The following is a 72089-nucleotide window of genomic DNA, read 5'->3' as shown; positions in this document are numbered from 1 at the left end:
TGCTACTAAACAACCAATGGATCATGGAAGAAATCAAAGAGGAAATTAAAAGATACTTAGAGACAAATGGCAATGAAGCTACGACAATCCAAAACCTATGGGGCACAGCAAAAGCAGTTTTGAGAGGGAAGTTTGTAGCAATACAATCTTATCACAGGAAAGAAGAAAAAACTCAAACAATGTAACCTTACACCTTTAACATCTATAGAAGGAAGAACAGACAAAGCCCGAAATTAGTAGAAGGAAAGAAATCGTAAAGATGAGTGCAGAAATTAAGACACAGAACAGAGAAAACAATAGAGAAGATCAATGAAACCAAAAGGTGGTTCTTCGAAAAGATCAACAGAATTGATAAACCCTTAGGCAGACTCATCAAGAAAAAAGAGAGGGTTCAAAACAATAAAATTAGAAATGAAAAAGAAGTTACAACTGAGACTGCAGAAATACAAAGGATTTTGAGAGGCTACTGTGAGCAACTGTATGCCAATAAAATGGACAACCTAGAAGAAATGGACAGATTCTTACAAGATTCTTACAGATTCCACCACGACTGAACTAGGAAGAGATAGAAAATATGAATAGACTAATCACAAGTGCTGAAATTGAAAATGTGATTTATTTAAAAACTTCCAAAAAACAAGTCCAGGACCTGATGGCTTCACTGCTGAATTCTATCATACATTCAGAGAAGAATTAACACCTCTTCTTCTGAAACTCCTCCAAAAAATTTCAGAGGAAGGAACACTCCCAAGCTCATTCTATGAAGCCACAATCACCCTGACACCAAAACCAGAAAAAGATACCACAAAAAAAGAAATTTACAGGCCAATATCGCTGATGAACATAGATGCAAAAATCCTCAGCAACATATTAGGAAATTATATACAAATATATACTAAAAAAAGATCATGATCCAGCAGGATTTATCCCAGGGATGCAAAGACTCTTCAATATCTGCAAATCTATGTGATACATCGTATCAACAAACTGAAAAATAAAAACAATAAAAAAAACTGTATTAACTTCTCAATGGTGCAAAAAAGCTTTGCATCTATTGAAATGCAAAATCCAACACCCATTCCTGATAAAAACTCTCCAGAGAGTGGGCATAGAGGGGAACTCCCTCAATACAATAAAAGCTGTTTATGACAAAGCCACAGCTAACATCATTCTTAAAGGTGAAAAACTGAAAGTATTTCCACTTTTTTACTTCCCAATCTCTTGAAAATTTGAGCAGAGACAGGATACCTGATTCATGACAGCCACCAGCTAACCTTGGAACCTTTCCTCTGTGGCCTTTGAATCGAACACAGAGATGCCTTCAGGTTGTGATGAACCCAGTCAGCACCCTCCGTGACATGTAATTCTGTACTTCTTGCTCTAGACTGACAGGTCTCTGCCTCTGTCTGTCTTCTCCCTCTGCTTTTACAATGTACACAAACTATACTTGATACTGTGAATCAGAGAGGCAAAATGAGATGTCTGGAATTGTAGAGCAAGTTGATAGTAGGCACAGGAATGGGAGACAGATTCCAACTCGATGAGCATCACCTCTGCACATATAATGAATCTTCAAGTGTCCCCAAATTGGCTCACGCTCTTTAATCTACCAGGAATGTCCTTCCCTGCATCCTTCCGGGCTCGTTATAAAGACCACCTCCTCAAAAGGCTTCTCAGATCTCCCCATCCCCTCCACCCCTTGCCCCACTGTACCAATCCCAGGAAGGATTAACCTCTTGCTTACTCTGTGCTCTTTAGAGTTTGTTGAGGCATCTCTTTTAGACTTTATCTCTCAGAGTTACACTTGTGTGATATTGAAACTATAAAAGGCTGTAAAGACTGGAACTCTCCCTTAGTTATATTGGTATCCTTGGCACATAGTAGGTCTTTAAGGAATCTTGCTAGATGATTCAACAAACAAATCTCAGCAACTCCTTATCTTATTTGAGTCAAGGTACCTAACAGTTTAAAGCCCTCTGCAATATATATATATATATATATATATATATATATATATATATATATATATTATTTTTAAACCCTAGAGAAGGTCAGATCCCTTCTAAACAAGCCTTGACAGTGCTCATGGAGTCGGTTAGTCATGTGGACCTGGCTGCTGGGCAACTTGCAAACAGAAAACTCTGGTGATGGATGGGTGCTAGATTGCCATCAAGTACACAGACTTGATAAACCAGTATTTTTACAGAAGCAAATACAAACCATGGTTACCCAAGCAGATAAATCCAGGGAATCCTTCCCCTGCCTTAAGCAAGACTTCCTGTGTGAATTCTTTTGTCTTGCAAATATCACTGTGTTCTTGGCTGCTTTCAATTGCAGTTTTCAAATCCAGGGGTCTAAGTCTGGGTCCATGTAGCTCAGAGTCTGCAGTGGCTCAGGTCGCTGCCGTGGCTTGGGTTCGATCCCTGGCCCAGGAACTTCCACATGCCACAGGCGTGCCCCTCTCCCCCCCCCAAAAAAAATCAGTATAGCAAAGCTTGTGGCTTCAGAACTGGATCCTATTCATGGCTCCACTATGGCAACTTTGGTCAAGTCACGTTTCTCATCTAGGCTTTCGTTTTTATATCTGCCAAGTGGGATGTTTTCCTGGAAGGGTTTTGGAGGTTAACTGTGCTGACATAGGGAGGGAATAAGATAAACCAGGTGTATACGTGGCACTTGATACAAAGCTGAGTTCCCTCTTCTTCTAGGGAAGTGAGGATGCTGAGGCAGACAAGAGATCGTGTGATTAAACCCTTTGAGAGTGCTCAGAGCTGCTAAAGGAAGGAGCACTGTACACCAAAGATCACTGGTTTGCACCTTTTTTTTTTTCCCTTTTTTGGATAGAGGCAAGGGTCAGTGTCCACCCCCGCCCCCTTGGTTCTCTCATTTCCCGCCCCCTCTCACCTCAGCTGCCCGAAACCACCAATTGTTCTTTTTCTGAATGGAGTCCCCACGGGGCCCCCCATCCCACCACTGTGGTTCTTTGGGCCCTCCCCGCAACTGTTGCACCACGCTGGGGGCTGTTCAGTGACCATTTCCCAAATACCGGGAACTCGGAGGGAGTACTGCGAACAGCGACCTTGCTATTACTCTGACCCAGGGTTTTGACCCCAGCAGCACATCCTGTTAGAAAAAAAATAGGTACCGAAAGCAGTAATTATAACACCGAACACCCCTCCCTGTCACATCCCCCACCTGTGAAATTCCCCAAGAGGTGTTAGAGGGGTGAGACTGATGGGAGGACCCTACTGGGGGGCCAGGAGGGGGCCCTCAGAGCACATGCCTTCCCCTGTCCCCACTCCTTGTTGGTGTGTGAAAACAGGACCGTTGTCCATATCTTCGAACTGGCCGTCTCTGCACAGAGATCAAAATGGAAAGGGGAGACATGGGATCCAAAGAAAATCTCCCTCCCACTCCTGTTTTCCACCCTCAATTCTCCACCAGAGAAACAGTTTCCTGGTACCAGTTTCTTGTGTCTCACTGCAGTCGGGATTCTAAGCACATAGGTATTTACACTTTTTTCACATACACGTAGCACGATGTATACATGGTTTTGCACTTTCCTTTTTGCACTCAGTCCTGTATGCTGAAGCTCACCCCCGCATCAGCCCCTCCTTTTCTTTTTTCCATTTTTTGTTATGGTTGATTTAGTGTTATGCCAATTTCTACTGTATAGCATAGTGACCCAGTCATATATATATGCATATATGTACAAATATATGTATATATGCATATATGTACAAATATATATGTGTATATATATATATACACACACACTAGGATTCATTGCTTACCCATTCTAAATATAACAGTTTGCATCTACTAACCCCAAACTCCCAGTCCATCCCACTCCCTCCCTTTCCCACCCCCTGGCAAACATAATTCTGTTATCCATGTCTGTGAGTCTGTTTCTGTTCTGTAGATAGGTTCATTTGTGCCAGATTTTAAATTTCACATATACACGATAGCCTACTCTTTATGGCTTACTTCACTTAGTATAAGAATCTTTAGTTGCTGCCATGTTGCTGCAAATGCCATTATTTCGTTCTTATTTATGGCTGAATGGTATTCTGTTGTGTATATCTACCACATCTTAATTCATTCATCTGTTGATGAAAATTAGGGTGTTTCCATGTCTTGGCTATTGGGAATAGTGCTGCAGTGAATGGAGGGATAGTCATATACATTTATACGTATGACTCAGAGCTTACTCAAGAAGTCATCTGCTGATGAGCAGTTAAATTGTTTTCAAAACACAATGAATAATTGTGCATAAGTTATTTATCCTGACGTAGTTCTTAAGTTCATTGAGAAAATGTAAAGTTGGCGGTACTGTTAGCTGGCTCAGAAGTGCACAACACCTAGAATTCCTGGAATATTCTTCTCCAGCTCCTCTGCTTCTCCTCCCAGAGAACTCACTCTCCTTTAAACACCCAGCTCATTTACTGTCTCCAGTTTTCTAGACTGGCACTAGCCAAGGAAAGTTGCTGCCAGATCTTTTGTGCTTCTAGACAGTGGTTCCCAAACTGTAGCTGTGTAAGGATGGGACCGAGGACTTGTGAAGAGCCAGACTGTGGGCTTTACCCAGCTCCAAGTTTTCTCTGCATGAGGTAGGTGGGGTCTGAGAAGGTGCACTTCCTACAAATTGCCAGGTGATGCTGTTGCTGCTAGTCGGCACCACTTGAGAGAATCACTGCTTCAGTGACTTCTCTGCCTCTGTAACCACTACTTAGTGCATCTTTCTACAGAGAAGCACCCCACCCCCCCCGGACCCTACACTCTTAACATCTCTTACCTTTCTTTGCCAGGTGGACTGGCCATGTGTTTACTCCACACTGAATCTTCAGGGCTCTTTGGCAAAGCCCCCAAGGATACGGTACATGGACAATGTACATGTGTGTTAAATAAATGAATGCCTTGATATGATTATTGTGCCTCTCCTACTATGTTAACTTTCCAGGGACCAGGGCCTCCAGGTCCTTGAATATCTTTCTTCTCTGTCTCCTTTGCCACCAGCTGGTCTCTTAGCTGGTCTCTTTCTTGGTAACGAGTCTTCCCAGTTTTACCCTCACCCTTCTTCTGATGCCTTCTTCCTAAGGCAGACACACTGATATTTTCATAATATTGATGGGAAATATTGGTAACAACCCTTATTTTCATCAATAGGGGGCTAGTTAAATAAATGAAATGATTTCTTAATTCTTTACTATTGTTGCATACCCTCTCTTACCAATGTCATTCAATTAGTTAAATGCTATGATTCTGGAGGGCAGGGTAGTTTGATATGACTAAGTCATGGGTTCCAAATTTCTATTTCATAGACCACACTTCCACCAAAGTTTTTTTTTTTAAATTACCAGTTTTCTATTGACGTAAATTGTGTCCAGATCTTAGGTAAAGAAATTGAAGATATCAAGGTGCTTCCTGGTGGAGGATTTCTTGTGGAAACAGATGAAGGGACTTCAGAGTCAGGTCCAGGAGAACTTGGTTGGCCAGGCTGAAGAGCTTGAACTTTATCCTGCCAGCAACAGGAGATGTGGGAATGTACCAAGTGGGAGAACTATGGCTGATTTGCATTGGAGAGACAGGCTCCTGATTATAAAATGGAGCTTGGATTGAAGGAAGGAGAGGGAACAGTCAGGGAACTCTCTCAATCGTCAGGTGAGCAATGATGAGGGCCTCAGCTCCAGGGCAATGGTAGCGAGGTTGGGGACATGGGTGGATACAGACTGAAGTCAATTTGACAGGATTTAGCCTTTGACTGTGTACGGGGTTTATGTGTATGGGTGTGTACCTGTGTGCATGTACATGTGTGTGTAAAACAGAAAGCCTATGGGTGGTTGTGCATGTGTGTGCATGCATGATGCATGTGTGTGTTCTAAGTGTGCATGCATATGTGCACCTGTGTGTAAGAGAGAAAGCATATGTGTGGTTTGTGTGTATATGTTTGTGGGGTGTGTGTGTTTTGGAAGTGATGCTTGTGAGAATCAGCAAGGATTAACAAGGACTCTCTAGTTCCTGGCTTGAGTAAGGAGATAGTTACTCATCCCAGAGGAGCATGGACAGAAATCCCAAGAATTTGGAGATGCAAAGGGTTTTGTGGTCACCAGTGTTTGGGAGGCAGGCAGAGGATGTAGATTCCAAGAGAAGACACAGAAGGAAGAATGAAAAAGGAAGGAAACACTAGAGTGAAGGCAAAAGGAGGATTCAAATCCAGTGGATGGTTGACTAGGAGACTGGTATTTGCCAGATAGAAATTGCAGTGTTATGGAGCAGAAACTCAAATAGAACATGGAGAGGAAGGTGAAGCTGGGGTGAGAAGTGGGTGAGTTCTATCAGTAAATTCAGATGCAGAAGAATAAAGGCAGCAACAAGCTGTTTCCACTCTGGATTAACTGAACATTACTCAGGTTTTGTTTATTATGAAAACCGAAGCCATTTTTGTAAGTCCTTTGATCATATCTCTTTATCATTTTACCATTGCAAAACATGGTTCGCTTTGTGGCTCAGCTATAACGAACCCGACTAGTATCCTTGAGGATGCGGGTTCCATCCCTGGGCTCTCTCAGTGGGTTAAGGATCTGGCATTGCTGTGAACTGAGGTGTAGATCGCAGATGAGGCTTGCATCTGGCGTTGCTGTGGCTGTGGTGTAGGCCAGCAGCTGCAGCTCTGATTCAACCCTCAGCCTGGGAACTTCCATATGTGATGCACTCCCCCATCACCACCAACGACAAAAAAAAGCAAAAGAATCTTGAAAACATTAAAAAAGCGACAAACCCAAAGCTTAAAAATAGAAGGGAATAAACCTACTCTAAGGCTGTTCTTTGGTTTTTCGTGGCATTTTTCTTCCAAGCTGTGTGATGATCCTTGAAGGGAGGCAGGATGTGTGATCACTTTCAGCATTGCTGGCAGCATCTCCGGAAACCACTTGGCAGTCAGACTCATTCATTATCGCTGCAAAAAGGGACGGCATGGATTGTCTCCCTCACCTCACTCTGCAGCTGGGTCACCTTGGGCAAGTCATTTTACCTCTGAGGAAGCTGGTGTGGTTTCCCATCAGTATGAGGCCCCTGAAGGAGAACACGTCTGACAAGGCTTATTCTGCCTTGACAGCTGGGGGTGGGGTGGGGGGCACCCTACTTCCTTCAACCTCAGCTGGGCACAGCTCAAGAAAGGACGAGAACTTGAGAAACCCTCTCCTAACCCACCCCCCTACTTATTGCAGCAACCTGCTCTTCTGGGCCAGATACCGAATGCAAGCAAATCTCAAGTTGTGTGGCTGGTTAGATTTCTGAAAGTTTGCTGGCATCTTACTTTTGCAACTATTTTCTCCAAGGCCAGAAGAAAATTGCATTCAGAATATTTGTAGTCCAAAGCAGCAGAAATTTAGAATAGATGGTTTCCAATATATAGATGAATTTTTTTTTTTGTTAATGAAAACCACCATAAAGCAATGGTTCTTAATCTTTAGCTGCATCAGAGTCACCAGGAGGGTTTGTTAAAATCTGGAATGCTGGGCCCCAACATCAAAGTTTCTAATTCAGTGTGCCTGAGATGGAGTTTGAAAATTTGCATTTCCCATCAGTTCCTAGGTAAGTGATGCTGATGCTGGTAGCCCAGGGACCACACCTTGAAAAACACTGGTGTAGAAGAAAGATCCTTGGCCCTTAGATCACAGATGACTCAGTGTCTCTGAGCCTCAACTTCCTCATCTCTGAAATGGGGACACATAGGCCCAAGAAACCCACTGCTTAGATTCAAAAGAAGGAAAGAAAACCAAGACTACCGTTTGGGTTTTTGTTGTTGTTGTTGTTGTTGGTTTATTTGAAGCATTTTCTTCCAGGCTGTGCTCAGTAGGGTAGGGAGAATGATCTTTTCAAATGCTATTTCAAACATCTTCTAAGTGACCTGGCAGTTACAATTCCTTAAATCTCTGTGCTCAAAGGAACTCAATGGATTTGCTTGCTTCAACCTTAATCTACAGCCAGATGACTCTGGGAAGCCCTTCACTCCCTTAGAAAGCTCTTCTACTTGCATCTCATTGGGCAGAAATGGATCATGTTGCTGCCCCTAGAACCACGTCCATTTAAGGAATCTGCCTTTTTGTCCTTAAGACTTTATGAAAGTGGAGGACTGGGACAGCCTTTTATCCATTTGGGGGTGTGGGCACAGGAATATGGAAGCACGGAGGTCAGGAATCAGACAGAACAAGGTTCAAATCTTGGCTATGCCACTTATTTGCTCTTGAACTCATTGAGACCCAGCATCTCATCCCTAAATTGGAAATAAAAAATACAATTGACCTTCCAGGGTGGCTGTGGGAGTTAATGAGATTAGGGATATACATGCTTGACAAGCTTTTGACCACATAGTAAAGGACCAATAAATGATAGCTACTGTGGACTAGGAACTGCCCAGAACAATGAAGTAGCAACACGGTAAGTCTGGAACCCACCAGAACTGAATGATGGCCAAGCAGACAGAGTACTACGGAAATAACCCAAACCATCGAGAAAAACAAAAACAAAACAGCCCATCTTTCTCTAAATAGAACCTCCTAAATGTTCTCTTGTGGGCAGCCATGGGTGGGTACCGTGCGGGTCCAGGAAGATGAGAAGAAACAGCAGGGGAAGCACCAGCCAAAGCTGTCTGGTCCACCTGCAGCCGCAGTCACTGCAGCTCCTCCTTTGCCAGATTCTAGAGGCAGAAAAAATTCAGAGAAGCTGAGAAGGGAGGGGGAGCCAGGAGAGGGCAAAGCAGACTTTGCAATTATCTCCCCGAGACTGTTTGGAATGTAATGTTCCTCTCCACCCCCTTTCCTTTTCGCCTTGTAATTTTCTTCACAGAAAGAACACAATGGAGAACATATCCCAGACTCTCCAGAGCTTGTTACTAACCCCAGCAGCCAGACACAGGAATAGATTGGGGCGGGGGGGAGAAGAAGCAATTTTTTTCCCCCGCGGCAGAGATTTCAGAGATGGAAGCTCAGAAATCCAGTTACGTTTGGACATTGCATGATGCTTCGTGGTTTCGGTATGATCTGTCCTGGATGCTCAGAGCTCAGCAAGTTTCAACAGCTGTTTTCCTTGCCAGGCGGTTGGGGCTCTACCATGGGATTCGCCCTCCACCTCCATCCACTGGAGACGATGGAGGAGTCAGCCTGGGTGTGCACCACCTGGATTCCTAACCGAAGAGTTTAATTGCCCACATTTTCTTCTCTCTGGGAAGTGAGGACAGACTCATGGCTCAGGTTTAGAATGACACGTGTCTTTGGAGGAGCTCAGGAAGGGGGCTTAGAGGGGTAGGAGGAGGCAAGATGCCTTCCCACATTTCTGCCTCCCCCCCACTGCGTATCCCCCATTTCTGCTCCCAAGCCTCTCCTCTTTTCATTCTCTCCCTGCCGCACTCTGCCTAGTCTAATTTCCCCCAGCCTTGCACTATAAGCTCAAAGGAGAAGCCAGGCTGCATTTTGACACACCTCACCTAGTTGCCCTGTAGAAAAGTTGTATATTTCCTCCATTGGAACATAGAGGAATGTGGAACCAGAACATCCATTTTCTTTGTAGTCCTGTGGTCCTGATGGAGGTTTTCCCAGGATAGCTGTCAGTGCTGTTCAATATGTTCTAGACTGCCCTGCTAAACCTTTGTTTTTATTATTTTTTTAACCTAATTTTTAGGGCCACACCTTAAAAAGCTATACTTTCGTCTTTTTTTTTTTTTTTTTAGGGCTGCAACCACAGCATATGGACGTTCCCAGGCTAATGGTTGAATTGGAACTGCAGTTGCCAGCCTATGCCACAGCCACAGCAACATCAGATTTGTGCCACATCTGTGACCTATGCCACAGCTCACAGCAAACTTAACCCACTGGGCAAGGCCAGGGATCAAACCCACATCCTCATGGATACTACTTGGGTTTGTTACTGCTGAGCTGCAAGGGGAACCCCCAACCTTTCTTTCTTAGCATCATCTCAGAGCAAACTGCAGTCATCTGAGCTGAGGGCCTCCTGGACCAAACAGTCCCCAGTCGACTCACTAGCTGATTAGTGATGTGTGCTTGGGTTCAGTCAAGAAGAGCTGAGCCCAGACTATGTCAGAACAGTACATCCAACTTTCTGGCTCAGGAGAAATAAGAAATGTTTGTTGTTTATGCCATTGTCATGTATTGACCATGTACTATGTTCCAGAAATCACTAAATGCAGAGAACACGATGAATAAAATATGATCCCTGCTTTTGAATGGGTCACAAGCATTCACGGTGAGGTTAAGATGGGAAAATACCAGTGTCTATTTTACCGATGGGAAAAGTGGGCTTGATAAAGTTCTGTGGTTTGCTGAAATGGGCACCGTGATATTTTGGCTATGCTAAAAGAAGAATCCTAGATCTTGACCACCTTTAATTAAGCATTTATTTACCGGGAAATTGTTAATCAAAGGAAAAGTGGAAAGGACCCTTCCTTTCCAATCCCCACCTTTCTTTTCAAATCATGTAAAAATTTGCTTTTATTTTTCAACGTGGAAAGTATAAAAAAATTGCCATAGCTTAGCTTACAGTTTATTTGGAGAGAGGAGAAAAATGCCCAGACTTTCAATAGCAATGCAAAAATTTAAGGGCAACGTTCATCAGCTAAAGTGCAATTATACTTTCAAATTAATGGTATCTCTTATTGATCATAATCATACCTACTAGACTTCAAGCTCCTTGAGCCTAGAGCCTGTGCTTACTCAAAACTGCATCTCCACACCTAGCAGATAAATAAGTAGTCCAGGGGAGTTCCCACTGTGGCTCAGCTGAAACAAATCTGATTAGCATCCATGAGGATCCCTGGCCTCACTCAGTGGGTTAAGGATCCGGCGTTGCTGTGAGCTCTCGTCTAGGTTGCAGACACGGCTCAGATCCCGCATTGCTGTGGTTGTGGCGTAGGCCGGAGGCTACAGCTCTGATTCGACCTCTAGCCTGGGAACCTCCATATGCTGAGGATGAGGCCCTAAAAAAGACAAAAAAAAAAAAAAAAAAAAAAAAAGCAGTCTAGGTAATTAGGTATATCATTTGCTTTTGCTTGTACTTTAGGATCATTTCTGAAGGGCATTCCTTTACATTTTTCTTTTGAGTTATTGGTTTGTTTTATTTTAACTCTATATGATTAGAAAAATCAGAGCACTTCCTATCTATAAAGGAGGGCAGGACTGATATCTGTCCAGTACTTGTCATACTCCAGGAACCATCCTAGACCTGCTGTATTCCTAAGACAGTGACCATACAAGGCAGAATTTGTTACTAATGTTGTATAGCTATAGACACTGGGGCTCAGAGAGGTTAAGTAGCCTGCAAAAGATCACACAGCCAGTCTGCAAAATAGAGTTTTTGCATTTACAACTTTCTCTTCCCCTGACTCCCAGTGCCAACTTTCAACTTTTAATATCATCCAGATCAACCCCTTTCCCACTGACTTGTACATTTTCACTGTGGTGATTATTTCCAAAGGTCTTCCATGGAGGGAGGGAGGAGGGAAGCCCTGGTCCAGAAGACTCATGCATTTTCAGCTGGAGAACAGTTAGAGTCACACAGTTTATGGAGTCTAGTAGGATAGATTAGCACGCGGGGTATCTAATGACAGGGTCCACGAGCATTCCTAGATTGAAGAGTTTATGTGTGTCTTCCTACTTTCACCAGCTGTATTGGCCTCTGATTTAATTATATGCTCAGGGTACAGATTCTTCTAGAATTGCAGGCCATATCTTGCTTCCCAGGAAGGGTTACGGGTTAGATGACACTCAGCTCTTGGAATGCAGGAGAGAAATGTTGTTGGCTTGTCCCTTAGCAGTGCAGATCTATTTGAATCATTGTGAGCCAAGATTCATTCATTCATTCATTCACAAATATTTGTTAATTACTCTAACGGACATTTATTGTCTTTGTTCATCTTAAAGAGAAGGTAGACAATCAGAGGACTTTATTTTCCTGGGCAGAATAATTAGCTCAGGGTTTAGCAGATAATCTAAGCTGAACACAAGTCCAATATCCAGCATTAACATGGACAGCCAGAGAGGATATGGCTCTTGGATCTTGAGCTCAAAGGCTCTTGAAAGTCTTGGGTCCATTTTCTCCAACTTGCTGAGACAGGCCATCTGATACAGAAGCCAAGACACAGGAAAGCAGAACTGAGATATGGAGAGAGAGGAAATAGTTGAACATCTGGATTGTGCCATACCTAAATCCCAGGACGTTTTGTAGCTTCATTGAGTAGATGCTCTTATGCCCTCATGTCCTCAACTCTAGAGCTGGGAGCTGGCTGCGTGAGGGATGTGAATTCCTTCCCTTTCCCTGACTTTGACTTGTGTAGGGCAAATCCAGAGTAGTCTTTCGGAGGCAGGGTTGATATTATAGAGCAGGCTTGGAGTCAAGCTGTGGGTTTGAGGCCCAGTCCTTGTCTTGGTTCCTTTAACATCTAATTAGAGTATCCACTTCTCTGGTCCCAAGATGCCTGCTATCTTCTCATCCCACAGTGAACTCCCAGTCTAGTGGGGCATGCAAGCTGACTAACTAGTTGCATAATTTTAGAAAATGAGTTGACCTTTCGGACCCTCAGTTTCCTTATCTGTAAATTAGGGCTACTGTGAATGCCCTCCTTCAGAGGTTGCAAGAATGAAGTGAACTAGTAAACGAATCGAAAGCACTTTGTAAATTGTGATGGGACCACACCCCAAAGTTCTGAGGCAGGGCCTGTCCTGGTCACCACAGACCAAGTCCTCATCCTGAATTTAGCACTAAGGGCCTAGTCTCCACATGGTTAGCACTCAACATGCTTGTTGAAAGAATAAAATTAGTCGTCTGGCAAATCTCTTCAGCTAGATGCTCAAAAATCCTTTTTCTTTTTATGACATGGTTGACAGTGTATTCACTGGACAGGCTCTGACTTCCTTGACCATGAGAAACTCTGATCTAGAGGTGCCCTGTGTCAGTTAACTCTCGCTGCCTAGCAAACCACGACAACTTTCACACTAAATAAAAAATATCCCAACCATTTATTATTATTTTTGAATCTATGTGTCAGCCGGGCAATTCTGTTTATCTGGGCTGGTCTGGCCTGGCCTGATCTGTTCTCACGCCGTGGATGCCAGCTAGGGGGTTAGCTGGTGTAGGATGCCATTGGATGGGATGTATTCCGTTCGATTCTTCAGCTGGCTATCCTGGGCTTCTGTTCATGGTGGTGGCATGTTTCTAAAAGTCTGCAGAATTGCTCAAGGCCTCTGAAAGTCCAGATCTAACACTGGTTCACTTCCTCTACCTTCTACATAATATCTCAAATCAGCTTGGAGCTAAGCTAGGAAAATCATTTAATGCTGAAAACCAAGAAAAGGAAAAACGTGGATTCTCTCCTCTCTTATCTCTTTGCCCCCTGACGCTGCCTCAAGGAAGCCTTTCATGATCCCTGCTGCCTAGAAAATTATGGTAGCTCCGAACTGATCCACCTGCCTTCAAATCACTTTGGCACACATTTGTTTAATGCCTTTTGTCCTCACCCCCCCCACCCCCCAGTGCTATGCTAAGCTCAGAAGAAGAAACAGGCATTCCAAGAATATCATCCTTCTCTCTGGAACCTCATCCTTGAGGGAGATACAGATCTATCCTGCCTGTAAGGATGATTGATAAAGGCTTTTACATCTCATCACTGTAAATTCCTCTCCATCTAGTCACCAAGGTTATTTTAATAAAGTTCTCTGTATTGCCTACACACTAATGTCCCCTTTTCTTGGCCTGGCATTCAAGGCATTCGCGAATGGCTCCCAATCTCTCTTCCCAAGCTCTTGCCCCGTTATTTCTGGGAAAGAAACCAACTCCTCCATTACATCAGAATCTTCAGCACTTCCTAGTTTCCTGAGCATTTCTTTGCAGATAACATTTTTCCTGTCTGTGTGCAGCGGAAACGAATCTGACTAGGAACCATGAGGTTGCGGGTTTGATCCCTGGCCTTGCTCAGTGGGTTAAGGATCCAGCATTGTGGTGAGCTGTGGTGTAGATCACAGATGCGGCTTGGATCTGGTGTTGCTGTGGCTGTGGCGTTGGCTGCAGCTCCGATTAGCTCCCTAGCCTGGAAACCTCCACAGGCCATGGGTGCAGCCCCAAAAAGACGACAACAACAACAACAACAAAAACAACAACAAAAACCAAACCAAAAGAGACCCCCCAAAACCCTACTCAATTGTCAACCTCCTCCATAGAACCTTTCCTTCCTAACCTATTTAAAAATCAATCTCTTAAAAGGGAAGTATATATATATATATATGACCGAGTCAATTTGCTAGAGAGTAGAAATTGACAGAACCTTGTAAATCAATCAGACTTCAATAAAAAAAAAAAATCAATCTTTTATTTTCCTCTGTTTCCCTAATCATTTTTTTTTTTTCTGCCATGATGCCATATTCTTGTGTTTTGTACTACCCTGGATTGCAGTCCCCTGAGGGTGGGCCTCGATATTCTTGTCTCATGCTAGGTGCTGAGCCGATGCGCTTGCCCTGACTTGAACCACTTTGCATTTCCCTCCCCAGGCTCAGCATCTCTGCTTTGAATCTCAGAGCTGCTGAGGGTCCCGGTCAGCTGCCTCGATTTAGCCAGTCGTGGAAGCTGAACTTCAGCTGGGCTACGTCCTAGGCCACTGAGTTGGCATGTGCTACGGGCCTAAAAAAAGTCCTGCTCTGTAACAGGGTGTCAGGTTCTAATTGTAATTCCTCCTCTGGCCACTTTTCTGAGGCTTGAACTCACATTGCTCGAGGACTTTATTTTTAGGCATCTGGCAGTTTAAAAGAGGGCTACAACTGTCTTGGGTTTATTATTATCTTATGAATGGCCCTGGGAAACCCAGAGCCCTGGTGATGATAATAGGACCAGCTCTGATGAGGACTTTTCTTTACTCTAAGTTAAAACCTCTTGTTTTAGACCAATGGCTTTCAGACATCAGTGTGAGTAAGGACCTTTGGAAGCATATGAATTCCTGGGCGTTATCTCCAAAACTTTCTGAATTCCTAAGCCTGGGCTGGGCCTGGGAGTATGTCATTTTCTCAGGCTCCTCAGAGAATTCTGCTGCTGGCTGGCAATTACTTTGAGAAAAACTACCGTAGCATCAGAAGCATCAGACGATGACGACAAACGTTAGCTGCGATTGGGCAGCTGTGGGGATGCCAAAGTGATCATTATCTCAGGTCCCAGGGACCAGGGAGGTCTCTACATATCTGTCCTTTGGCCTTGCTCCTCCTCTGCTCAAAACTCCAAAGGGGGCGTTCCTCCTATGACACAGTGGGTTAAGAACTCAACAAGTATCCCTGAGGATGCGGGTTCGATCCCTGGCCTAGCTCAGTGGGGCGTAGGTCGCAGATGTGGCTGGGATCTAGTGTTGCTGTGGCTGTGTAGTTGCAGCTCTGATTTGCCCCCTAGCCTGGGGAACTTCCATATGTTGCAGACGATGCCGAAAAAAAAAACCTTTGCAAGGGAGTGTTCCCACTGTGGCACAGTGGGTTAAGAATCAGACTACAGGAGCTCAGTCACTCCAGAGGCATGGGTTTAATCCCTGGCCCAGCACAGTGTGTTAAAGCATCTGCTGCTGCTGCAGCTGTGGCTTGGATGCAGTCCCTGGCCTGGGAACTTCAACATGCCCAGGATGTGGCCATTCAAAACAAACAAACTTGCAAGGGCTCCCTCTCCTCTTTCTGTCAAGCCCAGACTCCTCCCCTCTTGATTCTAGTCCCTGCTGCTCAGCTGCTCCTTCTGCAGGCGATGCATTATTCCATCTCCCCTGCTTGGCTTTCTGCTTGTTTTGTGTCTCATCTCTTCCCCGTTAGGCTTCACCAAACTTTTCTTGAGTGTCTTCAATACATCAAAAAATCTCCTGTATATCGGTTTAGTCAATATTCAGATGCCTGGAATAAAGGTGATATAGTCCCCATTGCTGCTGCAGTGAGGGTGTTTCTGAGACTTGCCCTGGGTCACACAGCTGACAAGTGGATTTCCAACCTAGAGGGACTGATCTAAGGGCCATTGCCCATCCCCTTACACGATGCCATGCTATGTAGGGGAAGGCTGTTTAAGTTGCGTTCTTCCTTTGAAACTCCAGTCAAGTCCCCTCTTCTAAACACAGAGGTAAACCCTCCTTCCCTCCTCTGTGAATGGGTTGTGCCTGCCTCGCTCTAAGGTCATTGTGAGGATAAAGGCTGATAAGCTCTCTGATGCACCGTGCTGGGCATCTGGCACCATCTCGGTGATTAGTGGTCCTACCAGCTGGACACCGCTAGCCTAGAAACTCACACCACGTCTCTCGAGGCAGGAAAGGTGAAAATCACATGACTGATGTGGAATGTTGAGATGGGATGACTGGAGTAAACTTTCTGGCATCACTGCTTGATTTACCCATTTACCTGCAGACCAGGGGTTCCCTTCAAGAATGAAATTATTAGGAACCCTTCTTCCTGTTGGAATGCTTTTAAAAAATCTCCTCTTCAAAGAGTGAGTTCGGGGCAGCGACTGCCATGGCAACAGGATGTGGCAGGTGTAGTCATGCTCTGGATTAGAACCTCGTGTTCCCTGGTGGGGAGGAGAAAGGCTATGGTCGGAGATGATCAATGGACGTGGCTGTTTTGTCACGGTCTGCAGAGTGCACCTTCTCCCCATACCTCCATCAATCTGGCCCTCGTAGGGAAAGACCCTCTGCTCTCACGTCTGAGTGACTCGCAGCCCTTTTGTGTCATCCACGAGGAACTTCTCATCTGCTTAGGTGACCCGAAAGTATGATGCAGCTGCAGCAGGCCCACAAGAAAGAGTAGATGTATCTGTCTCTTTGTTTCTCCGTGGTGGCTGGAAGCAAAGGGTATTTGGAGTTTTCCCTGCTCCTTCAGTTTCCGTGATTGGTCAAGTGTGGACACAGTTGTTACTTAGGGCCTTCCTTCCACAAGGAAAGGATGAGATGCAATGTGGGGAGATGCCACGTGCCGACTTGACCAGCTCTCATTGCTGGAGGGTAAGTGGTAGGCTTTGAAGTCAAGGCAGTGGGGATTCAGACCCTGGCTCAGTGAAAAACTGCTCTCCTCCTCAGTTTTCCTATGACACGTGGGAGATTATGGGTACATCACGAGGGTGTGGCGAGGATAAACAATCGTTACCAAAAATGTCGGATGTGCAGTGAGATTATAGTAGGTCGGGAAAGAACGAAAACCAGATTCAGAGAGTTCCCATTGTGGCTCCGTGGGTTAAGAACCCAGCATAGTGTCCATGAAGCTGTGGGTTTGATCCCTGGCCTTGCTCGGTGGGTTAAGGGTCTGGTGTTGCCGTGAGCTATGGTGTAGTTCACAAATGTGGCTTGGATCCAGCATTGCCATGGCTTTGGCGTAGCCTGGCAGCTGCAACTCCCATGTGACCCCCAGCCTGGGAACTCCATATGCCCCAGGCGTGACCCTCAAAATAACAAAAAAACTGGCTTCAGGATCTCTTGGCATTCACAATGCTGTGCAAGCCTAAGGTGGCTGGTCCTTCACTTTAGTTCAACCAACATTTATTTTTTACAGAGAGTCTTGGGTACGTTAGGATATTAGGTTTGCTCCCGAGACATAAAATAAGATGGAGATCTGATTCTCGTGCGGGGTTTACGGTGAATCTATGACAGGTGTTTAGACAGCACCTGTGTGTCGGTAGAAATCAGAGCCCAGATAATTCAGGGGACACACGTGGAGTCCCAGAGCCAGTTTTATGTGTCTGCATATGTATATAACTTATCCATAACCAGGCCTCCTGATAGACAGTACCTCCAAGGCTTTGTCCATGGACCAGCAGCTCTTGTTTTAAGTAAAGAACAGGGCCAGTTACATCATTTCAGAACAAAGGCTACCCAGAGACCAGACCGGAGGGGATTATTGAATATAACTAACCAAATAAAAGCTAACTGGAGGACTAAATCTGATCACATTGAGAATGGAGTCATCGTTTGCCAGGGCTGAGCTTCTCATTTGCTGGCTTGGGGAGCTCTTGGCTGCTTCTTCTCCCTTCAGGCCCGAAAAACAGGTCACTCTAATGATCCAGGAAGATGAGCCTCTGGTGATGTCAGCCTCCCCCTGGGCACTCGGGCCCATCATCACATGCACTTGACTTTCACTCCCTGATGCCGCTGGGTCAGGAGTGAGCTCAGGAGTGACTCAGCAAGGGTGAGACACTGCTCCTCCTTCAGAGAGGGGCATGGTTCTCTGGGGACAAATGTTCCTGCCGCATCCCTTTGCTGATCCAGGCGCATAAAGTCACACCTTTCAGCTGTTTCTGACCCAATTTAAAATTCTGTTTCCTTAAGAGAACTAGGATGAGAATTTATCTTTGCATCTGTGGATTTACTTTTTGCCCCACTAAATTTCATTATGAAAATGGGCATATCTACAGAAACGTTGAAAGCACTCACACACCATACACCCTGGTCCTACCACAATCATCTTATATTACTGGCTTGCATTAGTATATATTTATCCAGTCATTTCATTGATCTAGGCACTTATTAATCTATCTTTTTTTAAAATAAAATTAATGGTAAATTGCAGCTATTAGAACACTTCCCCGTTAATACATCAGCATTTTAGTTATTGTCTAGAGTTCAATATCTGCTGCATTTAAAAATGTGATAAAATGCACAGCTCTTTGGTCAACGATTGATGATTTGACTAACGTATATAATGCGAACCCCTTAGGAGATCAAGAACTTTACTGAGACTCCAAAAAAGTTCTTTCAAATCTGTCCATCCCTGCACCCACCTGTACTCCCCATCAGAAGAGACCACTGTTTTGGTGTTTTTTACTATATAAAGGAGTTATTCCTATTCAAACCTTCATACAAATTGAATCAGACTGTATGTTCTTTTTTATATAAGGTTCCTTCAGTCAGGAAAGTGTTTTGAGATTTGATTTCTATGCATTTCAAATAGAGCCCATGAAGATGACAGCGACGACTGAAGAAAATATGACAGGTAAAGTGATTAAAAACAATGCTTAGCACGTAATAAGTATGCCATAAGTGTTAACTATTGCCACCATAGTTCCTATTTATTATTGTTTATTATTCCTATTTTTATTTCATCACACGTGTTTATGTTGGCTTTAGTATGGATGCCGTCACCAAAGCAAGGTTTTAATCTCTTTATTCAGGAAATTGACTTCAGAGCATATTCTAGATCTTAAGATTCTATTGTTCAGAGCTCTTTGGGATTATTCTAGAGCAACTTTCTCATCTAGATTGTAAGATTTTCAGTGGCAACCTCCACTGTGAGTGCTCCATTTAAAAAATTCATTTTAGTGCCTTGTAACAAACCAGGCATGCAGGTGATAATTGATCTATGCATTCAATATCATGTCAAAACCAAGGCTCCACCACACAGCTGTCACGTGCTTGGGAAAGGACGAGGAGGCCCTGGAAATGCGTTAGTTCTGGAGGAGGTACCCTGCTCAGGTACACACCACTGATTTGGGCAGCAAGATTCTTGAATTCTGGTTCTGCGTGTGAGCCTGTCCTTAGTGGGATGGTTTACATAGGGCTTATGTTTGATTCCTATCACAGCTATTCCAGGGCTGTAGATATTACAATTTCCTTTTTACAGATGAGGGACTAAGACTGACAGTAGTAACCCATCAGTGATCGAACTTGGATTTGAACCCAGGTCTGACTTAGAAATTGCATGTTCTATTCTTGGACTACGGTTTTTCTGACTTATTTTAGGTGTATATGGAGGTGAGAAGTAAAGGCCAAAGAGTTGATGAAGCTGCTGGTGGGAACAGTGAATGGGACTTTTTTTTTTTTTAAACAAGTATGTGTCCTTTTTTTTTTTTTTTTCCCAAACAGCGAACGCAATGATAAATACCTCCAACAGGTATGCCCGGTATGACTGACATGTATCTAGCATCATCACCTTGAGCGATTTTTTTGGTTCTATAACAGCCCAGTAAGATAGACAAGCAAAATTATTGTTGCTACTTTACTGATAAGGAAACTGAGGGTCAGAGGGGTTAAGTGACTTCCACAAGGTCACAAAATGAATACATGACAGTGGTTAGTGGGGGTGAGGAATGCTTCCATTCCACTTAGGGAATTTGAAAATGGTTTTCCTGATTTTAAAGTAAAAGCATCTAGGTTGTGCTTTTCCATTTTAGAGGAAGTTTTTTTTTTTTTTTTTTTGCTTTTTAGGGCTGCACTTGCGGCATATGGAGGTTCACAGGCTAGGGTTGAATCAGAGCTGTAGCTGCTGGCTTACACTACAGCCACAGCAATTCAGGATCTGAGCTGTGTCTGTGACCTACACCACAGCTCATGGCAACGCCGGATCCTTCACCACTGAACGAAGCCAGGGATCGAACCCGCAACCTCATGGTTCTTGGTCGGATTTGTTTCTGCTGTACCACAACGGGAACTCCAGGAAGCATACGTTAATAAGAGAGATTGGTTGGCAAATACATTTGAAATAAAAATACAATTAATTCTTAATATTCCAAACGATGTTGTTAAAACCATTTCCAAATCAACATATTTTAAAATATATTTGTTGATTGTTTTCTCTGTGCCAGGCACTGGGATGGTTGACCATGCATTTTCAGGGGAATTGATGAAATGAACTCCTCTCATAAGTGATACTGTGCCATTTCACATCCTCCTTGGGAGCAACTGAAAAAGCTGACCCATTCACTTCCTCTCTTCTCTCAGCTCAAGCCCTGAGTTGTTTCATTAAACGAGTATTCTGCTTTGGCCCTCACCCAGCCAACAGCTGCAAGGTACCAGATTGACATGAAGAAGGTGAGTGAAGTCGGCTTATATATAGCATCATAGAAATCTGTTCCTGTGGACTCCTGGGGACCACTCTGCATCCTCAGAACAGGGTAGTCACCTACACAGTCACCAGTCCCAGGAGGAAGACCTTCTTTCAAGGATGAACAAAGGCAACATGGTTTTCCTTTAGTCATCATCTGCCCTTGTTTAGCAAATAACATCGATCAATAGGAAGACCCAGAGACCTATCGTGAACAGAAGGAAATGAACATGCATTTCACATACACTTTCATAGAACCTCGTGGCCATTCTGAAAGGAAGGAGCATTTATTATTTGCATTTTACTTTGTGGTAGTTGATTAGGATAACTAACTCATGCTGGTTTATCTGGGAATTTCTTAGGTTTCACACTGAAAGTTTCACACCCTCAAAACTCCCTCAGTCTTGGACCAGCTGGGACATCTGGTCACCTGAGGTGGATCTGAGATTCTACGTCTACTGCAAAGAGCATCCCTATAAACTTGGCATTCTCTTTCTCTCCTCCATGATGTCTTCTGATTGTTCAACCATGTTGTAATTTTGGATCTTATACCCATTTTACTGTTGGGAATGTAGAGACTTAGAGAGATTAATGACTTGCCCAGGGTCTAATGACTAAGTAGTGACAGAGGCAGGTTTGGAATCCAGCTTTCTTGGGCTCCTCTACATAAGTTCGGTTGAAAGGAAAAATGGACAGGTGTGAATAAGATGCAGGGCTCATTGAGGGGCTTTACCATTTGTGCTTGGGAGCCCCAGTCCAAATATTTCCAGCCCTTTAAATTTTTATTCCAAAAGACCTTTATGGCTTCCTGCCCCTGGGCATGATGCAAAGCATAGGGAAGGGTAGAGTGAAGGATGCCAGTAGGAACAGCTGGATCCCAGGGGAGGCTGTAAGGAACCAACAGGGGTCCAGTCATTTTCATCAGGTGGCCAGCAAATAGCCTGGACCAAGGCCAAGGCCTTGCAAAGGAGGGCCAGGGGACACTGAGCAAGGAGGGACCAGAGAAGCAGGGTTGGACCTCTCTTCATGCAGCAGCCAGTCTGTCAAAGGGAAAGCCTTCCTTCATGTGAGTCTGATTTGACCTGACAGCTCAGACTAGCTGGTAGGAGCTGCACACACTGGGAGTGTCCTCTGTCCTAAGAATGTCCTTCACAAGCATGTCTAATCTTTTTTTTCTCCCTCCCACTGCATTTAAACATACCATATTTGAAATGGGTTGCTGATGCCCTATATTTATTCATCATCTCATCCAACATTTACTGTATACTCATTGTCTACCAGGGTCTTGTACAGAGTACTGGAAACTGAGAGATCAATAAATCATGGCTTTTTCTCTTAAGGGGTGATGATTCATTGAGAAGAGAGCTTGGAAGAAACTCAGTGCTGCACGTAAGAGCAAAGGGCTTGGGATGGTCTCATGCTTGAGCTTCCATCCTGCTCTGTGACCTTGATTAAGTGACTTAACTTTCTCTGAGCCTCCATCTTTTCATCTGTAAAATAGGGCTAATGCTTGTATCTTACAATTGCTGTGAGGATCACCTGCAAATATAACGTGTCTAGAGCAAAGTCTAGTGCCTGTTACATAGTAATTACTCAATTCTTGGCAGTTATTTTTCTAGCTTTACCACTTACCAGCTCTTGTAGGCTAGTTAATTTCTCTATCCTTCAATTTCCACTCTGAAAATTGGTATTGTGGCAGTAACTATCTTATAAGTATGTTGTGATAATTAAATCAGGTGACACATGCAAGCACATAGAACAATGCCTGGCATACAATATAAATGGAATGTATAGTAGTGATGATTACATACTAATCGTCATAAATGCATCAATAGATGTGGACAAAAACTCTGGTTTTTAGGAAGAATTCTAGGAAAATGGGTGGGAAGGCATTTTAAGAAAGAAGTAGCATGTTTAAGACCTGAGGGGGTGTGTGGAGGCACAGCATTCTAAAGAACTAGCTCAAACTGGGAGGTCAGGGTCAGACAGTGGGCAGAGGGCAGCCTGGCTCTAGAATGAACCAGAACCTAGGTTCTGCCAGTTATTAGCTAGTGACTTTGGGAAAGTCACTTAACTAGTCCAAACTTCAGACTCCTCACCAGTAACAGATAGCTCATGGTTTCTGCTTTTTAATGTTAGTTTCAGGATGAAGTGACATAACTTCTGTAATTGCTCAGCCTGTGCCTAGCACAAAGCAGGCCCTTAATAAGAAGCAGCTTCTTATTATGATTTTTTTTTTTCACTAGAGAAGATGACAAAGGGCGTGAGGGGACCAACAGAGGGAGACCACACTGTGGAAGTAAATTGTGATCAGGTTGGAGGGAACAATCTAAAAAAATGGAGACCTTTTTCTTGGAAGCCGTGGGAGAACACAATAGTCACAGCTTTCACAAGCTCTGTCTCTTTTTAAAAATTAGTATTATAAATCAAAGTGCAGTTGATTTAAAATACTACATTAGCTTCCAGGGTACAACAGAGTAATTCAAGACTGTTATAGATGACACACCATGCAAAGGTATTCTGATATTGTTGACTATATGCCTTGTGTTGCGGATGACATCCTTGTGACTTATTTACCTGACAGCTGGTACTTTGTAACCCTTAGGCTCTTTCTTAAGGCTGCAGTGGCTCCATTTCTCCCCAAGCCCAGCTTCTGAGCTCACCTCCCCTGATTTTGTCAGAGTCTAAATTTACCCTCATTGTAATTATTCTCACTGTGTCTCATCAGCTTGTGAGCAGAAGAACTCGTGGAGGCCAAAACTGGGAGGAGGGAGGGATGAAGGAAAGAAAAGAAGGGAAGAAAGAAAACTTCAGGGAATAGGGCTGCTCAGTTTCGACTGCAAGTTGCGGGCATTGGCCAGTCCCCCTGAAATAACTCCTAAGGGCAGAGTTGGCTCATGTGTCTTTGAACATTAAAATTAGAGTGAACCAAGATTAAATGCTCCCGAGAAACTGACCAGCCTAACATTTTTCTCCTCCCTCTCTCTTTTTATAACTATGACCACAGTAGTAATTCAATTGGAAACATATTCCGTCCCTGATTGCTCCAACACTGGCACTAGATCATTCCCAGGGCTTGATATTTTTATTAAATGCACACGGCCGTTATTTTCTGCTGGGGCTAAAAATACATCTGACGGAGCAGCAAAGACTCAGTTGGGGCCTCCTCCCTGTTCTCTTGGAGGCCAGGACCAGGCAGGACAAACAGATTGATGGGCCTCCCAATTAATTTAGGCAGCACCTCGATTCCAAGGAAAACTGCCCCAGATACTAATATAAGTGTAAAAATAAAGATGGAGCTCCAGCCTGAAAGGATGAATGATGGGAGCCTACATTCCTACCCTCATTTACGACCTATCTTTCTTCACTTCCAGCTACCTCCTATCACCCTTTTAAGCTGCTGCATGGACTTTCAAGCTCCCTAGTCTTTGGGGATGCTGTCCTCTCGCCTGGAAGGCTGTTCCTCCCCCTCCCTCTGTGGATTTGTGATAGTCCCTTATTTCTAGCTCCAGTGTCCTCATAGTTTCTGAGCCCATGGTCTGAGTGAGGTGTTCCTTGCCTGATTCCTCTGCTCCTTCTACTTACTCCTGCCAAAACTCATCTTCTGCACTATAATCACTGGCTTTAAGTCCATGCGTCCATTAGACCTTGAGGTTCTTGAGAGCAGGGTTGGGTCATTTTTTTTATGCTTTAAAAATTTTTTTTATTCTTTTGTTCTGCTGCACCCATGGCATAGGGAAGTTCCCGGGCCAGGGATCAAATCCGAGCTGGAACTGTAACCCGCGCCACAGCTGTGGCAATGCCGGATCCTTAACCCACTGTGCTGGGTCAAGGATTGAACTGGCACCTCCACAGAGACAAGCCGAGATCATTAACCCCCTGTACCATAGCAGGAGCTCCAGGGATTGTGTCTTAAGGACTAGCATCCACCTGGTGCCTAGCCCACTGCTGTGCCCAACAGGGCTGGGGTAGCGTGAGGCAAGTGAGGCACCGAGGACACAAAATTAAGGAAGTGCTGCTTTCAGATGCTGACACTGAACTTGAATGATTCTGACATTGAGGGTCCCATTTTTTTAACGTTTACATACAAGTCTCCTAGCTTGTCTCACCCTAGTCCCCACCCTTGGGCACAGAGTAGTTGATAAAAATGATTTTGGGGTGAAGGTGAGTCAGTTGCCTTTTCCTTTTGGAAGAGCTGTCCTCTGTTGGCTTTTATGACAGCGCACCCTTCTGGTTTTCCTTCCACCAAGATCCTTCTCTGCTTCTTCCTTGAATTCTTCTTCCATCTGCTCCTGAAATGTTGCTAATGAGATGCCACCCCTCCATGCTCTCACAGTATTATCAGTGTTCTACCCATCTGTTCATTCAGTCACTCATTCACTTACTTTGACACTAGTGGTGAACTTACCTGGTGCCGGGCACTGTTGTAGGTATTTCAGTTACGGCAGAAGGAAAGACAGAGAATGACCCTGCCTTCATGGAACTTATATGCTAATGGCACATGCAGACATTAGAATAAAGCATGCATAATAAAATGTTAGTTTTTATATTGTTCTATAGTTATTGAGAGTAAAGCCTTTGCTTTATTCATTCCAGCCTTCCCCAATGCCTAGCAACCAATCACAGTGCACAGTACAGGGATAAATGCGTGATCACTTGAATGAATCAATGAATGGAGACCCTGTTCAAGCACAAATCTTCGATAAAGAGCATCCCTAAATTTCTCAGGCAAACTCTAATTGATTAATTGGTTATTTCTTATTAGTTAATTTGTTAGTTCATTCATGCATTCAATAATTATTTATTGAGTGCCTCCTCTGTGCCTGGAAATGCTTTCAGAAGTCCCTGGGCCAGGGATCCAACCAGTGCCATAGCACTGACAACGTTGGATCTTCACTGAGCTACCAGGGCACGCCCATGTGCCTGGAAGGGTTTGAAGACCTTAAATATATCTGTCATGCTGCCTACCACAGTTTTTTTCAATTATTTATTTATTTGCCTGTCTCTGACCCTCCTCAAGGACAAAGTCCTTGCCTATGAATCCTCTGACCTAGCACAGAACCTGGCATCTCATAGGTGTTCAGTAAAAGTTACATGAATGAGAAATAGATGCTCCATCATTTACAAAGGTGTGAAGTAACCACACCATACCAAGGAGGGTGGGTGGCCTGTACTTCTCTGAAAATTCCTGGGTTAATGGTTTATTTATCTTAAAGAATAATAACATGCAGAAAATACCTCGGTTTGGAAGGAATCTTCATCCTCACTCCTAATTCCTTCTCACAACTTTCCCTCTTCTGTGATTTTAGAACTTCATTTTTTTCCCCCTTGGAATGACAATGATTTTAGAGGACAACTTTGCAAAAGGGAGATTCTAAGCAGCTCTCTTGGTCTACAATGCCTGCAGTGTGATAGCTCAGTGAGAACTTCTCTCTGATATCAAAGAAAGTCATTTTTAAATGGTCTATTGCAAAACTTTTGACAAGATTCTGTACCTACTCCATGGATGAGACTTAGGCTCCAGGTGTAGAGTTGTCCCTAACTCAGTGCTATCTTGCAAAAACCACTCTTCTTTTACCAATGTAGCTTTACTTTCTAGAAAAAGAGATGATACTGGTTAACTGCACCAAGTCCTTTACAACTGTGATCCTTAGAGGAATCCACGTGGCTTTTCCTCCACTCAGGGGACTGGTTTGTGAGAATCCTTCTTTTGCCTTATAAGCGCTTAATGGACACGAAATAATGCTCTTTGGAGGAAATCTTTCTTGCTGTTCCAAGATGGTCCATTCACAGACATTTATTGAGCATTTACTTTGTACCAAGATCTGCTATAAGTGGATGTTATTTCAGAGACTGTGTTTCTACCCAACAAAGCTGTTGAAGTGTTTCAGTTATTTCACCAATTCCTGAGTATATGTTCTGATGTAGTTGGTGTCAAGTGGAAGTGAAAGAAAAGTCAGGGCAGTGAGCTTGAATTAGGGGATCGCAGTCTCATTCAGAATCAAACACCATAGGAGGAGCTCAATGAAAGCTCCAAAGAGGCTCCATGATGTAAAGTCTCATTCTGAAGGGCATCCCACATCCATTATTTAGGAATTGAGAGGGAAGAAATCTCTGAGCACTTGATTAATTGGGAGAAGGGTTTATGAACAAGGTAGAACTTGAACTGGATTTTGCAGGATGGGTGACAGGGCTGGTGAGGAGAGAAAAATCTCTGAAATGAGCAGGGTTTGAGATGTCCTCCTGTTCAGCCTCCACTCTGTGCCCTGTTGATTTGTTCATTAAACCCATGATCAGAAGGACAGAGCTCCTCTGAGTTCTTGGGTAGTTCGGAATTTGGGGTCTGGTCCAGTATCTGGGACTGGCTGGAGGCCAAGTTTGATGTCTTATAGCCATAGTGATGTGGTCGTATGTATGACATCCATCAAGGTCCTGTGTGGGCAGGTGCCTACATGACCTCTTTGCCCCTTCTGACTGAGCTTTACTGAAGGGGAGTCTCTCACAGGAGGGGAAGAGAAACAGCTTTTCTCTCTGTGAGACCAGGAAGAGACGTAACATTCACTGCCCTTTTCTACCTCACTCTTAGGCTTATTTCTGCTTTTTGAGTCTTGGTTACTCAAAGGATGTGGAAGATCCTGCCAGAAACCCTTGCAACAGAGAAGGAATAAACTCTGCCTGCTCATTGGGAGATGATTAACTGGGAGGTCTTGAAGGTAAGATATCTTGGCTTCTTTTACTAGAGTCAGCAATACACTTTTTTAGAGTGTATAAAAAAGCCTTATTCTAAAGTAATGTGTGTGTGTCTGTGTGAGTACATTGTGGTTGAAGTGTTTGTGTGGGTATGTGTGTTGGGGGGGAGGTCATATGTGTTCTGGTGGCCATTAGTTATTTTCTCCTACAACTGATTGAAAAGGGAGATATTCAAAATGGTAAGCCTCTAGTAAGAGTGACTTACCCATTTTTTAAAACTTCTGCTGGTAAGATATTTTTTAATTGTGGCAAAAAGTAAAGAACATAAAAGCTACCATTTTAGTGACTTTAAGTGTACAGTTCAGTGGCATTAAGTACATTCACATGGTTGTGTGACCATCTCTAGAACTTTTTTTCATCTTCGCCAAACTCAGACTCCGTGCTGTTGAGCAATAACTCCCTATTTCTCTCTACCTCCAGCCAGGGATGACTCTTCTGCTTTCTGTCTCTGTGATTTGAATGCTTCAGGCACCTCAGATAAGTGGATTCATATAGTATTTGCCCTTTTGTGACTGGTTTATTTCACTTCGCATGATGTTTGCAATGTTCATCCGTGCTGTGGCATGTGTTAGAACTTCCTTCCTTTTTAAGGCTGAGTAAATATTCCATATTTATTTATCCATCTATATGTTGACAAACGCTTGGGTTTCTTTCAGCTTTTGGTTATCAGAAATAATGCTGCCATGAACATGAGTGCTCCAATATCTGTTCAAGTCCTTGTTTTTACTTCTTTTGGGTATACACCCAGAAGTGGAATTGCTGGATTCTAAGGTAATTTTATTTACAATTTTTTGAGGAATCACCATACTGCTTTTCAAAGCAGCTGTAGCGTTTTACATTCCCATCAGCAATGCAAAGTATTCTATTCCTCCACATTCTGTCCAGTATTTATTATTTTATATTTTTGTCCTTATTTTATTTTTTGTAATATCCAAGCTAATGGTATAAAGTGATATCTCGTTGTGCTTTCGATTTCTATTTCTCTAATGACAAGTGATTTGAGTACCATTTCATGTATTATTCCTTTATTTCCTGTTTCTATTCTACCCTTGATTTAAAACTAAACTCTTCTTTTGAACCACTAAACTATTTGTACAGAAAAACAATTTATTTAAATTTGATGTTATTCAGTGCAACTCCAAAGGCGCTTATGCAACACTTCCTCTGTGTAAGATATGACGTTCTACTTTTGGCTGGGACTTGTGGCTGCTTTTTTGGGACAATAATATAATTGAGAAGACCCATAGATACCTAAAAGCAAGTCACAAGAACTGCACAACCAAAGAAGGTCAAATAACCGTATAAGTGCACAGATTATTATTGGAGTATGTAGGTCAACTCTGAGAAGACTCTTTACTTGATTGATTGAGTCAATCATTTGATTATTTGGTAAATAGTTGTCAAGTATCCAATTTGTTTCAGAGAGTATGCCAGGCATAGGAAATGGAGAAATGAACACTCTCTAGTCTAACTCTGCTCCTTTACAATGGCCAACTTTCTCTTTGCTCTGTATCATCACCAGAGAGCTGAAGACCCCTGGAAATGGCCCCCTGTTCTGCCATTCCACTTTACCTCCGTCCAATACCTTTCTACCACATTCTAATTCATATTTCACTTTCCTGCAGTTCTTCATCACCCAGGCCTAGGAAATCTAGTCTCAGTCTTTTACCTCTGGATTTATACTCTTTCTTTGGAACTAGCACTGATTGTGTCCCTCTCATCGTGGTCTTGCTGTGGTGGCCCTCCTTGGCTCTGATTTGCATTCTCCCACTTACCCTTTGTATAGTGTCTGCTGCGGGTAACCACATGGTCTTTTCCAGCATCCAAGGAATGGGAACTTCCTCAAAACTGGGTGCCTCTTGTCCTCCAGAAAAGATAATTTGGCCATTCCTGCCTCTAAGTGGATCACAGCTTGTTGTAAAAGTGATAAGTTAACATATCAGCACACAGTGCAACATGAAAGTACTGGCCTCGAAGGATATTTGAAGAACAACTTATGAACATAGAGGCCAGTTCTGGAAGCTCTTACCAAGAAGACTTTTAAGCTGAGTTTTAGTGGTAGAAGATTCACTTTAAGCTAGTTGTAGTATTTAGTACTAATGACAGGCTATTGGAACATTTATAGCATGGCATTTTCTGCATAAAATAATTTATAACTTTTATGGGAAGTTGCAAAGTCATACCTTCTGACCCGACATACCTTCTGACTCCAATCTAAGACCAACTCATTGAGTATTATTTTGGGTTAGTGTTCAGTGACTTCTGTTTATAGGGATTAAGGGGGATGAGCCTATGATCTATATTTAGGCATGTGCTCTGCAACATAGGTTGCAGAGCCTTGGGTATCAGCTGGGGAGTGTTAATGTCAGGATGAGTTCCTCTGATGATGTGGTACATAGCTTGGAAATTTCTGATACCAGAATATCAAAGCATTCTGTACTGTTTCCACACTAGTTCTGGTTGGTTGATTAGAAGGTGCAAGGAAAACATTGTGAGCCAAAAAGCACCACTTCAAACATTTGCATGTGGGTTGCTGTATAAGATTTCCTATATTTAATGCAAAAATTGAAGGAAGCCATTAGAATATGTATCTGACTCATTTGGAAAGTGAATGCTGTAGATTTGCCACATGCCAGTAAACACCTATGCATTCCTGTATCTCTTCAAGTAGATGCTTCAGTACTTGCTCTATTTAGTTGGCACACTTTAATAGGGGTGGAAAAAGCCATTTCATGGATGTGAGTGGTCACCATCCTGAAAATAAGACAATCTGCATCCCAGGTCCTGCCTCACTGGCTGGTAGTTGTGTGACCTTAGACAAGCCCCTACAAGTGGACACTGTGAATGACTGCACATTACTATTTTCTAACTTTGTCCCCAGAAAATGGAAGGTGAGTTAGGAAAGCACGAAGCAGGCTAGACACAAGCAAGCTGTTGATATCACAAAAATTACACCCTTATAGTATATAATTATGAGGACTCAAATATGACAAAATAATCATGAAAGGAAAAAAATTAACCTTATTTGTGACCATCCTTCAACACATGCTCCAAAATCTCATGAGAAGACTGAAGAAATTAGTGTCTTTAAAGCTGGTTCATTCATTCACAATCTTAACAAGGATAAAATGTTAATTGTGATTTCAAGTCTAATGTTAATAGATAATATGTTTTGACTATTTACTGTGGGTCAGGTACTTAGTAAACAGTTGACATTCACCATCTGATTTAATCCTTTCCGCCAACCTTATGAGGCAGATACTATTCTTATCCCCATTTTGCAATAGAGGAAATTGAGACTTGGTGAGGTTAAATCCCTTACCCCAAATCTCACGGCTGTTAGGCAGCAGATTTTCTCTGTCTGATGTCATAGTTGCTGCTCTTTGGCATTGTCTGCTCAATTCATTGCATGAACGGAAGGCTGAAGCACTGGTTTGTACCTATGTTCCCAAGGACTTCTGATTTGAGAAGGGTCTTTTTATTCAATATCTAACCAACGAATGTTTCCCCCTTTGTGATCCACGATGAGACATTGTTCTTCCTAAAAAATAGCCTTGATCTATCGCTCTTTATGTCAAAGCTTCTTTCTGTGGTTTACTTTTACCTTTAGGATAAAATTCTAGCTCCATAATGTGGAACTTTGTGTCCTTCTAAGACTTTTCCCAAAGCATCTTTCCAGAGTGAATTCTGTGTCCCAACCCAAACTCCCCATTCAGGGCAGATGGCTTTGGTCATTGCCCTTGAAACACTCCTCTTCTCCTGCCACCTTACTTACTTAAGAAAGTTCCTTCTTATCGTCCCTATATATCTAGAATATGTCCATTTGAGGGTGCCCATTTGCAAGGTTCCTCTCAATTCCCAGTCCTTTGTGTAGCCCCATCTTTGTGTGTCAAGACATCCATTCCAATGCTGTCCATGGAGTCTTTCACTTATACACTTATTTTCTCAACATGCTCTGAACATGTACTATGTGCTTTTATGCTAAGGGTGTCCTGGTAAACCAGTTTATATGTGTGTGTGTGTGTGTGTGTGTGTGTGTGTGTGTGTATAATATATGTGATATATACATATATATGATTAATTTTTGTGAAGGTACAGCAACCTTCTTGATAGCAGATCACTTTTTTCATCTTCTAGAACCAGACATTTGTACCTTTAACACTGGCACATAGTAATTTTTCAGTAAGTGTTTTTTGAATAAATTTCAGAATCACATTTTTTTTCCTACCTTATTCATTTATAACATACTTGGGGGATCCAAAACCTGCATAAATCATTGGAAAGAAATTTATGCCAACAAAATATCATTTGGGGGGAATTTACCAGGGTTTCCAAAGGTGCGTTTTGGTTCAATATATTCAGCACATTATATACAGAGAACCCAAAAATAAGTTGTGTGAATGTAATGGTGAGAAGCTATTTTTGACACCCTTTTCTTCCCTAAAGATGAAAAGAGTAGAAGCTAGGAAAGTTGGTACTGCCATTTCTTTTGTTTTTCCACGGAAAATGTGCAAGATGTTTCCAGGTCAAAGGTCCAGGTGGATTTTTTTGGAGCTTCAGAGAAAGAACTTTGCAGGAGTGTCAGCCTCAAAGTTGACTTGAAGTATTCTTGAGTTTAACTCAACTCAACTGTTTGGGTAGGTGTTGTTGCCTTACACATGGGATTTATAGCTTATATACTGATAGGAAATATACTCTGTTAATGGTTTTACCCTTAAGGAGATGGTCAAGTTGGAGATGTCTAAAATTTCATCTCCTGAGTAGCACTTCTGGGAGACATTAACAGAAGCACCCCCCACCACAGACACACACACACACACACACACACACACACACACACACACACACAGAGTGTTCCATGGATGGGTGTGTTGGGAAATACATCTTGACTAAATACTTAGTAAATATTACATCCTTGGATATAGACTAAGCACAAATGCCTGTGAAAGTCTCTGAGAAGTCCATGTGTAAGGACTAGCTGACTTTGTTGCTCAAAATTATTGGGAAACCTTTACAATATCATCCTCCACTCCCCTCATATTTGAGTCTGATTTCTCCCCAAAGCTCCACTTTTTCATCCATTCAGTTGGCATGCCTGCATTCCCTGACACTGGGCTAGACACTGAGGTGTAGGTCACAGCCTGTGTCCAGCAGCTTGTGGTCTTTGGGTGGTGGGATGGAGGGATAGCTAAGTAATGATGGCTGTGCAGGACCAGAACGACAGCTGTAAGGGAGGTACTCACCAGCGGCTATCAAGCAGCAACTCTTTGTAGGATAGTCAGGGAGAAGTACCTCTGCACCAAACTCTTCAGAATTGGGAATGGACCAGGCCAATGGGCCAGTAAAGGAGATCCAGGAAGCACAAATCATGGGTGAGACACCAAGTCAAAATAAGGGAGAAGTTGGCTTAATTAGGAGACAGGGTTTGCACTGGGTACTAGGGAGAGGGAGATGGCATGAGAGAAGCAAGGTTATGGCATGAAAAACCTTATTGCTAATCAGGTTTTGCTTCTTATTTTCCAGAACAGAATTCTGAGAGTGGGGCTGGTGGTCCTCATTTGACTCTTCATTTCTTCTTCCTAACAGCAGGGAGGCACGTTGGGATGAGTCAGAATATGCGAAACCAGTTTCCAGAGTTGTAGGTGTTGGTCAGAATAGGAGGCGGCTCTAGATGCCTCTGGAAACTCCCCTAAGAATGAGGAGTACTTTTTTTTTAATCATTTATTTATGTGTATATATATATATATTTTTTTTTTCTACTGTACAGCATGGTAACCCAGTTACACTTACAGGTATACACTGTTTTGGCAACATCCATAGAATTTCCCCTCTGGTGGAAAATACAGATAAGACTGTTACAATGTTATCCCTTGATAAGGAGAATGTGTGATGGCTAGAATTCTCTCCAGGGCTAAGTGAGATGAGGACTAATCTTCTCTTTATTTTTGCTCTGCTTGTCTGTAGGATACCCAGGCTTTGGGGCTGGTTCCAATCAGTTTATTGATCCATCTCACAAATATTGATTGAACACCAAGTTGTGTGATGGTTATTGTGCTAGGGGCTGGGTACTCTTGGCTGAATAAGAGCTTATGGTCACAGGGTAATACAGGTATGCAGTCCATTCAGCAGACATGTACTGGGTGCCTGAAGTGTGTTTGGTTCTTGGCAAACATAGACTAGAATGAGAAAAAATGATAACTGATGCACTTGTTCAAGTTCTGACCTTACTAATCCATGGCACCAAAGACTTGGAAGCTTCATAGAAGAGATGACATTTAAATAGGATTTGAAGAGAACAGTCAAGATGAAGGCTGAGATGAAAGCTATTACAGGCAGATAGAACAGCATTCCCCAATGTCCAGGGGTATAAGAACACGGTGTGGTGAGGGACTTGTAAATTGCTGTGATGGCCTCTGGTGGCTGGAAATAAGATGTAGAGGCCTGAGAGAGCCTTGTAGACCAATCTGGAGAGCTTGTGAGCCACTGAAAGATTGTGGCAAGAGAATGGCTGCTCCAGTTGCTCATCTGTAACACAGAGCCAACAGTGCCAACATTTAAATAATTTGTTAAGAACATCAGTAATGAAAATAATAGCAAATATTGATCAAAGATGGCCTATATACCAGGTACCGCTGTCAACATTGTACATGTTTTATCTCATTTCAATGTCACAATAATCCTACGAAGCAAGAGGTGTTATTGTCCCCAGGTTATAATGTGGAAACAGAGGCACAGAGAGGTCAAGCAGCCCAGCGTCAGAGAGCAATTGAATAGAAGAGTCAGGATTCAAATCCAGGTGCTCTGAATCCAGAATCCAGCCCTCTTTTAGAATTTATTAGATTTTAAACTTAAAAAAATTGAATAGTGAAATACATGCAAGAAGTGAACAAATCATAAACATAACAGCTCTGTACATTATCATAGGGGTCAGCCGACTCCCGCCTGCAAGAAGTGAACAGATCATAAGCACACAGCTCTGTACATTATCATGGGGTCAGCCGACTCCAGCCTGCAGGCTCTTTCCGGGCTCCCACCTGTTGTGGTGAAAACGGTTTTATTAGAATGCAGTAACACTCATCATTTCTGAATTGCTGACGGCTGCTTTTGTGTTGCAAAGGCAGGGTTGAGTAGTGGAGACAGAGATGTATGGCCCCCAAAGCCTGAAATATTTCCTCTCTAGCCCTTTACAAAAGATATTTGCCAATCCCTGTGTTATCACCTTATGAGTAGAACTACCATCTAGGTCAAGAAACAGAACAAACTAGCGCCTAGAAGTCCCCCACGGGTTACTCCCAAACATTACTTCTTCCCCCTAATGATAACCTTCCACTCTAACTTCTAACCTTGTGGATTTGTGATGCCTGTATGGATGCCATCATACAGTGTGTAAGCTCTGCCTGCTCAGCCGCTTTGTATGCAGAAGTGCTTAGCATAAGACCACAAAAACAAAAGAAAAATAAAGACAAAACGGCAGGTCATTCTCATTTTCTCTGGCCACACAGTAGATGCGCACCCGGGAGAGGAGGCATGCTGGCCCCTGTCTTGCTCCTTCTAGGATGAGGACACTTGGGGTCCACCACAGTTTTGTTCCCACTTGAATTACGGTCCTCTGTGACTACCTGTGTGTGTTTCCTATTGCTGTCGTAATAAACATCCGTAGACTTGCTGCCTTAAACAACACGATTTGTTCGCTTTCTGTTCCGGAGGTCAGAGGTCTGAAATGGGTCCAACTGGGTAAAATCAGTGTGTCCATAAAAGGGTGTTTCGGGAGGCTCTTTGATCCTCATTCTACACGCTCCTCCCAGATGGGACTCTACTTTCAGGACCTCAGTTACTGTCACTAGACGGACGACTCCCAAATCTCTACCTCTGGCCGCTCCCTCTTCTGAGTTTTCAGCTTGCATCTTCACGTTCTCACTGCCTATCAGAAATATCCTCCTGAATATCCCCCACACCCTGAATCCACCTCTCCTGTCTTGCCCTGGCGACCCCTCCATGTGTTTACTTAATTGCTGAAAGCTAACTTTCTAAAAAATATGTCTTGATTTTTAGCTCTCACTTAATCACCAAATTCAGTCATTTATCTCACTCTGTCCATTCTGTATCCTCAGTTTTTTCTCAGTGTATCCACTTCTCTCCTTTATTTTTTTTGCTTTTTTTAAATTTTTTGTCTTTTGTCTTTTTATTTTAGGGCCGCACCCATGACATATGGAGGTTCCCAGGCTAGGGGTCAAATTGGAGTTGTAGCCGCTGGTCTACACCACAGCGGTGCCAGATCTGAGCTGCGTCTGCAACCCATACCACAGCTCCCGGCAACGCTGGGTCCTTAACCTGCTGAGCGAGGCCAGGGATAGAACCAGCCTCCTCATGGTTGCTAGTCAGGTTCATTAACCACTGAGCCACGACAGGAACTCCTATTTCTCCCCATTTTCACTGCCATTGCTGTAGGTCAGTCTAACTTTTGCTTATAGTACCTCGATCCTAGTCATCAGCTTGTCCTTCCACGCAGGAACCAAAAGCGTCCTTCTAAAGCAAAATCTGGTCCTCTGTTTTTCTCAACAGAGAGTTAACTCTTTCAAGACCAGCCTAGGGCCTTGTTTCCTATGGTGCTCCTGAAACCTAACGGAAAGCCTCTAACAGGACTCTCTCAATAAACACATTTGATTAAATTCAACTCTTACCTCTCCTTCTATTGTATTTCTTTTAATTTTTTTATTTTTTATGGCCACATCCATGACATATAGGAGTTCCCAGGTCAGGGATTGAATCTGAGCCACAGCTGAGAACTGTGCCACATCTGTGGCAATGCCAGAGCCTTTAACCCCCAGTGCACAGCTGGGGATCAAACCCGTGCCTCTGAAGTGACCTGAGCCACTGCAGTCAGTTTGTTAACCCACTGTGCTATAATGAGAACTCCTTGCAGGCTCTTCTTTTGCATCCTACCTCTCCAGGGTTTCTCTAATCCTAACATCCTCTATTCTGATGTGGAATTCCCTTCTCTCTCTCATCTTTACAATTTGAGAGCATCATCTTTCTAAGAGAGCAGCCCTCTGCCTTAATCACAGTGCCTAGCCCATAGCAGATTTCTAATACAAGTTTGATGAATAAAAACCTTACATGAATACCTAAGGGGAGCCACGAGGATGTCAGAGAACATTTTGCAGAGTTTGCAAACATCCCACAGCCTATTTGTAGTTTCCAATTGAATTTTATGTGGTGGGAAATGTATTCATTTGGGCTGATTTGGGCCAGAAGGGATTTGGCAAGTTAATCCGGTCCATTCCCCTGACTCCAGGCAACATTTCCCAAAGTCCTCTAAGCTGCTCTAGGGAGCCAGTGAATTTGGGCAATGATTTATCTTCTACTAGAGACTGAGATTCTAAAGATGAAATGACTCAACAGTAGAACGAACTCTTTAATTTTTATAGTAGTTTTAAGTCTTACCTTAGTCTTTCCAAACCCAGGAATCCCGGGGCCATTTCGTCCCACTAATATCTGTTAACATCCTATAGATCCAATGTGCCAATTAATCTAATTTGGAAAATATTAGCCTAAGCAAACCTTTACTTTTTGTGTAATACAACTTTTACAAGGTGAAGATAATTTATTGCAATGAATATTCTCCCTGCTGTAAGAGTCGATCATATTTAGAGGAACCTTAAAATGACATATTTTTTTTAACCTGCCAGAGCAGAAGCAGGTTTTAACGTTTCCTTTGTCAAAGTAAGCCTTTGCCTTTCAATGGGGGGAGAAAGAAAGTGGAGGTAATTATACAGTGATGGGAACTGTTCTTTATTCTCTCATCGAGTGCCAGTGTCAGTCTTCTCAAACAAAGGTGCTATTGAACTTGTGAATCATACAATTGGTTTTTTCCAATTTCTGGGCATCACCTGGGCTCAGTAGGAAAGGGTCCTTGGTACAGGGGAAAGCATTTGTAGCCAGAGGTCTATTATTGCGCCTTCAAGCACTTCATGTAGTTATTCTGCACTTGTTTATTCCCTTCTGCTTAGTGTAGACAATATCCGGATCTACGAAACCCATTTGTGGCCTCCGTGAGTGAGTGAAAGTGGAATCAATACATATGCCATTTTTGCCCTCCACTATTAGGACAATCATTTGGCACCACGCCCCATATTTTGGGCTTGCACTGTCTCGATAAATCTTCACAGTTACCTGGGAGATGGTTTGCACAACCAGATCATAATTTGGGAAAATGAGGCTAAGGGACTTGGTCGCATGCTGCTGTCATCAGGGGACAGTGTCATAGTTCTAACACGGGGCATATCCACTCCGTGGCTCATTGCTCTCACCGTTGGACAGGGTGATGTCATCGGTAGAATGTTTGAAGGTTGAACTTTTGCTCAGGGTCAAGGGCAAGCTGGTCTGGAACAAACAGCCACCATGTCCTTTGTGTATGTGTGTTTTAGGAGCTATCACTCAGCTGCAGCAGCAGGAGAGGAACTTTTCCATCCTATCTTAGGCCTCATGCAAATTCCCTCCTAGCAATATAGCTTTGTGGAGAATTACATTTCCTGCTGCAGTGATTAGATAGGCGGGCTCATTTAAGTCCTATCAGCCAGAACTTAGCCCTGTACTTTGCTCGTAAGTTTATGAATAAGCTCTTCATGCCAGCTTTCTTCTCTCTCTCTCTCTCTCTCTCTCTCTCTCTCTCTCTCTCCTTTTGGTAGGGGGATAATAATTCAGACTCTTTGTTTCCCATTTACTTCCATCAACATCATTTCCGTTGGGATGTGCCTATTGTCTTGTTTGCCAGGCAGGTGGTTTTATCTGCATTTGTGGGTGGCAGAACTGACGACCAGAGGCACCTAAGAGCATGGTTGAAAGTCACATGGTTTAGCATTTTATAAACACCTCATCCTAGTGCTTACTAAACGATATGGTATCCCTTTTTTGTTTGTTTTTGTTTGGTTTGAGGGGCCATGCCCATGCAATATGGAAGTTCCCAGGCCAGGGATCAAATCTGAGCCACAGCTGCAACCTATGTCATAGCTGCAGCAACACTGGATCCTTACTTAACCCACTGCACTGGCCTGGGGATAGAATCCATGCTACCCCAGAGACAACGATGGCGCTCTTGTTTATCTGTCTCTTTTTCCCATGGTAAAAATAGTGAGAGTATCTTGAAGGTAGAAATTATGTCTTTCAGCTGAGTTTTCCTAAGATGTAAGAGTCCAGAACATATAAATACGTAATACGTTTCAGAGACGGACCCTCAAATGGAATCTGGGATTCCAGGTACTCTCGAATTTTCACCTCTTCAGACTTTGATATCTAAATGCCAACCTGACATCTCCACGAGGATGCCGGAGGCATCGTAACAGTAACATGACCACAGCAGAACTCTTGATTTTCTTTTGCAAACCTACTTTTCCTTGGATTTTGTCCGCTAGGTAGCTTTACCGTTTTGCATGCCAGAACTCTGAGTTATCTTTGAATTTTTTTTTTTTCCTTCCACCTTCAAGGTCTAATGGGTCATGAAATCCTCTTGACTTGCCATTGAAACACATCCAGAATGTCCCACTGCTAACCTACCTCCCTGTTTCTACCCCAGTTGAAGCCACCATCTCCTCTAGCTTGAACCACTGCAAATATTTTCCTCCCTGGTCCTCTTTCTACTCTTGTCATCCTATCATCCATTGCCTACAAAGCACTTGGAGTGATTTTTTAAGAAGGCAAATAAGACTTAAATGACTCTTCTGTTTAAAACACCTTGCTGCCTCCCTTATCACTGAGGGAAAAAAAACCTTCAAAAAATTTCCCATGGTTTGTGGTTTGTGAAACCCTCTGTGATCTGCTTCTGCCACCCTCCTTGACTGGATGCTCTAGCAAGCTTCATAATCCAGCCCTGCTGACCTTCTTGATGTTCCTTAAACTTTCTAAGTTCAACTCTGGCCCAAGGGCCTTTGCACTGGCTCTTCCTTCTGATGGGATTGTCTTGGCCCATCAGCCTGGTAATGTGGCTGTTCCTTCTCGTCACTCAAATTTCAGCCTAAATGCGACCTTTTTAGAGAGGCCGTCCCTGGCCACCCAGTTTTAAGCAGTCACATAATTATTCTACTCAAATCATCTCATTTTAAGTCCCTCTTTACACAACAATTATTTTGAAATCCGCCTTGCTGTTTCTTTTGTCGGTTTCTCCCTCCACCACCTACTTTTAACCCTCTGGATTCTCAGCTCCAGGAGAGCAGGGGTGCGCCCATCTTTTTCATTGCCATGTCCCTGGTGTAGTGCCTGGGATTCAGCCTGAGCCCCACGAATGTTTATCCCATGGATCTCAGAGGTGTCACTTTATACTCAATGCTGATTATTGGTATTTCCAGCAGGATGGCTGGTCAAGGACTAGAAGGATGTTGTCTAAATTAATTATCAAACAGCCTTGGATGAGATACATTAGTGTCCGTTATTTTTCAGAGGAGGCATCTGACGCTCAGGGAGGTTAAGCAACGTGTAAGGTCAATAGGACATAATGACCAGTTGGACTTAGAAGGTGAGTGAAGAAAAGAATCAACAATAATTCAGATTTTATTTTTATTAACTTTTTTTTTTTCTTGTCTTTTTGTCATTTCTTGGGCCGCTCCCATGGCATATGGAGATTCCCAGGCTAGGCGTCCAATCAGAGCTGTAGCCACCCGCCTACGCCAGAGCCACAGCAACGCGGGATCTGAGCTGAGTCTGCAACCTACACCACAGCTCACGGCAACGCCGGATCGTTAACCCACTGAGCAAGGGCAGGGATCGAACCCTCAACCTCATGGTTCCTAGTCGGATTTGTTAACCACTGCACCACGATGGGAACTCCTAATTCAGATTTTTGAAGTGAGACACCATGGAGTTACTTCCTTAAATGGGGAAATCGGGGGAAAGCAGGTATTGAAAGGGACATCAAGGGTTATCTTTTGGCCATAGTATTCTCATGATGCCCAAAGGTTTCCTCTTCATCCTAGTGAGGGGGCCAGGATCTGAGCTTCTCTTTTTGAATTCCACACATCCTGCAACATTCCTCAACAGCGGTTTCAACTTTCACAGTCTCTTCCCTTCTCTGCAACTAGGATGCTCCATCTAAGTAATTTTCCATACAACTTAGAGAGCTTGTGGCCCATGCATTTCTGCAGGCTGCAGATAAGAAAGATAATATTCCAACTGGGAAGTGTAACTGATACCCCTTAAAGGAAGCCCAGGAGGCAGTTTGCTTTGTGCTCTGACGGCTGATAAATGGGGCCTTTGAAGGTTCAGGGGGAAGAAGTGAATTTCAGGGTCCGAATGGGGAAGAGGGACAGCACAGGAAGGGCAGCCTTTCCCTTAAGCCCAGGTCTCTGATAATAACGTCACCCCCTAACGTGGACAGGGCTTTACAGTTTCTAAAGCATTTCATGTAACTTTTTTTTTTTTTTTTTTGCTTCTTTAAGTGTTTTGTTGATGGATTGTTTACCAGCACAATAAAGTGTCAGGTGTTTTTCTATTTTGTATACTAAGCAATTAAGAAAAGCTTTGCAATCAAAATATTGAACATGTGTGAGCCTGATGACAACCTGAAAGGAGGGATGTTTTATTCCTGATAAGCAAAAGAGCAAATTGAGGATCAAGAGAATTAAGTGGTTGTCCAAGGTTATAGAGTTAAAAGTGAGGTGGGGTCGACCTTTAAGGCCAGTCTTCCAGCTAAAGCTCCAGGCTCCACCTGCTGCTCCTCCCACAGAACCCCTGTGCTCTCTCTTCTTGTTTTCCCTATGTAGGACCACTTCCCTCTCTGCCTTCTACTCACCTCTGTTTTGCCCACCTCAGATCTAGAGTTCCATTTTTTTTTTCCCGTTTTTGCCCTCCCCCGCACCCCGAGATGTACGGGAAGTTCCCAGGCCAAGGATGGAACCCACGCCGCCTCAGAGACAACACTGAATCCTTACCCTGCTGCACTGAAGGGGGGAACTCCTGGATTTCACTTTCTTGCCAAATGATCTGCAAAGCTGAGTTTATAATAGCAATCCCCTGGGCTTCTGCTAAGTGGTTAGCTATCAGTCAGCTTCTGGAAAAGGTTATGGAGACAGCACATCAGTGGGGCTGGTCAGGGAGATGGGAGTGAGTTGGGTGGACAATTCATAGCTCTGATTCTTGTGCTTTAAACTGATGATTCTCAGACTTTAATCAGCATAAGAATCATGTGGAGAGATTGTTAAAACCCAGTTTACTGGGTCCCACCTACCAGAGATGCTAATTGGGTAGGTCTCAGGGGGAGGGCCTGAGGCTTCGCATTTGCACGTAATACTGATGCTGCTGGTTGAGTAGCAGCTGTTCCAAAGCCAGGCTTTCTGCTTTCCTTGGTAAGTTCTGATGAAGTAGTAGATATTCTCGGGTGGTGATAGAAGTGTTTCTGGTACAACATCTCTGCGGAGCAATTGGCAATTCCAATTAAAATCCAAAAAGTAGACTTTGACCAAGAGTTCCGCTTCTGGGAACTTTATGTTAGAGAAGTAATTATGAAGATGATCAAACTATTTAAGGACTATGTGCCTGGCATTGTAGGAGTCCAATAAATCTTTGTGGAATGTGTTGCTGAATGGAAGATAGTTCATTGCTAAAGTGTTTATAACAGGGAAAACTGCAAGCAAGCAAAATATACAGATGTCAAAAGGGATTGATAGATAATATTAATACATACCATTTCAGTTGGAAACCAGGCAACTTCAAAATATTAGAAAGGATGATGGCAAAATAGCAATATGTGAAAACATTGGTATCACCTCATCTTGTTGGATATTTTCCTCTATTTATTTATTTATTTGTCTTTTGTTTTTTTAGGGCCACACCTGTGGCATATGGAGGTTCCCAGGCTAGGGGTCAAATTGAAGCTGTAGCTGCCGGTCTACACCACAGCCACAGCAAGGAGGGATCTGAGCCATGTCTGTGATCTACACCACAGCTCATGGCAACGCTGGATCCTTAACCCACGGAGCAAGGCCAGGGATCGAACCTGCCTCCTCATGGATCCTAGTCAGGTTCGTTAACCACTGAGCCAGGACGGGAACACCATTGTTATATATTTTCAAGGGCATTAATAATGTGATATCAGTCAATTCTTTTTGTTTGTAATGACTGGTGTTTTTTGATTGTGATTTTGTTTGTTGGTGTGTCTGTGAGAAGCATCTGTTACCTGTGTCATTAAACAAAACCTCAAATAAAATCAGCATAAAATGTTAACTCTTTAACCTGGGGCTCCCTGGTGTGATTCAGGACCTTTTCCTGGATCTACCACCGTGGAGGAAGCAGGAGATTTTTGGTGTGGAGGGAGGAGTGTTCTTCGCCTTTGAAGAGACTGTTGCAATCCCAGTTAATGGAAACCAGATGCGTTTGAACCTCGGCTTTCCGGCTGGGTTACTCTTTATCTTGGAGCCCTCCTTTAACTCTGGCATGAGCTGTCCTTCCCCGTGGGGCTGATGTGCAAGGCTGGTTTTTAGTGGAGGTGAGCGCCTCGTGGACGTAAACATTAACCGGATTGGGCATCGTTTCCAAGTCAGCTCGGGCAAATTGTGTACAACTCCTTTGAAACTTTTAAATTAGTTGGTCAATATTAACCAGCAAGGATTGTTTGATCAACATGTCAAGGCAGGTTATTGATTACTCTTTGGTGATTTCAAAAATAGCAAGAACACTGGTATCTGCTTTTTCCATGAAATGAAATGGTGCCACTGATAATGTCTACAGTAGACGTGACGTTATGTGCATGTGACTTTATTTATCCAGACAGTTAAAATGAACAATGTTCCCTCTGGCTGATTGAATAGCAGGTTAAAACCTCTTTACTTTGCAGGAATTTTCCTGGAGTAGAGTAGGTAATTGATTTTATAGTCACTAAAATGGGATTAAAAAATGAACTTGTTAAGGAAAAAATGGGGAGAGAGGCAACTGGGTCAGTTGAAAATTGAGTATCTAGAGATGAGCCTGTAGAAGCTGATAGTAACTTAGGTCATGACGGATCAACTGCTACAGGGATTTGCCTTAGTTTCTAAATTTGTGTGATGTGTGGATTTCAAAGTGAGACTTTCCAGTTTGGGTTATTTTTATAAGTTGTGTAACTTGCGGAAAAAATGCCTCAATATTTTTGGACCACAGTTACCTAATTGCATAAAAAAAATGCATCACTTCGCGTAATATAGATCCATGGTCAGTAAATGTTTGTTTATGCTAATGATGTTGACAGTAATACAAAATCTGGGCCAACCTTTTACCTATCACAAGGATTCAATCCTATTGACTATATAAACCAGAGAAATGAAACTGAATTTATTCATATTATTTTCATTATGAGTAATAAAATAACAATTAATTGGAAAATTGTTAAGAAAAACAAAACTTCAATTTCACCAACAGATTTAAAAATTTTTTTTTATTAAAAAATGTTTTTTTAGGGCTGAACTTGTGGCATACAGAAGTTCCCTGGCTAGGAGTCAAGTTGGAACTACAGCTGCCAGCCACAGCCACAGCCACAGCCACAGGATCTGAGCTGCATCTGTGACCTATGCTACAGTTTGTGGCAACTCCAGATCCTTAGCCCACTCAGTGAGGCCAGGGATCATACCCACATCCTCATGGATCCTAGTCAGATTCCTAACCCACTGAGCTACAATGGAAACTCCCAGATACTTTTATAATGAAACTTTGTCCCAGTAAAAGATAAAAAATTTTTAGTGACTTCCAATTCTAGGTTGAAGAGTAGATGAGAAGGCTTTTCATTTCCCTTCAACTCTGAGTCCCTTGATTCCAAGAAACTAGAAAAATCAACATGGAGATATGCTCTTTTCTAAGTACATTTGAGGTTCAACTCTTAAAAGGTAATGAAATATTATTAACTTTAAACTTTAGCATTGACTTTTATTAGAAATCATTGAAGATACAACAACTTCTTTCCCTTATTCATGCAACAATTTAACAAGTATTTCATGATATTAAATATTTGTATGTATTTGAAGTAAGGGCTGGGGATATAACGGTGAACAGCAATAGCAAAAAGAAAAAAAGAATCTCTGCCTTTTTGGGCATTGCCATCTGATAGAATTCAAACAGGGTATCGTGTACATAAACACGGAGTTTCAAAATGTCCTTGGGATCCACAACAGGGGGTGTAATTGGGGGCCTAATTTAATGGAAGAGTCAGGGGAGATCTTTTGAGTGATATTCATGATGGAGGATGGGTAGATATTAATCAGCCTACAGGATGGGGTGGGTGGGGTCAGATCGGAGGAATAGGTGCATATGGAAATGAAGGTTCTGAAGTGAGACATAACTTGGTGTGTTTGGGGATATAGAAGAAGAGCACTGTGGTTAGGCCCAGGAGTTAGCAGGAATCTGAGACAAGAGGCACCAGGGCACAGGGGCCCTGCTGGCTACAGTAAACTATTTGGATCATATCTGAAATGCAAAAGGGGACACTGAAGGGCTTTTAGGGGGCAAGTGACCTGACTGACTTACACATGCAGAGAATCTCTGCTGCTGTATGGAGGTTAGAGTAAAGGATGTGGGGGGACAAGAAAAAAGGAGGGGGCCACTTAGGAGGCTCCCAGAGGGGTCCAGGAGAAAGATGGTGACGTCTTGACAGGAGAGGGTCAATGCAGAGTTGAAAAGTTCATGATTGGCGTATTTTGGAAGTCAACCTGATAAGAATCGGTGACAAATGCAACTGAAGGGCAAGGCAGAAGGAAGCTCAGAAATATCTCTCAGATTTCTGGCTTAAGAAACTTGACAGATGACTGCTCCTATCACTGGCGGGAGGGGACAAGGGGAGGGTTAGGGGGTAGAGGAAGCTTTCAGTTTGGAACAGGCTGAGTTTGGGATAGTTGTGAGATGTCTAAGTAGAGATGTCAAGTAGGCAGTGGAATACGTATGGTAACAGCACATATCTCATTTCTCCTGCAGACCCTGAGAGCCAGTGAACCTCTCTACTGCTTTGGTAGTTTTTAATTATTTCATATCTAATAGGCATCTATGAGGCAATACAAGATAATTTCTATATATTATCTTATTTAGGCCTGATATGAAGTAAAATTTTCTTTTCTAACTTCGGTGGAGCAAATTGGGTACCAGAGAAGTTAAATATGTGAGATAATGTACAGATTTTGGAACAAGGTAAAATCTGCTAATAACAGGTGAAACGAGGATTCAAACCTGGGACTTGCTCTTGTCTGGATCCAAATCTTCTTATGCCATTTTTGCTATGAACTTCCTTCTCTTACTCCCTCTTATCTCATCTGTCTGTCTGTCTGTCTGTCTGTTTGTCTATCTATCTATCTATCTGGCATCATCTATCATCATCTTTATTATCATCTACCATCTGTCTTTATGTAATTTAGGTTTCTGTTTTTTAATCCATCCATCCATCCATCCATCCATCCCATCCATCCATCTCCCCAGGAGTAAATATATCTGCCCAAACCGAAGGGCACTTAAAAGGTCATTAATCCAGGCCCTATATTATGGATAAGGGAATTGAGACCTAGTGGAGAGAAATCTCTAGCCCTGGGCATCCAAGGCTGCTTTAAAGCCTCACTTCTGTTCACTGCTTCTGGCCCCCACTTTATTTCACCAATACTTTTCATCACTGTGGCTCCTCAGGGAAGGGTCCTGCCAAAAGCTGAAAGAGAACACACCAGGCCGCACTAGGTTTGCATCTATTTCCAGCATTTCTCCCCCCACTGTGTTTAAAAGTCTGGGGCTCCTCTTTGAAGTCCTGGAGAGTGAAGGTATCAGCAGGTGGTTTCTTCCAAGGAAGCTGCAGTCTGTCTGCTCACACACAGCTCGCCTCCCCTGCTGCTGGGGCAAGGCAGGGAATGGGTTTCTAACAGGGGACAAGACAATGATCAAAGGAAAACTTAGCGTGAGGGTCCCAGAAAATCTCATGTGATTGACTGAGAGGTGGAGAAGGAGGTCTCCAAGCTGCAGACTGGGCAGCCTGCCAGGGCTTAACTCCTCGGGAGCCGCTGTATTGTGGGCTTCAGAATACGAGAGAGGGTGCATCAGCAGGGAGATTTCAGAAGGGTTCACTCTCTTGACCAGCTCTGCCTGTTCCTGACTCATCTCTGCCTTGAATTCCCCCCAAACTCACTGATATGGAATGACGAGAAAAGAAGGAAAGGGAAGGAAGAGAAATCATTATTTATTTTTATATCGAATACTTTTTGTATAGACTACATTTAACCCAGGAGTCAAATTGATACTAATGAGTTCAATGGCTGTGTGTCTTGGCTGATTATGATGGTGCATATTTATCAAGTGCCTGCCAAGCACTAGGCATCTCAGGGGCCCTAGGGAATCAATGGTGAAAAAGAACATTTTCTCCCTGATGTGCCCCTGGGCTCCATGTTTAGTCCTGTTAAACTGCCATTCTCCCCCTCATCACACCACATCCTCTGGCCTCTGGCCTTGGTGTGTGCTCTGGCCTTTGCTGAGAAGTTCCTGTTACATCCTGGTCTTCCATTGGAACCTCTCTTTACCCTTCCAGTTTTATCTCAAGGAATGTCTATCCAGTCTTCAGGGTATGACTGGCTGCCTACTTAGCAGGGGTGAAGGCTGATATTATGGAAACCATGTGGAGAAATCCCCTTGGAAGCTTGACAAGAGAGGCCTGGTACTGGAAAGAGCAGCTCACAGGCTCGGGTAGAAGAAGCACTCTTGGGGCCAAAGGCAAAAAGGAAGAGGGGACAGGGCTGCGTGGAGAGAGGCTTAGGCTGCTTTGTGGGTGGGTGCGACCCCTGGGAAGCAAGAGAGGGAAGGAGGAGGAGGTAGAAAGAACTGAGACCACACACCAGCTTGGATGAAGTCTTAGCCAGCAGTGGGGACACCCAGTGCAAAGACTGCCTGCTGGGGGCATACTGCATTGGGCAGAAATGGTCTGGCTCTGGTCTCCTTGCTGGCTCAGTCATTAGTTGGGCATAGCTGGGAAGCATCCTCCCGGCATGGCAGCTGGACCCTCTTCCCAGCACTTTCTCTATGGAGGGCACCTCTGAGCAGCTTGCTGACATAGCTGCCATACCTCTCTTTCTTCTTTCCTGGTTCCTATTTTGGGGCTAAAGATTTCTACCACTTACTATATTAGTCTTTTAGGATTACCATAACCAAATACATAGACTCAGAGGCTTAAAAAACAAAAACAAAAACGAAAACAGTACTTCATTTTCTCCCCATCCTGGAGGCTGAAAATCCAAGATGAAAGTGTTGGCAGGGTTGGTTTCTCTGAAGGCTTCTCTCCTTGACACACGTGGGGATTCCTCCAGTGTCCCCACATGGCCTTTGTCCCCATGCCAGGTATCTCTCTTCTTATGAGGACACCAATCATATTGGAGAAGGGCCCCACCCTTTTGAACTTACTTAATTTTAATTATCTCCTTAAAGGCCCTATCTCCAATATAGTCACGTTGGGAGTAAGGGCTTCAACAAATGATGTTTAAGGGAGACACAACTCGGTCTGTAAAATTCATAGTCTTCATTCAGTATATGTTTCTTCCACCTCTCCCTTCCTCTCCATATATCCCTCTGATGCTCATTCTTCAAATTATGTCTGCCATGTTCCACCCAGTGCTAGGAATGAAGAGACAAAAGATATAATTCCCCCCCACCAAAGAGATGACAATTATTGGGATGGAGATAACTGGCACTGCATCACAATAGGCACTGTGTTGGGAGTGAGCCTTCATGTTGGAAGAACACAAAGCAGTGATCCCTAATCCAGTCTAGGCTTTCAGGGGGTAGTCAAAGGATGCTTCCTGGAAGAGGCGTCATCCAAGTGAATGATATGCAAAAGGTAGAATTTAGCAAGCAAAGAAGATGGGAATAGTTCCTGTGGTGTCTCAGCAGTAACTCATCTGACTAGTATCCATGAGGCCTCGGGTTCCATCCCTGGCCTCACTCAGTGGGTTAAGGATCTGGGATTGCCGTGAGCTGTGGTGTAGGCTCGGATCCTGCATTGCTGTGGCTATGGTGCAGGCTGACAGCTACAGCTCCGATTCGACCTAGCCTGGAAACTTCCATATGCTGCAAGTGTGGCCCTAAAGACACACACACACACACACACACACACACACACACACACACACACACACGATGGGATAAGAGCATGTGCAAATATGAGGGGTCTATTTAGGCAACAGCTGTCAGTCCAGCGTGGCTGGGGCAAAGGGTGAGCATAAGGGGAGGTAGAGAGAACCAGGAATGGAGGAGGAGGTGCTGAGACTGGTGGAGTGTAGATCATAGACATTCTGATGCCTTTCTGGAGTACAGATTTATTCTAAAGGCTTGGGACAGCATCCCTCTTCCCTCCTCCCTTCTTTCTGATGATCAAATAGATTAGCAAACCAACTGCCCCCATCTTCGGGTGTCTGAACTAGAGCTAAGCTTTGTAGCTCTTTTTCTCTTATCTTTAGAAAACCACAGAGGTGAGCAGCATTCACATGAAGAGGGCACCTTTCCTTACCCTCTTGTGCCCTCTGCCCCACCTCACAGCTCACAGAGATGCAGCTGTCCCTGTGCTATACACCATGACACGCCACCATCCCCCTTTTGTTAGCGTAGCTGCTGGGCATGCCGAGCAAATGTCTTCCTCTCAGGAGCGTCACGTGAAACAGCAAAGAAACATCATATTAAGACCACAACGATGCAATTTAAATCTCCTGAGGCTGTGAGATGCCAGTGACATGGTGATTATGTATGCTGAGCAAATGCATTGCAGCAGGGTGCCCTGTAATTGATGATACCAGGCGGTGGGCAGTAGATAAAGGTACAATCTGTAAAGGGAGCACACATTGCTGGACGGGGCTTGTGCGTCACAGGCACCTGGCACCTTTTCTAGGACTTGTTCATTGCAGAGGCAGAAGGGCTGAGCAAGCAGGGAGTCCAGAGAGGTTGTTGCTGCTGATGAGGGAGATGAGGCTCAGAGAGAATTTCTGGCCTAAAATCATGGGGTAACACTGCTACTTTGTGGCAGAGTCAGAACTACATTTCAAGACACCCAAATACAAGTCCAAAATGCCACTCATTTGTTCAGGGAACATATTTTGAATATCTACAGATGTCCAAGGGCTGTGCAGAGTATTTGGCTGAAGAATATGAAAAAGGAATCTCCCAGCCAGGAGTTTTACAGTTTGACTACATCCTAGAAGCACCTTGGTATTTAATAAAAATACCAAAGCCTGAACTTAGATCCCAAGTTTCTGATTTCCTGAGTCTTTGGAGGACTCCAGGCATCAGTGTTTTCCACAGTTCCTCACGATGCAGAACTGCTGGTCAAGAGCTGTGCTCTCCCACATAAGGCTAGGGAGCCCTTTCAAGGAGGCTCATCCATGGTGTGATGTAACATGAGCAAAATAATTGAAAATATCTCGGGGATGGTTTTTTATATGGATTCTGTGTGGAAATGATAACAGTTTGGATATGTTGTGTTCAATAACGTATGTTATTAAAATTAGTTTAATTACCTGTTTCTTTTTACTTCTAATAATTGTGTCTACTAGAAAACTGAAAATACATATGAAGCTCATCTTATAATTTGTTGAATGGTGCTGGTCTAGAAGATGATAAAGAGACATTTACAGCTTTCTTCCATGTCTATACAATCTCTTTCTCTGTTTCAGACACACAAGAATCCAAATTAATGTGAAGGGGGTGGTCCAGATAGATCGTACCCTGGGCAGTATGTATGGCAAACCTAGAAAGAATCTTTGTCCTTGAATCATACTGCCTGAGTCCTAACCCCAGCTGCAACAATTATTCGTTGGATGCCCTTGGGCAAGTTAACTCTCTGTGCCTCTATTTCTCCATCGGCAAGATGGGGAGAAGAGGCTGTTTGAGGTTTCATTGAGCTAATGTTAGCTATTCTTCTTCTTCCTTCTCTGGATCTCTTCTCTTGAGATTTTGTTCAGTGACCATCTGTCACTGAACGCAAACCTAACTTAGTCACTAACAAAACACATAATTGCTCCCACCTAGGGCAATCCACGAGCCTCAATTTCATGTTTCATTGTCGTAACTCATAAAATGCAGCCCCTTCCCCTTCTGACTATCTTTTTGTTAACTTCCAGGGAAAAGAGAAGCCAGTTGGAGACAGGATGGACCACTACCTCTGGTGAAGCAGAGATGACATCTTTGGTTGGTTCCTTCTCCCAGACTTTCCACCAGCTTCAAATGACACTTTGAGTTGGGAGGATAACCCGTGGGAGCCAGGCCAAACTATTCAAAAGGATTTCTTTCTGAATAAGTGTCATTGACTTAATGACTCAAGAGCGGGGATGAGTGCGTAAGGACAGAGCACGGGGCCGAATGGACAGATCCTTGCCCGACCTGTGGTGGTATTTCTTCCAATTGCAGGTTGATGAGCTCAAAGCAGAAATGGCCCAGTCCCTTCAAGAGATGGCACTGCCCACTTCACTCCACATTAAGAGAAGTCTTGACACTATCACTTGCACTCCCATTATTGCCACTATCTCTACAAAATCAAACATTACAGACACACATTCTTGTGGGAGGGCAGTAGGCATGAGAAGGAATTATTTCCTCCATCAGAATCTTTCTTCAGATGTTCTGGCTTGGGACTTGCTGTGGCGTGAAGGGGATGGACTTTCTATATACCTGGGGGATGAGCTTGGAGAGAAGAACTCTCTTTGGAGGCTTTCAGTAGAAGAATGTATTCTGTCTTGGGAATATGTTCAGCATATTCAGAGCTAGTGAATGCCTGGCACCTGAAAATAAGTGATCCCCACTGAGGGTCACCATGGCGATTCAACAGCTAGAAGGGTCTGGAGGAGATGCACATGAGACCTGAGGTTGGTACTAACTATGCGAAAATAGGAAACTTTCTCATCTTTCCCAGCATCCTTTTCCTCCTGTGTAAAATGGGAGCAATTGCCTTTGTTTACAGGGCTGTTAGAAAGTTTAGATGAGACAATAGGCATAAAAGTACTCAATCAGAGGCTAACATGAGTGCTATAAAGACAAAAGAGTGCTGGTAATTCTGAGCAGGCAGAGGTTAATGTGTGGAGTCATCAGAGAGTCCGGTGGAGAAGATGAGCTAGACACATTGAATTCCTTGAATTGTTGATGATTTTTCAGCTTTTATCTTAACGTTACAATAATAATACGTGCTCATTGTGAAAAATTTTGGGTGGGGAACATAAACAAGAAAATTGAAGTCTTTTCTAGTCTTGTCACTCTAGTCAAGCACTCTTATCAATGCTTGTTAACATTTCTGGGAAATCTTTACCACATGTAACTTGGGTGAAAGAGAAGAGAGAGAAAATTCTGGTCATTTACTACTGTTTGAACATAGAGGCTTGGCTTAAGCAAGGAGAACATTTGGGTCAGGGGTGAGAAACTGTAGCAGAAGATAAAGTTGGAGACAGATCAGACAGGTTCTGTATGCAAAGGCATCAATAGTTTCCCTTCTGATTTTTTTAAAAGGAAAGTCGTAAAACCTTAACTTTCTGTCTCTCTTCCTGCTCTTTCACCTTCTGATCTTTATCAATGCTCTCAAACAAATTGACACGAATTGCCATGGGAAAGGCTATTACCTAGCCAAGAGAACAATGGGATTGAGGTGCCAGAGTCAGTTGTCCTCTCCTATGAAATAAATTGTGGGTCTGTGCTGGATTCTTGTATGGGTGGCCTCTTGGTTTATTAATGATTGGAACACTTTGGAAACTTCAATCCCTGAACCTTGCTGGAACTGGGACATGCTCCCCCAACCTCCACATCTTTTATTTTCTTTCGAAACTTTATTTTTATTAAAGTATAATTGATTTACAGCATTGTGCCAATTTCTGCTGTACAGCATAGTGACCCAGTCATACATATACATGCATTCTTTTTCTCATAGAATTCTTTTTCTTCCATCATGGTCTGTCCCAAGAGATTGAATATAGTTCCTTGCGCTTATAATGGGCTTTGTCATATGTGACGTGGGGCTGACAAGTCAGTGGCTTTAGATACATTTTGATTCCAAAGGAGCAGGAGAGAAAGGAGTGTGTGTGTGTGTGTGTGTGTATGTGTGTTTGTGTATCGGTGGGGGGTTGAGGGGGGAACTGAATGAGCAGAAAAGTATGAAGGATGGAGAGAGAGGAAGTGAGAAAGCCAGAAAGAAAATCGGAGAGGTGGCATAAAGAGTGAACAGGGAAATAGAGAAGAGGGAGGGGAAGATGATGAGAGACAGAAAAGGCTGCTTGAATGACAGACGGAGTGAGTGCAAGGGAGACAGAGACAGTCATTACTACTTAATGATTAATACAGGATTTACATGAAATATTCATGAAAGGAAATTGGAGCTATAGACAAATCCAAACGCCGCTTCCCCAGCCCCTCACCTCCCCCTTCCTACTCAACACTAAATTCTTTGGAGATCCATGCCCTCTATTGTCATTATCTGGGAACAACTGATGGATGTAACTGGGAGGGAAGCTTGTTCCTTTGATGGTATTTGACTCCATTAAAAACATGTCTTCAGGTCTGCTCTGCTGGCTGTCGAGCTTCTGCGAGAGTGAGGCACTTTAGGGAATGTTCCTGGCATCTTGGAGGTGAGCCAGATGGCTTCTGCCTTCCTCTGAGCTCTGTCTGCGATGGAAGGCTCCAGGTGCATCCTGAGCCAGGACCTGCTTCTCCTGCAGGTGACAGTGGAAAGAACCTCTAGGGTGGTGGGTGCCTTGCAGAACTGCCTGCAGAGCCCAGTGGTGATAAGCAACAGCAGCTCAATATATCCAGGTTGCTGCTACTTGCCATCAGATCAGCCCAGCTCAAACAAGAAAGCAGTCTTGTTACAGGAGGTCCTCTCATCTCTCCAAGCCTTCACTGCTCATTCACGTGTGTATAGGAATATCTGCCTTGTGGACCGTATTGCCCAGTGACCGGGGAGGGTTCACCCAGGGCTTGGTGTAAGACGAGGACCTGGCGCTTTCCCCTTCATTTCCTCCCACCTCCTCTCTCCCTTGTCACACATCAGCAGGGGATGAAACTCATGTCATCACGAGAGCTTGTCCCCTGGGGTGTGATGCCAGAGCTGAAGACTGGGAATTAGGGTCCTCTACTGCCTGCCTCCTGCCCCTGTAGCAGGTGATGCATGAGAGAGGTTCACCCTTGGGAAAGTTTTATAGCTGCTTTGATTTTCACACCTCCTCACACCCCTACATCAACCTGCCCCCCAATTTTTCATGCTGAAGTTATGTATGGGCTAAACTGTAGCTTTTGCCTGGTTTATATTTTTTTATTTTTTATTTTATTTTTCCTTTTTGGCCACTTCATAGCACATGGAAGTTCCTGGGCCAGGGATCAAATCTGAGATACAGCTGCGGCAAGGCTGGATCCTTAACCCACTGCACCAGGCAGGGGATCGAACCTGCCTCCCAGAGCTCCAGAGAAGCCTCTGATCCCATTGAGCCACAGTAGGAACTCCTGCCTGGTTTTTAAAGCGCCATATTTCCTCAGCTCCAGACGAGAAGGGAGATCAAGTCTCTTACATAAAAATAACGAGCACTGTCATTTTCCTATTATAATGATACCTTAAATTTTCTCCTTCTTTTCTGACTTTCTTTACTTAGTCTTTGGATCTCAGTTACTTCGTTTAAAAAGGAGAGGTAACATTTGTGTCCATAGAGCCATTTGTGGATCAAGGAAGTCTTCTAAAATGTTAAATCTAGGGTGTTCCTTCTGTGGTGCAGTGGGTTAAGGAGCTGGCATTGCACGGCTGCAGCCCACATTCCCTCCCTGTCCAGGGAACTTCCATCTGATGCAGGTGAAGCAAAAAAAAAAAAAAAAAAAAAAAAAAAAAAAAAAAAAAAAAAAAAACCAACAAAGCTGAATCTCCTCAAATGTAATATGTTGTTGTGACAGCGTGTGTTCGATGTTGCCTTCGTCTGAAAGCTCAGGGAAGATAGGAAACACCTCCATCATTTCACTGCCGCATACCCAGTGCCTCTGAAAAATGCCACCCACGTAGAAGATACTCAGTGTTTTCTGAACAACTGACTAGCTTCAGATCCTCAAAGGTTAATCTTTACTGCTTCATATCTATTATCATCCCTTTTATTTTTTTTATTTTTTTTCTTTTTGTCTTTTTAGGGCTGCACCCTTGGCATATGGAGGTTCACAGGCTAGGGGTTGAATCGGAGCTGTCACTGCCAGCGTATGGCACAGCCACAGCAATGCCAGATCCAAGCCTTGTCTACCACTTGCACCACAGCTCACGGCAATGCCAGATCCTTTGTCCACTGAGCGAAGTTGGGGATCAAACCTGCATCCTCATGCATACTAGTCAGATTTGTTTCCACTGAGTCATGACGGGAACTCCTCGTCCCTTTTAAAAATATGTTAGAGCTTGTAGCTGCTGACATTCCCACTCTAATCCCCTCAACTCACCACTCCCAGTCCCTTCCCTGGGTTCTGGGGTAGAGTTCAGAGGATGACTTGGGCCAGCCAATACTGGACCAGAGGATTGCAAGGTGCAAATACAATGAAATGGAACCACTGCCACCCATGTCAACAGAGATGCAACAGCTGTGCTGCCTTCAGGACGAGGAGGGTTTCTGTCTAACTTCAGGGAGAGGGTAAGAGGTAATTCCAAAACAGCATAGTGGTCTAAAAATGGCACTGGGAGTTCCTGTTGTGGCTCAGTGAGTTAAGAACCTGACTAGTACCCATGAAGATGTGGGTTTGATCCTTGGCCTCACTCAGTGTGTTAAAGGATCCAACGTTGCTGTGGCTGTGGCGTAGGCCAGCAGCTGAAGCTCCAATTCAACCCCTAGCCCGGGAATGTCCATATGCTGCAGGTTCAGCCCTAAAAAGAAAAAAAAAAAGTTAAAAAAAAATATAAATGGCACCATATTGCAGAGAGATGCATATGTGACAGGCCAAGATGGGTGGACATATACAGTTTGAGCTTGTAACACGTAACCTCAGAAAATTCAGCCACGGCTAGTCCCATCTTACAAAGAGGAGCTATACACATTTCCCATATTATCTTATTTATTCCACCCAACCAGGCCATGTATTTCTATTTAACAGGCTAGAATAGGAGTTCCCGTCGTGGCGCAGTGGTTAATGAATCCGACTAGGAACCATGAGGTTGCGGGTTCAGTCCCTGCCCTTGCTCAGTGGGTTAATGATCCGGTGTTGCCATGAGCTGTGTTGTAGGTTGCAGATGCAGCTCGGATCCCGTGTTGCTGTGGCTCTGGTGTAGGCCGGAGGCTACAGCTCCAATCTGACCCCTAGCTGGAACCTCCATATGCCGTGGGAGAGGCCCAAGAAATAGCAAAAAGACAAAAAAAAAAAAAAAAAAAAAAAAAGGCTAGAATAAACCTAACTTTCTAGAATAAGCCTAACTTTCTATAGGGCTTTAGCAGAAGTTGGTTGATTAAATGATTAAATGCAAGAGATAACCTACCCCCCTTTTCCTGTGTCATCTTTTTTCTCTAGCTTTTAATGCTCTCTGCCATGCCACCCATTTTCCTTGTTCATCTTGGTTATTACATGTTTCCTCTCCAAATTTGTAAGTTCCATGATAGCAGAAATATTTCTCTTTTTTATTTTTGTTTTTCCTATGCTCTGTGCCTGGCACGTATTAAGCATGCACTAATTATTCTTTGTTTACTAAGTTAAACAACTAATTGCCTACATAAGCGGTGCTTATTACTTTATGTAAAACAAAACCGAACAAATATATTTAAGTGAGCCTTTTTTTTGGTGATAAAAATGCCTTACACTATATTAGTCAATCCCTTGAGTTCCTAAACAGAGCTGAAATAATAATAGGTAACAGTTTTAGTACTCATTTCTCTCAATAGTGAGTGCTTTATTTAATTTTCTCATTGAATCCTTGTGAGAAGCTTTTTCTATAGAGGAAGGAAATGAAGCACAAAGAGGGTCACTGATTTGCCCAAAGTCACATAGTAAGTAAGTTACAGACCTGGCATTTGAACCCAGGCAATCTAATTTCAGAGTCTGAAGGCATAACCATTATACAGTTTCTGAACATGGGTTGTTTGCAAAGAGTCAATGTCTCCATTATATAAGCCAAAGCTTTTTTTAAAATTTAATTTTATTGGAGTATAATTGACTTACGACGTTGTATTAGCTTCAGGTGTACAATGAAGTGAATCAATCATACATACAAATGTATCCATTCTTTTTTCCCATACAGGTTATTACAAACTGTTGAGTAGATTTCGCTGTACTACACAGTGGGTTCTGGTTAATCATCTATTTTATTCAGTAGTGTGTACATGTTTTCCCACCCTCCCAATTCTTCCCTTCTACAACGGTTTCACTTACAGTAACCATAAGATTGGCTTTGAAATCTGTAAGTTTATTTCTTTTTTTAAAGTTCTTTTGTATCATTTTTTATTAGATCCCACATGTAAGTGATATCATATGATATTTATCTTTCTCGGTCTGACTTTCTTCACTCAGTACAATAATCTCTAGGTCCATCCATGTTGTTATAAGTGGCATTATTTCATTCTTTTTTATGGCAGAGTAATATTCCATTGCAAATATGTACCTCATTTTCTTTATCCATTCCTCTGCCAATGGGCATCTAGGTTGCTTCCTTGTCTTAGGAAGGCCGAATCTTCTATCACAGGGACTCCTCAATCCTGAGGTGGAATGCTTCTTGCCACTCAGCCCAGAGTATTGTACTTTCTAATAGACATTCCTAATCCTTCCTTGTCAGCTGTTCCTAGGAGATATTGTCAGGACTTTTCGGGGAGACCCTGCTGCCTTGACGCTCCTGGTCCACAATCTCAAAGAGAAAATCAGATCTTAAGACGTTTTATATCTCAAGGGGAATAACTTACTCCATCCTACTAGCAAGCTTCCGGAGAAGAGTTTATAGAGTATAAATTGTGGAAAAATCAACACCCTCTGCAGTGCAACCTCTCTATAGACTGACGTTGCGGAGAAGATGTTCTCCGCAGACTCTGAGTGTCCTGGTGTTGGTTGACCTCACTGAGCACTGACTCATGGCCTTTATCCTCCAGCTGTGATTGTGTTAATGTGTGCTTGGTTAATAGTGTGTGTGTGTGTGTGTGTGTGTGTATGAGAATCATTGCTCTTCTACCCTCATCGCATTCCTAAAGAGCAGTGATAAGTAAAAGCAAATCAGTGTGTTGCTTGCGTCACTCTCATGAGACGCAAAGCCCTCCCCTTCTCCTTGGTGAACCAGAAGAGAATTCTCATCTCAGAGACTTGTTAGATCCCGAGAATTCCATAAGTATGCATCATTCTGTCCTAAGGCAATACTTTAGGCCTTGAAGCTTTCACTACAGTTGGTTGACGTGAATTAAAGGCAGTAACAGGCATGGGATTTGTGGTCGCCTAAAAGCCTTTGCCCTTGCATCTGACTGTGTGGTGGGAGTGGAGCAGCCTACCATCTCTATAGATGAGGAAAGTTTATATAAACCAGTTCACAGGAGTTCCTGTCATGGCTCAGCAGTAATGAATCTGACTACTATCCATGAGGATGCAGGTTTGATCCCTGGCCTCGCTCAGTGGGTTAAGAATCCGGCATTGCCGTGAGCTCTGGTGTAGGTTGCAGATGTGGCTTGCATCTGGCTTTGCTGTGGCTGTCGTGTAGGCCTGAGGCTACAGCTCCAATTTGACCCCTATCCTGGGAACCTCCATAGGCCCAGGCTGCAGCCCTAAAAAGACAAAATGATAATGATAATAATAATAATAAATAAATAAAAAACAAACCAGTTCACTGTTTTGTCTTGACACTGTAATTGTCTTGACATTACAAAGTTCATTCTCCAACCAACAAGTAAATTGCCAAATTCGTGAAATCTAGGTCAAATAGATATATGGCCACCAAATTTTCTTCCTCTTAAAAATAAATATTGACATGTATAGGAAGAAATTCAGTGATTATCAACATTTTCATCAGTCAGAATCAAAGATCTATCCAATAGGTAACATTTACCATTTATTTCACTTTAGGTATGTATAGTACTAAGTGCTTTATTGGGTTAACTCATGTAATCCTCAACTATGAATGTAAAGGATGGAGGTAGAGCATGTGGAAAGCCTTTAAGACAAACTTCTTCCTCAGCCCATGCTGGAGAAGCCAGCCTTGGGGACACCTGCACTTCTTCTCTCTAAGAAACTCACTCCTAATTTCTACTTTAAAACCTCTATCTCCTCAAATACTGCCTTCTCCACTGAAGTAGTTCTCATTTCTCCTGAAACAATTTTTCTTCCCATTTATATTCCAAAGCCATCTGGCTGTAATGTAGGCGTTGATCCTATTCTGCCAAGCACCATGGTTTTCTGAAGATGTGCTGTGAGCAAGGGATATGGAGTCAAAAGACATCAGTTTGACTTTTCCCAGGCTCACTGGAAAGTGGTACTAATAGCAGTATTATCTTCTTCAGCGATCTTGTGAGACCTAACCAGAAAATATACAGAGAATACTTTGTTACTGGAAACACAATTTACAAAGTGTGTGACTTTGGTGTGTAAATGCGTCAAAACAAGTGGGGGGGGGGTTCCCATCGTGGTACAGCAGAAACGAATCTGACTAGGAACCATGAGGCTGTGGGATCGATCCCTGGCCTTGCTTAGTGGGTTAAGGATCCAGCGTTGCCCGGAGCTGTGGTGTAGGTTGCAGACATGTCTGGAATCTTGCATTGCTGTGGCTGAGATGTAGGCTGGCAGCTGTAGCTCTGATTGGACCCCTAGCCTGGGAACTTCCATATGCCCTAAAAAGACAAAAAGACAAAAAAGAAAGAAAGGAAGGAAGAAAGAAGGAAAGAAGGAAAGAAAGAAAGAAAAAAGAAAGAAAGAAAGAAACAAGCAAACAAACAAGTGGAGGGTTAAGCTCATTCATCTCTGTGACATATTGAGCATTGCCTGGGAACTGGTGGTCTTACCTGATGTGTTTGGAAGGAGAATTTCTAGGAGATGCCAAGTGTCTTACTTGTAGTCAAATATCTCTGAAACATACAAAGAGCATATTTCCCCAGTCTCTGAAGTAGGCTGGCCAGACTCTTAGTTGGTGCTGGGTTCTTTGAGGTCAATGAGTTTCCATGCATCTTTTTAATGGCTGAGAAGAGAGAAGACTGATGGGAGATGCTTTTTTCAATAAACGGGAAACTATTCTTTTTCTAAAATCATTTCCTTAATGTGACAAAATCCTTGATCATGAGGTCAGAAGGCTCAAAGTGAGAGAGGCAAGTGGCATGCCCTTCAAGGGGCAGAACAAACACCCTTGGCCAAGTTCGAGTCCCAAATGCAGACATGCTTGCTTGTTCTGCACCTCTGGAAGGAAGACTGCATTTGCAAGACGACAGAGTAATTTCCATGGCAACAGACTGTCTGGTGTCAGGTCAGAAATGAAAGCTTCACATGCCAGCTGTGTATTTATGTGATCCTTATCATGCCATCTCCTATGACGCAGAGGGCTTGATCTCTCAACAGACAACGATGCCAGTGTAGAAATTGTGCCATTTCTATCAGTATTCTCACATCTCAAGGTTGCATGCACTATTTTTGTCTTGTAAAGTTTTTGATCCTTTGAATGGAGCTGTCGGGGTCCCTTATAAACAGATCTTGCTGGACTTTGGGGTGGGGGGTGACAAAGAAATGATGAAGAAGACAGGGCTCAGATTTTGGCCTTCTAGGGAATGTGGCATTGTCACTGACCTGTCACCTTGCTGCAGGATGAGGGGAGTGAGAAAGCACAGTCAAGAGACCTGGGATGGACCCTTGACTCCAGGAGGCTGGCCAGGCAGTGTGGGCCTGAGCTGAGAGGCTGGGCTGCCCAGCTGGTTTCCTCTGCTCGCTGTTGCTAGAGCATCTTCCTGCAATTGCTAACCCTCCTCTCACCCTTGGGTCCTCGCCTTCGATGCTTTTCAAGACTTTGTCACCACTATCTGTGCTCTGGAGACCTCAAACTAAAGACTTGACTCTTGGCTCTTTTCCTGACCTCAGGGCTTCTCTACAAACCACAAAGCCCTCTCTTCTTGCTCCTTAGGACTTAGCCCTTTCTAGCTCATTCCTGTCTGCCTGAATTGTGGGACAAATGCATTGGGACATGCCCAACCACTCCTCCCTTGTTCTGTACCCCAGAGATTGGGCACCAAGCCGTGTCCCCAAAAGGACAGGACTATCTGTCACTGTTACTCAGCAAGGTGTACACAGGGCATGGAGATGAGCATTTTAAAAAGTGAGATATCTGTGAATAAAACATTCTCCATTTGCTGTAGTAATTGTTGCACATATCTGTGAATGCACTAAAAATTTTTTTCTTTTTTTTTTCTCATGGGAGTGAGCTGTCTTTTTTATTGAATGAAAAATTCTTTAAATTTTATTGTGCTTATAATTTTTGAGTTTCATGCACATGATTTCATATACTCCCATAATAACCTTCCCCCCTGCCCCATTTTGCTCTTACCCCTTCCCTTCACCCACTGATGGCCCCTAATTTGTTCTCAATATAAGTGAGTCTGCTTCTTTTTTGAAAAAATATTTAATTGTATACCTTACATGGGCACATTCATATGATATGTAAATTACATTTCCATAAAGCCATTTTTAAAAATTTTGTTTTATTTTATTTTTGGTTTTTAGGGCCATATCTCCTGGATATGGAAGTTCCCAGGCTAAGGGTTGAATTGGAGCTGGAGCTGCCGGCCTATAGCATAGCCAACAGCAATTTGGGAATCAGGCCGAATCTGTAATCTACACTGCAGCTTGCAGCAACACTGGATCCTTAACCCATTGAGCAGGGCCAGGGATTCAATCCATATCCTCATGGAGACAAGGTCAAGTTCTTTTTTTTTTTTTTGTCTTTTTGCTATTTCTTGGGCCGCTCCCGCAGCACATGGAGATTCCCAGGCTAGAGGTCTAATGGGAGCTGTAGCCACCAGCCTACGCCAGAGCCACAGCAATGTGGGATCTGAGCCGCGTCTGCAACCTACACCACAGCTCACGGCAACGCCGGATCCTTAACCCACCGAGCAAGGGCAGGGACCGAACCCGCAACCTCATGGTTCCTAGTCGGATTCGTTAACCACTGCGCCACGACGGGAACTCCAAGGTCAAGTTCTTAATCTGTGGAGCCACAACGGGAACACGAAGCTCTTTCTTGCTGGATTAGGCGCCACCTCTAAGGTTCCATATACTGCGGACCTATCTTGAATACATCAGTTACCACAAGCTGTGGTTGCTGTTTATTTGTTGATATTGTCTTTCTCCCTCCTAAAAGCTTTTGTATCAAGCACTGATCCTAGCTGGTTTGTACCACATCTGGTAGGCAATTTATGGACTAAAACCCAGGGTTTCTCAGCCTCATCACTTGGCATATATATTTACTTATTTATTTATTTTGTCTTTTTGTATTTTTAGGGCCTCACCTGGGGCATATGGAAGTTCCCAGGCTAGGGGTCTAATCAGAGCTGTAGCCGTCAGCCTACGCCACAGCCACAGCAATGCCGGATCCAAGCCGCATCTATGGCATTACACCACAGCTCATGGCAATGCCGGATCCTTAACCCACTGAGCGAGGCCAGGGATCGAACCCGAAACCTCATGGTTCCTAGTTGATTCGTTTCCACAACAGGAACTCCACCACTGGCATTTTGGGTTGGACAGTTCTTCATTGTGGGAACTGATCTTTGCTTTGTAAGATCCAGACACCATCCCTGGTCTCTACAACCAAATTGGTGCCAATAGTGCCCATTCGTTTTTTTAAAAATTTATTTATTTTGCTCTTTTTTTTTGTCTTTTTAGGGCCAAACCCATGGCATATGGAGGTTCCCAGGCTAGGGGTCTAATCAGAGCTACAGCTGCCAGCCACAGCTATAGCCACAGCAACGCCAGATCTGAGCTGCGTCTTTGAACTACACCACAGCTCACGGCAATGCCGGATCCTTAACCCACTGAGCAAGGCCAGGGATTGAGCCGGCAACCTCATGGTTCCTAGTTGAATTCATTTCTGCTGCGCCACGACGGGACCTCCCCATTCAGATGTGACCGTATAAACTATCTCCAGATACCAACAAATATCCCCTGGCAGGCAAAATCCCTTCTTTGAACATTCTGTGTGTATTTGTGGTCACCTTTGATGATCCAGGTCCCCTTCTAGGCAGTGGGGACACAGCAGTGAATGATGAACAAAGTTCCTGCTCTCGAGAAATTTATAACCTATAGAGGAGACAGGCAGAGACCCAGGAAGCAAATTCACACACCCACTGATTCAGACGGTGGTGGACGCTCTGGAGAAAATTAAATAGGGTGATGGGATTGAAAGTCATTGATGGTCAAACATAGCCTTTCTTTTTTTTTTATGTGTCTATTTTTTTTTTATTACTCAAATGAATTTATCACATCTGTAGTTGTATAATGATCATAACAATCTAATTTCACAGGATTTCCATCCCACAGCCCAGGCACATCTCCCCACCCCCCAAACTGTCTCCTCCGGAGACCATAAGTTTTTCAATGTCTGTGAGTCAGCATCTGTTCTGCAAAGAAGTTCCATTTGTGCTTTTTTTCAGATTCCACATATCAGTGAAAGCATTTGATGTTGGTGTCTCATTGTATGGCTGACTTCACTTAGCATGATAGTTTCTAGGTCTATCCATGTTGCTAAAAATGCTGGTATTTTGTTCTTTTTGATGGCTGAGTAATATTCCATTGAGTATAAAACATAGCCTTTCTGAGGGGGTGACATGGGACGAGTGTCCAGAGGGGCCAGTGTAAGAAATGAGAGGGTTGGCCCAGAGACAGTCGGAAGGAGCGACTACTGGAAAGGAAGTCCCAAAGAGGGGAATGAGGCCAGAGGATTTGGGGAGCAGGAAGCAGGCTGGAGTGACACAGCCTAGGGAGGGAGGTGGGGAGTGGTCTTGGGTCAGGTTAGGCTTGCAGAGTTCAGGGCAAGATGCTTGAGTTTTGTTCCAAGGGAGGTGAGAAGCCATTGCTTTGAGTGGGCATGGTGTAATTTGTGTTTCTAAAGGTTTTCTCTGTCTGGCTGCTGCAAAGTGTCCACAGGGGTGCCCAGGTGGAAAGAAGAAGAAGGTCAGTGAGGCGACTGCAGCCTCATCCAGGGAAGCACTTTTGAAGCCTGGACCAGGATGGTGGTGGCAGCGGAAATGAGAGAAGTGAGGCTGGGTGATCATAACTGAGAGAGGGTAGTACTAGCAATAAAAAGATGAATGGATTCCTGGAAAGGACACAAGAGAGAGAGACAGAGGATAGAATTTCTCTCTGGGATGGGGAGGGGGGAGGGTTTATTGAGTTTATGGAGAGAAGAAACATGACGGGCTAATCAAATTAGATTCTACACCCACAAGACTTTCCAGCCTGCTGTTCAAGTTAGGTTTCTTTTATGGAAAGACCATTGTTTTGTTCCTATCAAGAGGGGTTAATAGACTGTAACACCAGCTTAATTATAGCTGTTTCCTTGACCACTTCTTTAGTTTAATATTTACTCAGCTTCGTATTTCTCCTATCTCTCAGTATAGGGTGAGGCCATTGAAAAAAATCCCTGAACGTGAACTTCGAATAGTTTAAACGTTGCGTGAACAACAGGCCAGTCTTTCATAGCCTATCTTGGGAAAAGAAAAGAAAAATTCTCCAAGCCTTCCCAGGTCTCTGATTATTACTTCCTTCTATTTTTATGTAATTCATAGCATTAGTAACAAAAATGTGATAACTATAACTACAATCTTTTGAGCACCCACTAAGTACCACTTTTTTAAATGTTAGATTAGGTTTAATCCCCATTAAAATCCTATTGGTAGGTGTGCCTGTCCTCATCTAACAGATGAGGGAGAAACAGTGGCTCAGGTTGGTTATGTAACACATCCAAGGTCACACAGATGGCGTCTCAGTTTCCTAGGGTTGCTGTGTTAACTCACAACCAACTGGATGACTTCATATGAATTCATTCTATCATAGTCCTGTAGGTCAGAAGTCCAAAATCAAGGTGTCTGGTGGGCTACATTTGCTCTGAAGTCTCTGGGGGCTTGACTGGTCCAGCTTCTGGTGACTCCAAAGGTTCTTCAACTTGTGGCTGCAAAACCCCAGACTCTGCCTTCGAACTCTCCTTTTCTCTCTCTGTCTCTTATAAGGACACTTGTCACTGGTTATAAGGCCCATCCAGATAGGCCATGATGATCTCAGCTTGATATTCTTTTACCTTTTTTTGAAATTAGAATATAGTCGGTTTACAGTGTTGTATCGACCCAGCCATACATACATACATACATATATATATATATCTATGCATTCTTTGTCTCATATTATCTTCCATTGTGGTCTATCCCAAGAGACTAGATAGAGTTAGTTCCCTGTGTTGTACAGTAGGACCTCATTGCTTATCCATTCTAATACAATAGTTTGCATCTACCAACACCAAACTCTCTTAACTACATCTGCCGAGACCCCTTTTCCAGTTAAGGTCACAGTCACAGATTCCAGAGGTTAGAACAGGGTCATGTCCTTTTTTTTGGAGGGGGGGGATGCATTCAACCCATTATACTGGTTACTTGTAAGCCTTGGGCCTTCCTCCTAGACTACAGAGCCCAGTTCCCATAGCATTTACATCATAAAAGAGGTAGATGTGCCTTTAGAGCCTCAATCATTCTTCCAACCTGTTTTCTGTGACTCTGGACCAAGAGGCAAGGATTTTTTTTTTTTTTTTCATTTAAAATAAACTTAACAGCATAATACCTCCAAAGTTATAATTATAGGTTTTGCAAGTGGGGAAGCCCTCAAAATGATGGCAGGTATTTTCAGAACATTCTCTTGTTAAATGGTGACTGTCTTGCTAACTCTAATTATAAAGGAAGGTAAATAATGTCAAAATAGATCTTGGGAGTTTTCAGAGCAATAAAAAATACACATTAACAGCTAAATGGCTTCTGGGTGAATTGATGATACAGCTTTTATCTTTCTTTCTTTTTTTTTCCTAGGGTTAATTAAAAGTTAGCTGTACCATTAGAGAATTAGGCCAAATTTTTAGTCCTTAACAGCTTCCCAACCATTTCCTTCGTTCATGCTGAATCTCAAGTCTAAAGAAAACCCAGAGCAACTGATCCATGTATGCATGGTGGAGTGAGGCAGGGAGAAGATGAAACTTTTTTTTTTTTTGATCTTTTGTATTTTTAGGGCCACACCTGAGGCATATGAAGGTTTCCAGGGTAGGGGTCGAATTGGAACAACAGCTGCTGGCCTACACCACAGCCCCAGCAACTCAGGGTTGGAGCTGAATCTGTGACCTATACCATGGCTCATGGAAACACTGGATCCTTAACCAACTGTGCGAGGCCAGGGATTGAACCTGCGTCCTCATGGATGCTAGTCAGATTCATTTCTGCTAAGCCATGATGGGAACTCCAGACGAGTCACTTTCTAACATGACAGGATATCTGAGCAAACCAACTGTTCTTGGTTGAGTGGAATTCCAGGTGGTCAACTGCATAGTGCTGGCTGGATCAATCTGCTTGTAGTTTGAGTGGTAATTTTAAGACAGTTGATTGAGTTGGCCATTAGTTGCTTGCTCTGAAAGGCTTCCCCTCTCTCAGGAATGTGAATGGGTCTCTCTTGGATGATGGATGGGGCTGGAATCTCTGGGCAACGAAGAACCATCCTCTTCCCTTCCCTGGCAAGAATGCCAGCTCCCAGCTGATGTTTAAATGAGAGAGGAAGGGAAGGCACTTAACACAGCTAAGAGGAACCTGAACTCTTGATTGACTGACCTCCAAGCTCAGTGATCTAAATAGGGTCCAGATGGAAAAAAAATAGGGTAAAATGATATTTGGAAAATGTAAAAAAATAAATAAATAGAAACAAATATGGTTCCTTGGACACATTATTTGCTCAGTTTAATAGTCTGCTTTTAAAACTGTAATATTACTAACATCTTTTTAAAAATGTTGCTGCATAATCCTAAGATACTTTTTAAATTGCTCTCTACAATACTGCAGAGGAGTTAGGCTACAGTTTTATCTACCTTAGCATAATATGTTGATTATGTGGGTTGTTGCTCTTTATTTATTTAATTTTTTTTTAATTTTTTGCTTTTTTTTTCTAGGGCCACACCCGCAGCAGATGGGGGTTCCCAGGCTAGGCATCAAATCAAAGCTGCAGCTGCAGCTGCCAGCCCACGCCACAGCCACAGCAATGCGGGATCTGAGCTGTGTCTGCACCACGGCTCATGGCAACACTGGATCCTTAATCCACTGAGCAAGGCCAGGGATTGAACCTGCAACCTCATGGATGCTAGTCGGATTCGTTAATCACTGAGCCATGTTGGGAACTCCTGCTCTTCTTTAATATTTTAAGTAATGCCAACAAGAACATCTTTGTGCCTGAAGCCTTAATAAAAAATCTCTCTCTCTCTCTCTCTCTCTCTCTATCTGTATCTGTCATGGATGGAGAATGTCCCTTTCCGTATCAGTAAACAAAGGATATTGCAGCTATCAAGACACCAGCCACTGCAACCACCCTCAACTGTGCACACTGAGAGGATTCAGGATGGTGAGAAACAGAATACTGGCCCTAGATAGTTGCGATAACTATCAAAGGAATGATTTCAATAAGCCCAGACTCACTCTTGCATCTTTCCATACATAGATAAACACTAAATTCATTAACTTGAGATGTCTTGTTTTCTTTAATTAGCAGTAATCTTTGGTGTCTGACTACCTGGGTTTTTTGCCATCATCATTGTTTGTTTTTTGCAAAATTCCTGTATATCCTGGCTCCCCTGTTACCTCTTTTGGAGCCATCACTCTAAATCTGAGAAGCAGCTTCTTAGGCTTAAGTTCTCAGCAAGTCCACTGAATAAAACATTATTCCCAGGTTTTAGGTTGTGCATTTGTTCTCTATCATCCATCCATCCATCCATCCATCCATCCATCCATCCATCCATCCATCTTCTATCTATCTATCTACCTATCATGTATCGATTTTTCTAGAGTAGAGTCTCAGGTCAAAGAGTCTAAGCAACATTTTAGGACCCATTGGATGGAGCGAGAGCTTCTATCCCTCTCTTTCTTGACTCTTCCTCATTTCTTCCTTTTCTCCCTGTTTCCCTTCTTCCTTGCTATCTCCACTTAACAAATTACTGAGACAATAACCTCTTCCTAGTAATCCTGGAATGTAAGCTGTTAGGTACTTCTAAGGTTTTCTGAATATGATAATCATGAGAAGGATGTATTTTTTTTCTGCATCGATGCTCATGAACTTATGCAAACAAATAATACAAAGAGTCTTTGAGTTAGATCTAGATCTGGCTTATCTTTTCTTTTTCAGATGGGAAAGTGAAGACAGAAGGAAGAAGAATGTTTCTTAGGGCGCCCCTGGGCCCAGACTCCCAACCCAGCCCAGTACCCTCTCTTCTTGAGGGCTGCCTCTACCCTAGACACAGTTATTCTGGGCTCTGCTTTAGATGCCTCAATGTATTTATTTCTCCATCACACTTTCTAAGAGGGATTCTGTTACCACATCCACTTTACAGATGGAGAAACTAAGCAACATGGAGGTTAGGTCAAGTCCCTTGTCTTTATCCTTCCCAGGCCTTTCTGGGCTGCTGTGACTGACAGATGGAGCTGTCTGCACTAAGCTTGTGGGGAACCCTCTCTCATCCCAGCCTGCATGGAGGAGGAGAAGGGGAGGTATTTCTTGCCTTAAATGGGACATCATATTTCCAGGGACTAGGATATCAAACTTGGAAATTAGCCTTGAAACAATGCTAAACTCAACCCACAGCCAGCTACACTAGCTATTGAAGGGAAGCTATTATTTGCAGAAGCTTTGCTTTCATTATCTCACTTAATCTTCCACGATAACTTTAATGGCCATTCTACAGATGAAAAAACTGAGACTCTGAGGACTGTAGCAGAGCTGGTAGTCACATGAGCTCTATCTGGCTCTAAAGTTCAGGGTCCTTCAACTACAGAACCCTTCATTCACCTCTTCATTTATTCTAAGGTTTATTTATTTATTTACTCGTTTATTTGGAATGAACACACTAACTTGGGTCAAGGTCTACACAGAGATCTGAGGATACAGAGGTACATTGAAAAATGTTCCGGAGTTCCCGTCGTGGCGCAGTGGTTAACGAATCCAGACTAGGAACCATGAGGTCCCTGCCCTTGCTCAGTGGGTTAACGATCCGGCGTTGCCCTGAGCTGTGGTGTAGGTTGCAGGCACGGCTTGGATCCCACGTTGCTGTGGCTCTGGCGTAGGCCGGTGGCTACAGCTCCGATTTCAACCCCTAGCCTGGGAATCTCCATGTGCTGCGGGAGCGGCCCAAGAAATAGCAACAACAACAACAACAACAACAACAAAAGACAAAAAGACAAAAAAAAAAAAAATGTTCCGGATATCATGAAACTCACATTCTAAGAGGGGAGACAGGCGGGAAACAGATAGATTAATAAACGTATGATTTCATGGAGCCATAATGCATCAGAGGAAAGTAAAGCAAGGAGGGTTTTTTTTCCTTTTAGGGCTGTACCTGTGGCATATGGAGGTTCCCAGGCTAGGGGTCGAATCAGAGCTACAGCTGCCAGCCACAGCCACAGCCACAGCAACCCCAGATCCGAGCTGTGTCTGTGACCTACACCACAGCTCACAGCAACACCAGATCCTTAACCTGCTGAGCGAGGCCAGGGATCGAACCCGCAACCTCATGGTTCCTGGTCAGATTCGTTTCCACTGCGCCATGCCAGGAACTCTAAGCAAGGAGGCTCTAGAGCAAGGAGACAGGGAGTGAAGACTCTTCCTACTACAAGTGACACCATGGGGAAGCATCTGGAAACACTGCTGATGAAGTGGTGTGTGTGAGCTATTCTCAGATCCTGAGTGTCATGGTCTAGCACCCCTTTGGAAAATTGAAGGGCAGGCATATGCTGACAACATTTTGATTTGGCAATTAGAAAATACATGAATACATTAAAACATCCAAGCTACTGCCACATCCTATCACTATGAATTCATAAAGGACACTTTAACATTCCCCCAAATGTCAATATATTTAACTTCATGAAAAATGAACTTCACGGAACTTATTTTTCTTATTTTGTGCAGATAGGAAAGTGCTTGATCATGAACAAGCTTTTAAAAAACGTTAGTTCTGCCCATAGGGGTTCTGTGCACAGAAGATAGGCTGGAATTCCTTCCTAGTAGTTTAGTGGTAGTGACAGTATTAGCCAATGTTTGATGAATTCGTTTAATGTTCTAGGTGCTCTGCCAAACAATTGTGTTGAAGTCCCACAGCAATCCCATAAACTGGGTGCATGGACTAGGTTCTAGCGCTTCTTCCTGGTGGAGATATTGAGGCTTTAAGAGGTGTAGTAGATTCCCAAAGACTTAGCTGGTAAGTGGGAGAACAAGATTCAAGTCCCAGTTCAAGCGAGAACCAATCCTTTTGCACAAAGGAGGGATTTGAACTTGGGCTTTGCTGAGTGAAGTGAGAGAAGAGAGTTGTGTTTTGGCCTTGCATTGCTGCTATAGCTTTTGGAAGGTTGGGAATAGACCACACAGTTCTTCTGCATCCTGTTATGGAGAACATCTCTTGTTCAGGCTTTCCAGTATCCCTTCCCCCTCTTTTTAGTAATAGCGCCGCTATCTCACCTTGGTGATTACCTCATCCCACTGACTATAGCTTTGGGGGGACTATCACATATGGTGGCCCACCCTCCCCTGGCCAAGGAGTAGGCAGGTGACATGACTAAGGCCAGTTGGCGTCTGGTCTCGCCAGGACATTTGAGTCTTGCCCAGAGTAACACAATCACTGAAAAGAGATGGAGTGAAGCATTCAAAGTCCAGAGCCTGCTCTGAAGAAGGGGCTGTTTCTCAGTCCTTACTTCCTGGATTCAAGGCGCTGCTTTGATCCCTACCTGCTCCTTCTTAGTTTTTTTTAAGTATTATCACGCTCAAATTTAATCCTTCTCATAAATTTCTTTTCTGGCTTAGATTACCCAGAGTCTGTCTCTGTTGTTTGCAACTGGGTGGCAGAGCCTGGATATTGGAAACCTGGGTGCTTAAATCAGATGAACTTCTATTCTCAACCCAATTCTTCTATTTACTAAGTATGCGACTATTTACTAAGTATGTGACATTGGACAAGCTGCTTAATCTTGCTAAGTATGTTTTCTTACCTATGAAATGGGGATAATGGGGGTACTGAGAAAAGAGCCCCTGGATGTGATTTGTTTAGTAGAGTGCTTTTCTTATCAATTCCTTAATAAATATTAGCTGCCTAGGCAAACCAGTGAGAAGTATGTTCTTCCCACCTCAAACCAGGATCAGACAGTGTGTACAATATTAAACATGGATAGGTATCAGAAAAAAAAATCACAAGAATGGAATTTTTCAAAATCAGAACTAAGGATAAACTGGAAACATACCAAACCGGGAGATTACAGAAGATTTATTGGACTAGAGCGTTTATAGATTTCAGAGCCTTAAGAGGTCACAAAATCATATGATCCAGTGTCTTGATTTCAAGCATATCAAAGATTTGATTACCATTTTATAGTTGAGGTAACTGTTGACCTTTCACTCAAGAATATTTCTTGAGTACCTGTTGTGAGTCCGGATGATGCTGGTTCTTGGGACAAAGATGAAAAAGATGCAGCCAGGACTGCAATCTGGGTTGCATCCATAAACAATAGGACACATGGATGCTGCAAACTTATCTGGATAATGGCACGAGTGCCCACTGAGTGGGCAATCAGGAAATCTGATTTCTAGTTTTGGATCTGGTACCAATAACCTGTGCTGCTGAGCCTAACACCAAGCCACAGGAACAAGCAAAATCCCCCAATTTTCAGTGGTTTAGCAGAAAGTTAGTTTTTTGCTCCCAGAACTCTTCAGTATGGGTATTCCCGGTTAATGGGGGAATGTTTTCCATTTGATGATTCAGTGATGTGGGTTTTTCCGTCTTGTGGAATCCTCCTCCTCGAGGGCCACAGGAACCTCTGTGTCCAGTCAGGAAATGGGGGAAGGGAGATGGGGAAAAGCACAGCTGCTTCTGAACCTGGGGTGTTTACGGTGGCTGAAAAGCCTGGAAGGGGTAGGGATGGAGTAGGATAGTTAGGAGGTCGTTGTAGGAGTCCCAGTAAGGGACCATAGATAGAGAAGGAAACCTTGGGGACTTGGGAGATCACCCTAAGTTAATAATTGTTCACGAAAGCCATCAGAACGAGGCAGGCTTGCTGGACTAGAGGAGGCACAAGATATGCCTCAGGACCTTGGGTGTGGGATGGGGTGAGGCCTGCCTTCAGGTTCAGATGGAGGGCAAGAGTTTAAGGACCACCCTTCTGCTGATTTGAATAAGCACCATGACAGCCCTCGTTTGAAACTTTTTTTTTTTTAATTTTTTTCCCACTGTACAGCATAGTTTGAAACTTACAGGGTCAAATACTCTCTTACAGGATACCAAGGAGGAGTGACTACTGGAAGAAAGAGGAAGAGGCAGTCTTTCCCCACCCCTACTCTCCTTGGATTATAAGACTGTAGCCCACCTCGTCTTGG

General features: G+C 43.4%; 1 long non-coding RNA gene across 3 annotated transcripts; it reads left to right on the top strand.

Moving 5' to 3' along the window:
- LOC110260223 lies at positions 26429–52363 on the top strand. 3 transcript variants are annotated; one of them, XR_002343087.1, is made up of 3 exons: positions 26429–27532; positions 28226–28340; positions 50645–52363. It is a non-coding gene; the product is annotated as an uncharacterized LOC110260223 (long non-coding RNA). The 3 variants fall into 3 exon arrangements; XR_002343086.1 differs by lacking the exon at positions 28226–28340 and adding an exon at positions 40002–40077 and having other exon boundaries at positions 26439–27532; XR_002343085.1 differs by lacking the exon at positions 28226–28340 and having other exon boundaries at positions 26459–27532.

Source organism: Sus scrofa, chromosome 4 (assembly GCF_000003025.6).
Source record: "Sus scrofa isolate TJ Tabasco breed Duroc chromosome 4, Sscrofa11.1, whole genome shotgun sequence".
NCBI classification, from domain to species: Eukaryota; Metazoa; Chordata; class Mammalia; order Artiodactyla; family Suidae; genus Sus; species Sus scrofa.
Note: the sequence above shows the minus strand (reverse complement) of the source record. Positions and strands in the feature narration are given on the sequence as shown.